Here is a 72,089-nt window from a genome sequence, read left to right on the forward strand (position 1 = left end):
CTTTTTCTCTTCTATATTCTTGGTCTCATACTTAAGAGATTTGAAATTTTCCATGCTAGATCCTTCTTCTATCCCTTTCAAATTTTCTTGAAGTGTAGGTGTAGATCTTTTGAAGATAATCTGCTTGGCTTCATCTTCACCTAGCTTCAACTTCTTCTTGGATTTGGCTGTCCTTCTTGTAAATACAACAGGGGAGGATTTGGCAGGTCTGGTTATGATGACCTTCTCTTGCTTCTTGGGAGGATCTTCCTTTTCAGACCTAGATTCCTCTACCTCATCCTCTTAATCATCATCTTCTATATCATCTCCTTTTCCTTCTAATAGCATGAGATTAGACCTTTCTTATTTTGTGCTTTTCATCAACTTTTCTATTCTCTTCCTTCCTTTATTTATTGCTTGAGGTAGCTTACTCTCAAGCTCAATTCTTGCCTTTGCTTCATCATAAGTTCTAAAATAGGTGGCTTTAGGATCCATGAGTTCATTCAACAAATCTTCTATAATATCCTTAGTGTCATCAATGTTAACCTCATAGTCTAGAGGCTTAACCCATGCCACTCTAGGTCTAACTGCCTGAATGTATACTTTGTCACTGTCCACCATGAAATAGATATCTTGTTCATAGTCTTCCACAAGACTCTTGGGTATCCTAAACCTATTTTTCATCTTTTCTTTGAATGTTTCAAAATAATTATCCATGATGCTATCAAAATTTTCACCCATTTATGCTATATATTCATTTATCTAATATAAAACTGGAACATCCTTCCTCCATACTATTGAACCTTTGGAAGGGAAAAACTTCTGAATAAAGAAGAATAAACATGTCAAAAGAGAACCGAACTTACATGGGTTATTCTTTGACACTCTAATGCTCTCCATGTTTTTATTGAATTGGTTCAATGACAACTCAACAAGGTCAAAGGATAGATTATTCTTCACAACTTTGTATGCAAGATCAACGACTTCACATGATACGATGTTCAACCGACTAGAACTGTATATCTTGTGTGTAATCACATATATGTCAAACTTTAGCTCCATGTCTATCACGCCACTCAACTTCATACCTCTTTTGTCCCACTCAGTAAGAGTTTTCTTGGCCAATTCAACCCAACCTAGGGTTTTGGTCATCTTAGCTTTATTTAGCATTAGTAGTCCAGTGATTCTGTAAATCATTTTCTTTGTAATCTGAATTGGTTGATCCAACCATAATTGCCCATTGTGAACACAACTTAGGATAAGTCTGATCCATTTGACTTGAAAATCCCTTGACATATGTGAAATGTGTGTCAAACCTTTGATTTCCAAATGTTGATGCTCAAGTTTCAATGAACCATCCACACACAATTCCTTGAATGCCTCATTCATTTCTAGGGTTCCGAGTTCTTGAATAGAACAGTGGCAAAATGAATGGATGTCATGCATGAGTAATACCTTGGGCAAAATTTGAGATTGTGCACCAACTGGGTTGAGCACCTCTGTAATTGTCAGACTCAACTTGAATGTAGGTGCCTTGTAGTTGACTCCACGAACTAATATTTTAGAACCTTTCTTTGTTTTGTTGCTTGAAGATGCCATGCTTGGTAGGTTTTATGAAAACTCAAGAATTCTTCAACAACAAATACTCAATCACTTGGGGGCTTTGAATTCACTCTTTACAAATAGCTCTAGAAATTCATAGTGAAATAATGCATTTGATTTCTTCCTTTTAATGAATTTCCTCTTTTCAATTGCCACTAATGCTTCGTACTTCATACTCACTCGATGACTAGTTGTCATTCACTCGGTTTAGTCTCTAATGCTCGGAAGACATCTACAACTCGGTAGAGTCACCATCACTCAATAGGAACTACCAACTCTATTTCTGCAACCAGAAACAATATGCAACTCGACCTTCCTTGGTAAGGTCTCATGCTCGGTGATCCCTATGCATCTTGAATGTTGATTAGATCTTTCTGTTTACTAGTTGGGACTGATATTAGATGACTTCTTTTGAATTACAGCTCCAATGGTCTCCATAGAGAACTAAATTGAAATGATTGAGCCACCCAACTCATTGACTTTGGTATCATTCACTTCATGAATTTGGCTTGCATTCTTTGGAGATTTTGGTACCCATTGCTGCCTGATTTGTTTTCTAATATTGTCAACTTTGGCTTTCTTTTCATCTTTAATTCTACCTGTGCTCATACAATTCTTAGCAAGATGTCCAAGTTCTATACAAATAAAACATCTTTTTGTAGTATCTCTTTTCCTCATGTGATGTTTCACACAGTTTTCTCCAATGTGTCCAAACTCACCACAGTAGTGACATCTACACCATGTGTTGTAATCCCATCCAAATATTGCTTTCACAATTTTTTCTATTGGATTCCATTTCTTGGTTCTACATTCTAAAAATTTGTGTCATTGTTTCTTGCAATTGTGACACTTTCCTTCAAACTTAGGTTTCTTTGTGCATTCACTTACTCTATGACCATGCTTGTTGCAATTGTAACACTTTCATTTGAATTTTTCTTTACCATTGCTCCAACATTTGTTTGATGTATGACCTATCTTACCATGTAGTGATCAAAAGTAGGCTTTTTATTTGTTTGAGCTCCTTGCTAAGATGATTCACCTTCTTTTGTATATCCTATTCCAGCTTTGCCTTGGTGTCTAAACTAACTTTTTTCATTCAACTGATTCATGCTTTCTTGAGATTTCATCATTCTTTCATTAGTTTGATTTTCAATGCTAATATCATTTTGTAGTCTTTCATTTTTTGATCTTAGATTCATAAGTTCTTCATTTGCATTAGTAAGTTGATCGATAAAATCTACTTGCTAAAGGGATAGTTAATGAATTTTATTATCCTTTTCTTCTATCACTTCTTTGGCTTTGTCTTTTTCTTCGATGACTTCACATAGTTTGATTGATTGGATTTCTTGCTCTCTTTTTAGCTTTCTGACTTCTTCTTGAAGATTGGAATTCTTTTCTAATAGGTATTTGATTGTTGCATCAACTTCATCTAAATTTCTTTCTGGATATATGTCTTCAATTCTTTCAGTGTAGAGATTATCATTCATTTGTACTGTAAGATTTTCCTTCTTTTCAATGATTCAGAGAGTTGTTTGTTTGCTTTCTTCAATTTCCTAATGACCAATTCCATATCCAACTTTTCATTGTCAATAGCCTTATCTAGTCTATACACCTCCATTGCCTCTGATCTTTATCTCAAGCTGTTAATTTTCTGATGTGAGAACCTAGAATCTTTGATACCAATTGTTGGAAATATAAGGTAGGCAAGGTTATTGAGAAGGGAGGGATAAATCAGGAACCAATAAAACTTTATCTTACTTCACCAATTAATCCTTCATATAATATTCTGATCTAATTGCATGAATGAAAGAATGATAGCATTAAAACATTCATAACACTTCGACACAAGATATGGTGACCCAAAAACCTTCCAATTAGATAGTAAAACTGGGGTGGGGATGATACCCACAAGCTTTTGTACTACAATATAAAATTAACCTATTAAGGCTTGCAATTGACCACTTCTGGTGATCTGCCTTGTTAGGAGCAATAAGGACTATGAGGTCCACCTTGTTAAAGGATTTACAAGTATATAATGAAGTATGCATCTCGGTTAGGAGATTTAGCAAAAGACTATTAAGTCTAACCTATTAAAGGATTTTACTGATGCACACGTTAGGATGTACTAGTGTCTAATCTCTAATTTGCAACTCTAATTTTTTGGTTAAGATTCCTTGTATTGCAATGATCACCTAACTATGATAGATAAATCTAGGTTGTCCCTCATATTGCTTATAGCCTTCTTTAATTAGCACTCCTACTCATCATATTATTCTTCAATGATATATTTGGTTATGATACAATGTATCACATATATACCAATCCAAATCCTTACCTTATGGAGTCGGCTATAATACCAATTTCATCATAATTCACAAAGCCGACCCAATTGCTATAACTTGGGTTCAAAAGACAAACTCGGTGATGTTCTGATACATGAAAAAAACTATCAACACTCGACAAAATTTGGCACTTAGTTGAACTTGAAGCTCGGTCCATACTAATCACTTCCAAGTACAGCTCAAACTCAATCAGCATTGTGTGACTTGGTGAACACTAAGAAACTCGGTAGCTACTTAATCACTCAGTTGACACTGCATGACTCGGTCAACACTAGATTCACATTGTTAACATTGTGAGCTCAATAGATATAGTAGAACTTGGTTAACATACCAAAGCTTGGTTAACACTACGATCTTCTGCACTTCTTCTAAATAGCTCTGTAACCTCTACTATGCTTGGTTTGCACTGTACATTGTCTTTGAGGCTTGGTAAGCACTATGTAGCTTGACAAATACTGTAAATTGACTCAGGTGCTCTGGAGCATCTAAAACACTTGGTTAACACTGTAGAGTGAATGATAAGCTCGATAGCAACTGTAGAGCTTGGTAGCAATGTAACCAATTGACTAAGTGTTGAGTCACTGATAAACAAATTGACCTTAATGTTAACATCTTATTCAGACCAAAATGTCCACTAAGATTCCCATTGTGCTTATCTTGTATGAGATTTTCTCCTACAGACCCTCTAGGCACACGTAATTGACTACCTTTGAATAACAAACCATTTTGTAAGGTATATTCTGCAAATTGACTATGAAAGTAATTATTAAACTCACTACATAAGTTGTATGCCTCTAAAAAGTCCTCATCTTCCTTATTGAGATCCTTAAAGCTCTCTCAACTCCAATTCTTTGTAACTGCACTTCTTGGACAATAAGAAGCCTCCCACTTAGTGCATCAACAACCTTGTTTTTTTGACCCTTCTTATGTTTGATTGTAAACATATAATCATGTAGGAATTCCATCCACTTGATATGTTTGTGACTAAGTTTGTCTTGAGTGTTTATAAAGCTCAGTGCTTGGTTGTCAATAAAGACTATAAACTCCTTACGTAATAGATAGTGTCTCCATTTCCTAAGGACCTAAACTAATGCATAACATTCTAGGTCATATGAGGAGTACTTTTTATTGGCCTCATTTAGATTTTCACTATAGAAAGCTACTAGTCTTCTATCTTGACTGAGAAATGCTCCTACTACGACACAACTTGCATCAATTCCAAAGTAAACAACTTTTCAAAATAAGGAAAAACCAAGATAGGTTGGGTGGCTACCTTCTTTTGGCTTGAATTTGGTTTTCAAACCACCTTTTATTATATATAGAATAGGAGCACAAATTTCACTAAAACCACTAAAGAACTTTCTATAAAATTGTGTGAGTCCATAAATACTTCTTACCTCTGTCCCTACTTTTGGAGTAGGCTAGTTGAGTGTTTCTTCTACTATGATAGGACCCATCTTTAGGTTGCCTTGTGAGATGACAAATCCAAGGTAGACAAGCTCTTGATTCAAAAGCTCACACTTCTCCAAGTTTATTGTCAATTACTCCTCATGCAACTTCTTTAATAGAATCTCCAAATGTTTAAGGTGTTCCTATCTAGTCTTACTAAATACAAGGATATCATCTAAATAGACCACTACAAACCTTCCAATGCAGTCTTTGAATACTTCATTCATTAGCCTCATGAATGTAATAGGGGCATTTGTAAGCCCAAATGTCACGATAAGCCATTCATACAAACCTTTTATGGTCTTAAAGTTATTTTTCCACTCATCACCCTCCTTAATCCTAATTTGGTGACAACCACTCTTTAAGTCTATTTTAGTAAAGTACCTATCCCCTCCAAGATAATCCATTAAGTCCTTTATTATAGGAATAGGAAACCTATATCTTATTGTTATCCTATTTATTGCTCCAGAATTAGTGCACAACCTCAACTTACGGGTAAAAGCACAAATCTATGTCACCTTTTATAAAGACATGAGATATCAGAATGCGAGAGTTCAATATTAATGACAAAAAAAAAGGTATTTGTGTTTAGAATTTGAAGATGATGTAAACTGATGAAATGTGTAGAATTGGATGAATTTTATGCCTATAATTTTTATATATTTTTTGAGTAAGAATTCATTCATTTTCTTTTATTTTGAAGTCCCTTTTTAAACTATAAAAAATATAGGGTGTAGTTCCCATCAAACAAGTCTATGCAAATCATCTCTTTTTGTTCTAATTTGAAAATATCTTACAGGTGACATGTATAGCTAGGTAACAAAAAAGGAAATAATTATTTTTGATGTATATTTTCTTTGTTATAAGTACTCAAGCTTGACCTTATTAGAATCCAAAAGTTTTTTCGTCCCGTCAAAACTCTCCTATCAAATCTACACCTTCTTGAAAAAAAAGACATATTCGTGAAGAAGACTCTCTCCTCTAGAGATAAATATAAAATTTTAATTTTTTTGATATGATTTACCATAATTTTTTCCATTTTTGAGGGAGCATCTTCTGGAATGCTGAAATATCGACTTATAATATTTTAAAATTATAACATATTATAACTAATCAAAACACTCAAAAATTTATACAATGATGATATTGAATCTGAGATCTATAAAAGGGGATTTTTAGTTTTTGAAATAAATTGAGTCTTCATAGAGAAATGAGATTTGACCAAAATAGGTTTTGGTATCCTAAATGATGACATAGATATGTGCTTTTACCCTTACCTCCCTTCTTGGGTGCTAGGACAACTATAATTGCACATGGGTTTATGCTCTTCCTCACCAACCCTCAGTTAAGAAACAATTGAACTTGCCTTGCTACCCCTTTGTTTTGATAAAAGCCATCTTATAAGCTTCCTTGTTGGGTAATGAGGCCCTTGGTATCAAATTAATCTAATGACTAACTCCCCTTTGAGGAGGTAAAGTTGTAGGTGCCCCATCACTGACTATGTCTTTGAACTAATCTAATAACTCTTGCGCATCTATAGGTAAAGGTGTGTCGTCTTCCTTAGTTTTCACAACAATGGAAAAAACCACTCCTTGTTCCTTCTTGAGATCACTTAGGAACTCATTTCCACTCACCAATATAACAAATTGGGACCTACTAGTTTGCTTTCCCCTTCATCCACCAAAGAGTGGATTTTATAAGTCACTCCATCCTTTTGAAAGGAGTGGGATTTCTTCTCCCCATGATGTATAAACTTCTTGTCAAACTACCATGGTCTAACCAACAACAAATGGCAGGCATCCATGGGTAGCACATCACACAAAACCTTTTCCTTATATCCACTTATAGCAAACTTCACCCATGCTTGTTCATTAACTAAAACATTTTGCCCTTTATTCAGTTAGGTGACTCTATATGGATGGGTATGTAGAACTCTAGTTAGTCCTAACTTATTGACTACCTCCTCTGAGATGATGTTATTAGTAGACCCTAAATCTATTATCACTTTTCACACTTTGCCAAAAAACTTGCACCTTGCCTTTAAAAGTGATCTCCTTTTCTTGAGCTCCTCCTTAACTAGTTCTTTGATCACTATTCTCCTAAACATCAAGTTCTCACCACTCTCTGAAATAAGAGTCACTTCAGAGGATTTAACACTTCTAGCATCCTCTTGCACATAACTCCCCCACTTCTTTATTTTTCAGGATTTTTCCTTCTTAGGACACCTATAGGCTAGGTGATCTAACTTATTAAAGTTGTAGAATTTCATATTGGCAAAGTAGGACCCTCAACTAGACCCTCCAAATTTGCCTTTAGTAGAACTTCTTTCTCTACTATGGGTACCTCTTCCACTTAATTCATTGTTTTTCTCTATCAATCTTGACATACCTTGGGGTTTTTATTCACTTCCCTTACCTCCATAGCTTCCTCTATGGCCTCTTGAGTCGCTACCCCTGCCTTTACCCCTATTTTTTTGAATCTTGTTGCTTCATATTCTTCTCTTCCACTTTAAGGGCTAACTGATAACATTTGTGAACAATGGTTAAAAGACATATTTATTCTTATATATTCCACCTCAGTCCATTCAAATACCTAATAAATCTTATGCTCTCATCTTCTTTCACCTTAGATCTTAGGCACAACTTTTGAAATTCCTTAGTATAGGCATTTGCATCTAACTCTGTCTGACTTAGATTTTGCCTCTTCTTGGGAAATTGTATTTCATAGTCTTCTAGCATATTTAAGTCTCTTTTATCTTTGCTACCATGGCCTTCCATATGGCTATATATGTTTATTACCTTATTTTCCCCTCTTTTAATGTACAAACTTCCTTCATGTTGAGGTTTCTGCTCTCATTCTTAATTTTGCAACCCTCACCTTTTGGGCTTCACTGATACCTTCACATTCATAGTGGTTTTCCATCCCCTTTATCCACTCCATGACAAAATTTGGCTTCAACTTTCCATTGAATAGAGGTATAACTTCAAGTTCCTTTCCTCCCATTACTTTGACAACCTTAAGGAATGGTGCCTCTTGCAATGGTGGATTAGGTTCAGGAACTTCATCTTCAATGGCCATTGCTTCCCTCTCTCTTGCATCTTTCACCTTCTCAGTAACTTCCTTGGTATTTATCTCAACTTCTCAAAGATTTCTCTCAAAAGCTATCAACTTCTCTTTAAGGAGCCTATTTTTCAACTCCCATTCTTGGACCATCTTGGCCAAGTCCACATTGTTACCATAGTTGTTTCCCCAACTGATTCTGACATGTACTATGTCCTTGCCCAAGTCTTTTGTGGGCTTTGATACCAATCTCATAGGAATATCTTTCAACTTGACTCACTTAGACTCCATATAGGCCTCTCTTATATACTTGTAGGGTTAATCCAATTCAACCCTAAACCCCTTGGAGAACTTCTACAATCTCCAACTTTCCAAAGATCTCTCCACCAAGAAACACTCACTTCTCCTAAAAGAACTCACTGGGTAAGTGTCATGCCCAAACTACGAGGGCAAAAACACATAATTTTTTTTTATAAAAAATTTATTAATTAAAATGCTCAAAAGAGAAAAGATTGAGATAACATTTCAAGTACAGGTTCTCTACATTACGTCTTAGAATAATAACATGAGGACGATTACATCGTTAAGATATTAAAATGTTGTCCTAAGATTTATAATGGTAACTTATGTTCTTACATGTCTTATACAACATCATAGTGAAAATTGTTTAAATTAAAAGTGTAGATGACTATGAGATTGTTGGGTCAAATATCTAAGCAATTAAAATCTACTTAAAAACTTGTTTTAATTAGCCAATAACCCTTAAATTAAGCTACTTTACTAAACATATTTAAAACTTAATCGATTAACACTTAACTATATAACCATTTAATTACGAATGCATATATAAAAAGAAACACTACCAAACTAACATAGTTAATACTAATCCAAATTTTAATCAACATAATATGTAGACTGATCTCAACTAATAATTATCTAAATAACAAGATTCTATTTAATACTAACATCTCTAAAATCTAAAATTTAACTTAAATTAAATACAAAAAATCAATTTAACATATATCTAAATTGAAGCTAATAATGTTCCAAGTCTAATTAACATTAATATTAAAACAACTAAACTAACTAACTATATTACAACTATAATTGCAACTAAATTATATTACAATATATATATTTAAAAAAAATGATAATTTAATTAAAATCTAAAACTATATTACATTTTTAATGTTAAACTAACTTAGAGCTAAAACTAACAACAAGAAAACTTTATTAACTTTAAAACTAGCATTACATAAAATATCATAACTCTAAACTTTACTAATCTAAAACAATATACAAAAGAAAACTAAACTAACTTAATAACTAACTAAACACTAAAACTCACATCCTAACTTAATCTAACCCCATCTTAACCTCCCTACAACACCTACCCCAAGGTCAAATCGACCTTTCCCATAGGCATGAGCGCTTCCCAAGCACTGCACTTGGGACAACGCTCTGCCCGAGGTCGCACTAAGGCAGACCTCCATCCAAAACGTGCGGCCTGCATTCAAATAAGGTAGAAACTTTAAACAATAAACAAACCCATGCTCCTCCCAAGGTGAGTGCTCAGCAAGATTTGGAGGAAGTTTAAAAGTTTAGATAAAAGTCACTTGATTGCCATGCCTTTATTACTTCAACCTCCATGCAGACAACAGACGTGGATGCTAGCCAAGGAGGGAGATGGGATGATGGGATGGGGACAGGTGACGTCCCCCTCCCATCAGCGATCCAATAAAAAAAAACAAACAAACCTTTAAAAGAATGCAAGTTGAAAAGATGCGTCCATGCAAAGATGAAATGCATTGAAGGCAATAAAGTTAATTAGGTAGTTTTAAGATATTTAGATTTTTTTTTTTTTTCAAAGTATTGTTTTTAAATTATAGAGGGTCCATTATAATATTAGACTGTAATAGTATGAACTCTTTTTTTTTGCCATACAATTTCTAGAATGATTTGTGTGCTACTACAGGCCTTATTATTATTTTTTTCATGCATTTGAAACTTTCTTGTAAGTTTAAGTCTTGCTATGGAATTTTATAAGATTGGTGTTTTTAATACATAATGATATTAACTTATCACCTATTATGTATCATGCTCAACAAAATCACTATTGCAAGATCATCAAAACCTATGTAAATCTCTTATGAATTTCGGGTTGATAATTTCTATGATCCCTAAATACTATGCATTTCAATGATACCACATTACATGAAATAATCATCTACATATTCATTTAACTATCTATTATAACTGATGGAGCAAAATTGGAATAACATAGTGACTAAACTAGTCTTAAGGCAATTGAGAAAATAAAGGGATCAAAATGATAATGCTCTATTCATTTTGATGAGAGTATCAAAACACACCAAGTTCTTTCCTCTATCGTGTTTTTAGATTTAAGTTTGGATATCTTGACATAATTCTTTCCTACATGTTCTTGCAAATTCACTTTCAACGCAACCATCCATAAACTAAATCATACCAAACTCAAAGGAGATACCATACATTTACAATTTGAATCTTGCATAATTGAACATCATTGTTTCATCTTATCTTTGATACACATTCATATGACAACATAGAATATGAAAATTTTAAGAGAAGCAAAAATTACTCAATCACTTATTTTATTAACAACCTGATTCAAGGGCTCAGCCGGGAAAGAACCAAGAAGAAAACCTGGCGTCGTGGCCACTACAATCAAAATTGAAATTTACAAGTTACATAGGATCTCAATCCCAAATTTCAACAATTTAATCAAATTTTCTTCATGACCCTAATCAAGGGATTTATAATGTTTTCTGCAGCTCACTTCTAGAACCAAGGAGGAAATAGAATCTAATCAGGTGACAACCAAGCATAACCAAGAGACAATCAAACATGCATAATTCATACATGGTTTACACAATAGGATTCACAATAAATCAAAACTAGGGAAAGGTGGATTCTTCCAACCAGGAGAAGTCAAGCACAACACCAACAGATGCCCAATCGGAGCTATAACCAAGAACTTTTGTTCTTCCAATTCAACATACCAAAATCATACAAAGTTTGTGCTGACGGGTAGGGGCCCATAACACCCTATCCTTTCTCCCTCTTCTCATCATGAGAAGAGACTCTACACTGTTGAGATAATGGGTGTTGCACACATTGCATAATATTGTTATTTTATTATTTTATTTTTATTATGTAATCTTGTACCTAGATGGACGTGCAACATGTAAAGATTTCCATGGAATATTCTTGATGAGTTGTATTGTAACATTGTGAAAATATTTTATGTAATTATTTAATATTGGGGAAAAGAATCAAATGCCCAATATTAAATGGGGGTTAGTGGGTTAGGTAGCACATGGTTTTAGCACATGGTTTATGTAATACCACTTGATGGTTTTGTGGGACTTGCTACTATATAAGCAGCCACAAGGGTAGTTGTTGCAGAAAGAGAGAGAGAGTGACAAGGAGAAGAAAAAAAGGCAAGAGTTGAGCGGGACAAGGCTTGACAGGTTAGCCAAGGGAGCATTTGTGAAGGTTGAAAGCATGGCATGGGATGTGTGGATTCACGCTTGTTCACATAGTTTGCTCGGTTGTGGCTATGGCCATGAAGGCTTCCATGGTTGTATGACAATGGTATTTTTGCTGAATAATACATGGTGATTGATGCTTTTGGAGGCTGGGTTTTTTCCCTCAATGAGGGTTTCCCAAGGTATATCTTGTGTCACAATTTTATGGGTATGTTGTCTATTCTCTTGCATGTGGATTTTAATTCTGTGTTTATTTTAGATCTATTATGGGTTATGTGGAAACAGTTATATTTTTTGTTGCCAAGTTTCCTTGCAAGTGGTATCAGAGCTATGGTTTTATTATTGTAACCCTAGATTGAATCCATGGGAATGCATGAGAGGATAAAAGAAAATGGCAAGATATATGAATGATTTATTACAGGTTTGAGGGTTTTGGATTTGCTGTTATGATGGGATGTTAAAAGATTTGGGCATGTGAAATTGTTGGACAAAAGAGTTTTTCGGATGTTTCATTTAAATGAGGGTTTTGGGGGGTAGCTTGCATAAATGACCTCCTAGGTAAAAACAGACCTCACCATTGGATCCGGGTCAACATTTTCATAATTTTTTATATATAATATGCCCTAGTTTGGCCATGTTCAGAGGAAATGAAAGAGTTTTTTGGTTTCAGCCCATGATGGCCATCAAATTTAATCCCGTCGGAATTTTCGTCACTGAAAAAATTAAAAATGAAAAATCGTACTGAAAATGGTAAAAAGACTGTCTTAGTAAAATGGCCATAACTTTCTCTCAGAATATCGGATTTCAGAGTTCTTATAGGTGTTGGAAAGCTAATTCAGAGCACTACAACATGGTATAGGTTTGGTTTTGTGATTTTGAGATTTTGTTAGGTTTTAAGAGCCCTAAAGTCAGATGTTATTTATTTTAAGCACGGATTAGGGCATAACTTGGGCATACGGAGTCAGATTTTGGACTTCAAGTAGTCAACGAAAAGCTCTTGGAGAGCTCTACAAATTGGTTCAGATTTGGTGCAGGTTTGGTATGATTTATTTGTTGATATATTGATCTGAACAGTTTATAGGTATATTTTGACTATGGTAACATTGTGAGTTTATGGCATTGGAGATTTAAGTTTTGATGTCATTGTATACTCAGTTCATATTTGTCTCATGATGATATGGTTATCAATGTTTGGTTTGGATATGTATGATGACTTGTTGGGTCTACAAGTTGTGCAGTGTTGTAAGTGGTCTATACTTACAGGTTGCATTTATAGCTTGGTTATGGGTTGTCTTTGCCCATTGATCTTTCATTATTGATGCATATTCAGATTGGTGGCTTGGATTTGGGTTGTCTATGCCCTAAGTCACATGATTTATGATTTTATCTTCATGTAGAAGGGATGAGATGTTGTTACCAGGTACAGTCATGGCAGAGGATTATGGTTGACTATGCTGACAAGTTGGACATATTGAGAGCCAGATGCTCAGTTCATGGATGTGATCATGATGTCATGGATTTTGGCATAACATGATTGGATATACAGGTACATCCTTGATGTTCATTAGCTTGGATTTTCTGATACAGTTATGGTGGTATATCTTCTTGGTTGAGGATCATAGTTATTTAGTTTCTTTTGAGGAGCTCATGATGTGCACTTTGAGTTCTTTGATGGTTTGATGCCTTGGTTGATTCTCATGGTTAGAGGATGGATTTGTTCATCATATGCCATGGATAGCTTGGATACACAGTTTAGTGGGAGCTTGTGACAGTGATGGGGTGACAGTGTAGGATTAATTCCTAGTTTGATTTGGATCTTCATATAGGAGATGGATTTTATGATGCCATTGGTGACTTGGTACCACGGTTGAGTGGGATTTTTTTAGCATTGATATATTTATTGAGTGTTTGTAGATGTTGGAGGTTTGTCTTAGATCCTGTTGCTGCAGAAGCGTCTTTGACATTTGCATGGTGCACTTGTTATCTTTATGGTGTTTGAAGATGGTTAGATCTTGAGGACTCATGGAGTTCTTGGTTATCTTCATGGTATGTGGAGATGGTTCTTCCTGGTATGTGGAGATGGTTTTCTTCATGGTGTGTGGAGATGGTTGCATCTTGAGGACTCACAGGGTTCTTGGCAAAGGTGTGGTTTATATTTTTATTTGGCATGTTATCCTTAGTATGAGGATGGTTTCATTATTATGTCATGGTATACTCTTGATACGCGTTTAGAGTTGTGACATGTTATGGTGTGTTCATATGGAGCATGTTATCTCTTTGGTTGAGATGGTAAGATCATGTTGTCATGTTTATGTTCCTGATGCCATGGTTGGAACTTTGACATTGATCTTGGTTTAGTTTCTTGGTATTGAGTACACTGATCATAAGCTGGATACTTCATGATATTGCTATGTTGCATTTGGAGTTGGCATGGATTGATTGGTTACAGGTGCTCATGGATACTTAGAGACGGTGGTGATGCTAATTTCTCTTGGATTAGAGAAGTATTTGTTGGGACGGTTGATGGTTTCAGCAGGAAGTCCGAGGGGTAGTCACCTGATATGGACTTGAGAGGAGATTGTTCTTAGATGAGTCTTGGTTGGAGACTTGGGTATCTTGATGAGCATTCTCATTCCCCACTCTTGGTCTACTTGGCGGTTTGCTACTTGAGAGGTATAGCCCATTTTTTTTTCTCTCAGTTGCATTATATTTATGTTTGTCTTTCATGGATATGGATCTTGAGCTATGGTACATGAGTTAGTTCTGGAGGGTTCATTTGAGAGATGGTTTAGCATTGGTTATCTCTATGTGCATATGTTGTTATGCTGGTTGAGTTTGGGAGATGGTTTTATATTGGGCATATTCCTTGGATTAGGAATGGTTTATGAATTTGATCTTCTTGTGAGAGGCTTACATCCATGATGAGTTATATGGTATGGTTTGGGTGTTGTTGAGGCTTCTTGTTGGGGTTTTATGGAGGAGATCATACTTGCACAATTTACATTTAGAGGTGTGTGCAGAAGGACATGATACATGTTATGATTTGCATGGTTTCTCTGGTCTTGGTTATCTTCTTGGATGTTCAGTTTTGCCTACATTGGATTTGAGATTGGTTGGAGATTGTGATCACTGGTTTGTGCTCATGTTTGTCATGTGAGAGATGACATGGTTATTTCTTTATCTCTTTCCTTTGTTGGTTGTGGAGAATTTGGGAGACTATTGGAGACTTGTTATGAGAGTTGTTTTTACAGGATATTGGATTATGTATTGTGGATGTCCTTGATACTACATGGATTCACTTCTTTGAGATGTGTTGAGTGGATTGGTTATAGATTTGACATTATCTTTTGCAGTGGGAGCTTCTTGGTATATATGTGGCAGGTATTGCTCTTGAGGCTTGTGATTGCAGGTTGCAGATTGGATATGTTGGTAATATAAGATTCACTTGTTATACCTTTGAGGTATGGATAGTTGGATGGGTTTGGCACTTGCTGTGGGTGCTATTTCAGCTATGGATATTTTGACAACTACGGATACATGTGATTACCTTTGGATCAGGTTATTTGTGCTTGGAATTTTAGTTGGTACAAGATTTTATGATCTTCTAATGCGACAGGTTGGGTGGCTTCCTCTTTGGATGGCTTCTATGTATGTCCAGTGGGAGTGGCATAATAGGAGGTGAGATCATTCATGTTTGAGATGCTGGATACTTTGATTTTGTCGCGGGTACTAGGATGGAGCACTTGGTGTATTTTGATCCATGATGGTGGATGTGTTGGGAGGGATTGTTCCCTTGTTCATTTATGTGGCTACGGATTGACCCTATGCAATGTATACAACAAGTGGGAGATTGTTGAGATAATGGGTGTTGCACACATTGCATAATATTGTTATTTTATTATTTTATTTTTATTATGTAATGTTGTACCTAGATGGACGTGCAACATGTAAAGATTCCCATGGAATATTCTTGATGAGTTGTATTGTAACATTGTGAAAATATTTTATGTAATTATTTAATATTGGGGAAAAGAATCAAATGCCCAATATTAAATGGGGGGTCAGTGGGTTAGGTAGCACATGGTTTATGTAATACCACTTGGTGGTTTTGTGGGACTTGCTACTATATAAGTAGCCACAAGGGTAGTTGTTGTAGAAAGAGAGAGAGAGTGACAAGGAGAAGGAAAAAAGGCAAGAGTTGAGCGGGACAAGGCTTGACAGGTTAGCCAAGGGAGCATTTGTGAAGGTTGAAAGCATGGCATGGGATGTGTGGATTCATGCTTGTTCACATAGTTTTCTCGGTTGTGGCTATGGCCATGAAGGCTTCCATGGTTGTATGGCAATGGTATTTTTGCTGAATAATACATGGTGATGGATGCTTTTGGAGGCTGGATCTTTTCCCTCAATGAGGGTTTCCTAGGGTATATCTTGTGTCACAAATTTATGGGTATGTTGTCTATTCTCTTGCATGTGGATTTTAATTCCGTGTTTATTTTAGATCTATTATGGGTTATGTGGAAACAGTTATATTCTTTGTTGCCAAGTTTCCTTACATACACTAGTTGGAGTCCAACTAAATAGACCTTTCCCTAAATTGGTCACTTTTGCCCTCTCCAAGGGTGAGTAATACCAAAACACCCATGCAAGGAAAAATCTCAAAATTGCAAACATAAACATGAAAGGAAAACAACCAAAATAACATGATTTTCAAATCTTCCCAACATACCCACAACCATACAAACATTGAAACAACAACAAAGTAGCATGAACATGAAACAAACATGAAAACTGAATAAGGGATATGAGAATTTCCTACCTTCACAAGAGGTAATGGCAATGAATAAATTTGAGTAGAGTTTCCACTTCCTTCCTCCAATCTTCAAGAACTCCTCTCTAAATGTAGAGATTGGGTAACCACCTCCACAAGACCAAGACGGGCCTCTAAATAGGCCTCCAACTCAACCACCCAAGGGCTCAATAACTACCCCCACCCAGTTGCAATTCTAGAAACTCCTAACTCAACCTACACTATGATTAAACCCTAAGTGGAGATGAGGTGAAGTAACTCAAGATAACCATGGTCAATTTTCGCACAAAGGCAAAAAGAGACTTTTTGAGTGACCTCAAAAGTCAATAAAAGGGGCTTAGGGGTTGGAAAAGAACCCTAACCCATACCCATACCCTTTGGGTATAATTATATCATGTTTTAAGCCTTAGGAAAGAGGTTTAGAGCCAAACAAAACCTAGAAATAAAATAGGACCCTCTATCTACTCTAACACTGCAGATTAATCACTAATCTGAATTAAGGGATGACTAACCTCGATTAAGAAATCAATTAGCAAATTGACACCAACTAAACCAACTTGGACCAAAGGTTAAACAGTTAACCCTAAGTAGCATGTTGAAGAACATAACCAGTTTACGAGTGTCAAGTGACACTAAAAGAACATAATTACGAACATTAACATTCACTGAACAAAGAAGATACATACATATATCTCATAATACAATACGTGAATTACGAACAACAAGGTTTCCAAAATTAGCACAAAGAGATCAGTTTTGTTTCTCCGTAGGGTTTCTCGGCTAAATTATCTGCACACTCATTGCACACATCAGTAGTCCCGCAAAAATCACATGTACATATATGTATACGTATCAGAAATTCACATAAATTGAAACACACATCAATAAGCGTTTCTTCATCCTGCTAAATTCTTAACCATTTAAAATCTCTTAAATCAAAGTCTCAATCCTACATTTACTAATTTCATCAACATACATATACATGAAACATTAAATGACAATCATCAAATATATCTGAAAGTAACATCACACAACATGAAATAATAAAGTATGTTCTAAGCATCAGATAATGTCTCGACATCTCGAGTCGTGAATATCAAAATAATAGTAATGTATCACTATGCTACAATGGGTCGGGGCGAGGCCTCATAGTAAGTTCATTCAAAATAACTCAATGGCCATGCCAAACTCTATGCAGGGATGTAGGGCTACTATTGTTTCCATTCCACACTCATTTGGTGACAAATTGCACATTCTTGCTTCACTTTTCTTATTGATTCCAAGAATCCTATATTTAAGGACTAGTAACCTTTTAGGCCTAATTAGGCCTCCAAACTTAGTTTTATGCAAATAGTTCACAAACTTCCCAAAGAAGTCCTAAAACCAATATCTAGTTTGGGTATCCTTTTGGATGCGTTAAAGGATTTTGAGGGTTTGGGGTTCCCAAAGTGTCTGTACACCTCCTTTCTCGAATTGAGCCTAATAAGTAAAGGTTTGAACTAGTTGTTGATCCTATGGCAAAATATTGCATCAATGGATTCAACACTTCTTATCACTCATTCCAAGGCTTCCTTAGACTTCGATCCACCCTACTATGACAACTAAATACTTATGCCAATCAATCCCTACACATAACATCAACTATCAATGTTCTTGCTCGTAGCTAAGTGACTGCATACTTGCCCAGGGAAAGATGGGAAAAATAGCTACTTGCATTGTTTCAACTCCAAAATCATATGATACATCGTACAATTGATTCCTATTCATATCCCCAAAGGTTTTGAAGATCATATAGTGGGAATTCATGAAAATAACATTCTTATTGGACAAACCCTAGGACTGGCAGTGAACACACCAATGGGTTTCTGATTTGGCTGTTCAAAAATTCACACAAAATTCTACCAAAACATAAAAAGAAAGGAAATATAGTCCTCTAAGTATATACAAAAAGAACTTGAAAGATTCTATCCTTGAAGTGTTAGTTGCTTGAATGGCAAATTAGAATGTGACAAAATTTAATGAATTTGCAATTTGTTTGCTATTGGATTCCACCAAAACCATCAACCAACCTATAACCAATACTTTGGATATCCTTAAGTAACCTTTCATGACAATGATAACTTTGTAATTTTTTGCATTTTTTCCATTATCAATGCTCTATCACCTCCAATTGATGCATAATGACTTCTTAGTCATTATTAGACATCTATAACTTCATTTACACCCCTTACAAGCAGTGTGGGGTCAATTGACTCATTGTGCCCAAATTGGCCAACCTTGGCAATTTCTTGTTACTTATTGACAACTCTTGCATAAACACACACTTTGACACACAAACAACTCTAACGCACCCCTTGGACCTTCTTGGAGTTCTTATTACATCGTTGACCTAGCTAGGGTCTTGACAAGCCAATAATGCATTAAGGTTTTGGCCCAAACCCTAGGTGCTCTTGCACCATATATAATAGACAAATGAATCTAAAAATGTAACAGTCTATATATATGATGCACATGGTGAATGCTTTTGGGGTGCATCTGATATAGCTAGACATTTGATGTAGTTGATGAATTTTTATGGTCATCTAATATGATTGGTTTTAAAAAAAAAAAATCTTTGAATTTTTTTTAATACTATAATTAAGATTGTGCTTAAAGCTCTTTGACAAAAGAGGTAACAAAATATACTCTTGCATTTGTATCAAATAGTAATTGTTATATGTACAATTGAGATAATGTTTTTTTTTTCACTTTACTGAGCAGTTAAATATGGTTAGAGACTATGAGAAGAGTGTATTTCATACGTTGTTGATACAAGATCCATTGAAAGTATCTTAACCTTCTTCTACCCTGAAATCACAATAACAACATATAAAATTCAATAGTCTTACTTTTTCTTAAGGAATCTTTAAGCTCTATAAACACATTCACATTGGACATAGTCATAGGGAAAGGAACACCAAGCATTCAAGAATACAATAAGTGCATTGTATGCCCCATGTTGCAAATAATCAGTGGCAAAATAAATTCAAAATTGTCAAAATTGTGAAACAATCAAACTGAAATAGGATATACTCTAAGGCTTCACTTATATTATTGTGCACATTTGAGTTGGAGGTTTACTACACATAGATGAATGCATGCCTTACATAGAAAAATATATGCTAGAACATAGCCCTATTAATGGTCTACTTGGGTATTATTAGGTATTTATTTAATGCCCTATATAGGAAAATACATGAAATTGAGTATCGTACTAAGGGTTCACTGCTTGATGAGACACTAGTGCATGAAATAACTTATGCTGAAGCTCATGGGTACAATATTCTTCATGAGGTAAGATCTTATATGGCTTAGTAGAAGAAGTGAGTTATATATGCAAATTGTCTTCATCGACTACATGTTCTTGCTTTTTGGATCTCTCAACTATTTTAAAAATGTTTACAAAATTATGGAAAACATGCCCTTGGGGTTATAAGGGACGATGTTTGCAACTTCAAACTAGTTACCCAAACCTTGTACCCAAAAAGTTTGATAACTTCCTTAGAATTATTTTTCTCAATTCTTTTACCCTAGTAGCTCTATTACTAAGTGATGTATTTATAATCAAGCCTTTGATAATAATATAGGTTCATATTCAACACAAATAGAAGATACTTTAGCCACCCAATTTTCAACACAAGCGCAAGGGGTGAATAGAAATATAGAAGTTTTTGCCTCTGGAGAGGTAGTTAATGGATGGAATTTAGTACCTCCCAAATGTAGATTTTTTCAAAACTTGGTAAATGTAAGGTAATGTTATGCATCATGTAGTCAATCGACCCACCTTCTAATTCTTCCAAGCCACCTGCTAATGGAGAAGCAAGCAATCCATCCCTTAGTTCCATATCCACCACCACCTATTTGTAATAGTCATTAATCGACAGTTATAGTTCTCTAACTATACAGGGATTGGGGATAACTAGATCTTTTCCCCAACCTCTTTGACCCCAAGGAACCAAACCCGTACTTAAAAAGAATATTGCTGCAAACATGATAGATAAACAAAATAATAATTTCAAAGAATGACAAATTTGAATTGGGGTTTTTCAACCCTAATGGAAGCAATAATTGATACGTTGGGATTTGGTATGCCCAAATCTCTAACAAGACCATTACTTGGGTTGCTAACCAGGAGACCCAGAGAAACTCAAGGAATTTTGATGCTCTGTATAGATGCTTATCTTATGTTCTTTGATTTAGGAGTGGAAAAAATTTGATCTACTATAGTTACTCAACAAGAAAAAGCCTCTAGAGTTGTGATACTCGATTCTAGGAATTTAGAAAATCTTAGAACAATCAATTACTAAAGGCTACTAAGCAACAAAATGATTTATGAAAAAAGAAATGATCCAAAATATAATTTCAGATGGAGAAACTTACAACATTGTGAGATGTTTGCCAAGAGTAGGTCAAGATCTTCTGTATTTATGGAGCACTTTTTGACCTCCACCTCAACACATGCAAATAAATCCTATTCAACAAGGTATCCTTTTGTGCAACCATTACTTGAAATGCAACCATAAACAAATAGATGGAGGCTTGTTTGAAAAATGCATACTAAGAATTCCATACCATGCAAGGAGGGAAAACCATTCCTATTGTGTAGCGGCTCTGTAACTACTAGGAAATATACCAACATTTAATAGGAAAGAAAAAAATTGTATATGTGATGTCAAATTAATTTCAAATATGCTATAGGACTATAATTTTTTGCAAGATTTTTATATATAATGTAGTTTTCAAGAAGGAAACTAATGCTTAAAAGACTATTGAAAACATTAACCTCCTTCCTTAATGACACAAACTAATAAGTCTTAATATTTTTAAGTGTCTCATCTTCTCCTTACATCTATTTATTTCACCACTTGAATCTAGTCTAAATTTAAACTATAAGTATTTTCTTCCTAAACATAATTTAAGCCCCTCTTTATATAAATTTAGAAAATAGAAAACCAAGACAACGTTAATTAATAATTAATATAAAATTGAAATACTCTAATTCTAAATTCTAATTAATAAATAATTACAATAAATAGTACATGATGATGTTGCTTCTAGATTCGATTGTGTAAGTTTTTTTATCATCAACGTTTCGGATCACACTCTGTGATCCATCATCAGGATGAGAGAAGGAAGTAAAAAGTGATGATGGATCACAGAGTGTGATCCGAAATGTTGATGATAAAAAAACTTACACAATCGAATCCAGAAGCAACATCATCATTAACAATGGATTGTGGAAACTTGATATTATTAATAAATAGTACAGCTTGGATGCTCCGTAGATAATGGTAAACTAATAGCATTTACTATTTATTTTCGTTATTCTATAATAATAATAATGATTAATTGGGTGTCTTAAACCCTAGCTTATTAACTCGTGTCAAGTTTTCTCGAAAAAAATGCCTGACAGAGACTTTCGCCGGGTTAGGGTTTTTGAAACTTAAAACTTATTTCTGAGCAGATGTTTTAAGGCTACCGTCTTTCAGCCCTTCCATTGCAGACGAACTGCAGGCTACACCTACAGTTTTTTTTTCCGAGAGGAAACTAAGAAATGGTATGTAAACACGAATATTATCCCAATCCTGGCACATTAGATCTATTAGCGAATCGGCTTGGTTTGGTTCTCGATCTGAAAGATTCTAATTGCGATTGAATAATTCCTTTGTTTCCGAGTATTGTGCATTTCGCACTAGTGCAGAAAAACCAATGACTCTTATTAATATTGTTGTTTGTTTTTTTGTTTGTGCAGGCACCCAAGAAGGACAAGGCTCCCCCTCCATCTTCCAAGCCTGCTAAATCTGGAGGCGGCGGTAAGCAGAAAAAGAAGGTATGTTAAAATCTTTTATTAATGTTTTTGTGGAAAAAATGATTATTTGGAATGGATGGGGAAGTAATTTTTTGTGGGTTGTGAGTGGTATAGAAATGGAGCAAAGGAAAGCAAAAGGAGAAGGTCAATAACATGGTGTTGTTCGATCAGTCCAGTTATGATAAGCTCCTTTCCGAAGCACCCAAATATAAGCTTATCACCCCTTCAATCTTATCCGATAGGCTAAGGGTAAGTCACCGTATTTTATACACTTTTTCGGAAGACTGTCTTTTCTTTGTTAGAATTCAGAATGTTGTATCTATTGCTAGGGCAATTCTTTAGGCCTCAGATTACTGTAATAACGTGATAACGACACGCTTAGGAAAATTTGATGGGTTATTTTGGTGATAATATGTAGCTTCGTTCCAGCCAATCTTATATTTTTATTTAGTAGAATTTATCAATCTGGAAAATACATTTATTATACTTTTTAAGAAGACGTAGAGAAGTCTTATTGGATTTGGCTGTGTTTACAGGATTTACTTGGTTTTTCTCTTTGTTAGGCCACGGCATGGAAAGATGATGTTCTGTTCTGCTAGTTATTAAATGCTTTAGTGAAATTAAAAAGTAAAAGTATTTACAAAACAACAAAATTTTCATAGATGATTTTCGTGAGTTTATTTTTCTGCTCTTATTTGGCTGGATTAGATGCTGGTAAATATAGTGGAATCAACCAGTAACTCCAATCAGGTTACATGTTATGCTGGTTTCTGTTAGACCTGGAAATCTGATGTAATAGAAAGTAATAGAAATATACTGGAAACTTTATTGTATCTTGCTCACCAAGATTCATTACATAAATAAAGTAGTCATTTAGCAGTTCAACTACTATTTAATAACTACCAAAACTGAAACTTATAACCTAATTCTATAACCCTAATGATTAATACGTTAACATCCCCCCTTTAATTGGAAAGGGTTACATGAAATTAGGAATATTTTGCACTCTTCAAACTTTAAGCTCAACCACAAACATTTGGTGATTGATCTGAATCATCTTTTGAATACCTGTGATGCTGGTTGATCTGAAACATTTTTTGAAAGCTTGTACCTGGTTGATCTGATTTGAACTTGGAGCGTGTCCATTGTTGGACTTTAAATTTATATAATGAGCCTATTACTTTGATAGGTCTCAGTTTGAGACTTATTTTGTCCCATTGGAATTAGCACACTTTGGGTGCATAATATTTGAAAAGAGCACACATTGGGTGCAATAGAATAACACGCATTGGGTGTTATGGACTTCTTTGTCCGTATTACAATTTGATAAGAGCACGCATTAGGTGCCATGAAATAACACACATGGGGTGTTATGAATTATTTTTTCCATATGTCATTTTGATAATAGCATAGATTACCTGTGAATGAATTCGTTTTGTCGATTTGTTTGAAAATGATTACATAGAGTTTGAATCTGAAATTGTTTGGATTTAAATTTGAAATTTTCACTTACTTGATCTTGAATCTAACATACTGAAATCACCACTTACTTTGGTAATTTCATTTGAACTCTCAATTTTGATGCACTCCCTCTTGAAGAAGATTTTTTATGATTATTATTATCAAGAATCTGCATATATGCTTGATATTGTCTTAGTAGACATTAAATTAAGAGGCTCACAACTTTGAATATTCAAATACCAATAATATTACTACTTGATATGACAAATGTCATTCTGATGTCAAACTCACCCACCAAATTCCAAGCCCAGAACATTTGAGAGATCCTCATACCTTGCAGTTCTGGCCCAAGTATATAATGGGGCATCTGCCACCTATCCATTCAGAATCAAAAGTAGAATAGTGAGTATCGAAATTTCATGTTCTCTTCATAAGAAGTTCACAATACACATCTGTTATACCTCCTTCACAAAAGCTTTCAGCCCACTCCTTAGTTATACCAAGGATTTCCACACGACAAACACTTTCATATATATATATTCATCAGGCTGTCAAACAAGCTGCCCACGCATACACAATTAACAAAAAGGACATTAAGTCTCTTCCAATCGAGACCCGATATCCTCCTCTTTATGGGAGCCACAAAGAATTCTTGATTATCATTTGCCCATAATGAATGAAATCGACTCCAAGACTCTGATACTGGGAATTAAAACAAACACATATCTTTAAATTCTGATTGCCATTCTCATAACTTATGAAAAATATTGTTTGACCCACTTTGTGTTCAATTGAACAGAAATCTTCAATTCGATTATCAATAGGCAATAAACCGATTCCAATAAACTTTACCTTCTTACATAAAATCGATACCAAGAACCGATTGTAACAGAGATTTTTGAATTCAGTTTGTCAATACCGGTTACATTAAACTGTTGAACTCAAAATATCGTTGTGAATGAATGCCACAATATTTCTATTGAATCAAACTGATACCGAATTCAATAAACTTTTCAAATTTTCTTACACCAACCCGATAAAAAGAACATTAAACCCACTCAAGAACCGGTTCATATAAAAGCAAACTCCTTCATTTAAACCGATATCAGAGGCACAAATAGTGCTTGGTTATCATTGTCAATAATGAACCAAATTGGTTACAATAAACTTTAAAACTCTTTCAATAAAATCTGATTCAATAAAACTCCATAAAAATTCAAGATTAAAAGACTCTTACCGAGCACTACTGCAAACACCAAACAAAGTAGATTTGGAATACACAGCATAACATTGTTTAATGCAACCAATGATTAGGGATTGAGAACAAAGAAACGTAACCGAGAGGGTGAGGAACCATAAGATTTATATAGAAACTTCATTTCTTTATTACTCTGTTCTTCATCACAGTATATTCTCTTTCGCTGATCCCAACTCCCATCTTTCTTTTCTCTACTCCTTTCCAACTTCTTCTCTCAAAACCATCCTTCTATTACATCAGTTTTACCTGCTCTAATACCACTGTTAGACCCGGAAATCTGATGTAATAGAAAGTAATAGAAACATACTGGAAACTTTATTGTATCTTGCTCACTGAGATTCATTGCATAAATAAAGTAGTCATTTAGCAGTTCAACTACTATTTAATAACTACCAAAACTGAAACTTTTCAAGGCATTTCTTATAATTGTTTCTTCTTCTCTGTTGTGTAACACATATCCATTTTTCTAGCTCCCTTAAGATGTACAGAAGCAGGGAAAATGATTGTCTCAACAGATTATATATTGGATGCCTCTCGGCAGACACAAGGGTTGCTGATCTGCAATTCAAATTTGAACGGTTTGGAAGGGTTCGAGATGTGGATGTAAAATGTGGCTTTGCTTTTTTTGAATACCATAATCGTGGTGATGCTGAGTTAGCCAGGAGGAGAATGAATGGGTATCTTCTACATGGGTCTAATTTAACAGTAGAGTTTGCAAGAAAGGAATTAAGAAGGGAAATTAGAAGAGGTGACTCCCATTAAAAAATGTGGTATGTAGAAGTTGGGGTTCACAGAGATCATTATTATGAACAGGGTGATCATTACTATGAAAGAGGTGGTACGTATAGGGGTGTACAAGAAGGGCTTAAAAGAAAAAGAGGTGCTTTAATTAGTCCTTATTATAGAGATATAGGATATGGTGGTCATCCTATTTATGCTCACTCTAGATACACAAGGCCACATCCTAAAGGTCGACTCCTTGTGCTTGATTATAATAGGAGAGAAGTGTGTTATAATTGTGGAAAGCCGGGGCACTTTGCAAGGGAATGCAATGAAGGTGATTGGAAAAATAAGTGCTATGCATGTGGGCAGATTGGTCACATCAGAAGCCAATGCTCCAAGGGTGCAAGGTACCGTTCTGTAATTCCTGAAAATGGCTACCACTCAAGGTCTCAATCTCCTCGGATGTGTGTCAGAACAGGAAGGAAACCTGAAAAGTATAGCAGAAGTCAAGCTCCATCTCCTCGTCCATACAAGAGAAGAAACAGGGAAAATAGAAGTCCAAGCCCTCTACAAGACAGGATTTATAGAAGCCGAAGCCCTGAAAGAAACAGGGCTGATAGAAGTCCAAGCTTTCTAGAAAAAAGGATGCATTTAAGCCCAAACCCTGTAAGAAACAGGGCTTATAGAAGTCCAAGCCCTCTAGAAAACAGGATATGTAGAAGCCCAAACCATGTAAGAAACAGGGGTTGCAGCAGCCCAAGTCCCGTAGGAAGCAGAGATGATAGAAGCCCAAGCTCTGGTTACAGAGGGTTTGAGAAGCGGTTTCATTCAAAGTCCTCAATATAGTCATTCTCCCAGCCCTCCTTCCAGAGAATATGGAAATCACAGGGGTTATAGGAGCCCAAACCCTGTAGGAAGCATGGGTTCTAGAAGTCCAATCCCTGTAGGAAAATGGGGCGACAGATACCCAAGCCCTGATTACCGGGGATTCAGCAGACGTTATGGTCATTCTCCCAGCCCTCCTCCCAGAGAGTATGGAAATGCTAATAACAGCCATAGTAGAGCGCAAGCTTATGACAGTTCTTACAGATTATCAACCGACGAAGACCCAGCTGAAGAGCTGATTGCAGAGATGCATAAAGATGTACAAAGCATCTTAAATGAGAGAAAAATGAATGATGATAGTAGTCCTGCTACTGCTGATCCCAACTCCCATCTTTCTTTTCTCTACTCCTTTCCAACTTCTTCTCTCAAAACCATCCTTCTATTACATCAGTTTTACCTGCTCTGATACCACTGTTAGACCCAGAAATCTGACGTAATAGAAAGTAATAGAAACATACTGGAAACTTTATTGTATCTTGCTCACCGAGATTCATTACATTAATAAAGTAGTCATTTAGCAGTTCAATTACTATTTAATAACTACCAAAACTGAAACTTATAACCTAATTCTATAACCCTAATGATTAATACGTTAACAGGTTTCAAATGCCCTTGCCTATATGTTAGTACTTTTCTATGAGCTGCATTTGGGATTTAGAGGGCCTGATCACACTGTTTCAAGAAATGAAGGACACTCTGGGCAGCTCTTCTTACTTCTTTACATGAATTAATGACCTATTTTCATTTTAGTAATTATTTTAAAAATTTGCTTTGGAGTGATACTTTCTAGTTTGTACCTCCTTTATCGGTTATTTAATATTAAGATTTTAGATTGATGGTCCATTTGAGAAGAAAGTGACTTCAGTTTGTTTTAATATTTAACACTGTAACTGGCCTGCATAGAAAATTAATATTGTATGTGTCCTTATTGTGTATTTCTCTTTTTTTATGTTCAGATTAATGGTTCGCTTGCACGAAAGGCCATCAAGGATCTGATGGCACGAGGTTCCATCAGGATGATTTCTGCTCATTCAAGTCAGCAGATTTACACCAGAGCAACAAACACATGATTTGTGTTGGTGCTGGTTGTATGTAGCAGGGGTTACCTGTTCAAGGCATATAGCTTCAATCCGAAGCAATGTTTCAACTTAATTTTTTCTGAGCAACCCTAACAATAGGGTAGAGGATATGCAAGACAATATTTCATTGAGATAACTATCCCTCTCACCTTTTAGGCAGAGAATTATTTGTTACAACACTATGTTTTAAATGCTTATTCTGTATTCACCCTATTTGTTGGCTAGTTTTTGTGATTTGATGACTTCCACCTTTTGTGGATTTTAAGTAATCTGAACCCCAGTGAGTAGAGTTTTGAATGGGTAAGTGCATGGCTTCAATTAAATTGCTTGAATTACTAGTGGCAGATATTTACATGTTTTACCTTTAGCTGCTGTGTAAAAAAGGTACCTATACTAGTTGAGTGTAGCTTGGAAATGTAAGAGTTGTTGAGTGTCACCCCAAAAGTTTTTAATTAGGTAGACCAATTCTGTAGACATTCAGTTTTGTGTATTTCCTGCAACATCTGTCCAGTGAAGGAAGATGGCTTGATGTTTATATTTAGTTGCATTATGAGGATTGTAAAATTTAGCCTAACAGGTAAACCATTGAGTTACTAGAATGCCCACATGACTTAAAACCTCTCTAAAGCTTTTCCTGTATCCCTCTTGCTTCATTTTGATGGCTTTTGGGGTGCTAAGTATTTCACATATATTATTAAATCTAAAAGTAAAATTTGTAAAGATTGTTTGTTATACCTGCATAGATTCATTTGAATGAATCTGAACAATATTGGTAATGTAATCATATAGGAAAACATTTTTCAAAAAAACCTTCAATTACCTGTCCCTGGGATGTTCACACATCAGGAACACTGAGTACCGTCATTTTGGCAATGGGGCTGGTACAGTGTTCAATATTCAGCGGTTCTGGTTTGTGTTGTAATTTTGTTATATTTGACTATTTCACTTCGGTATGTTATATTGAAACATCATTTCATAGCATTTCAAGTTTTATTGTATAGTATACAACATTCCCCTTCGCCATCCTGAAATTGAGGCCCTTTGTACCAACGACCAGTGTTACACTGGTATTAGACGAAGGCCATGCAACCCTTTATTATGATTGTTTTTCCCTTTATTATAATGATATAATATTATTTAATAATATATTTAAATGATCTGGCCGCCTCCTGAAAATGGTGAAAAATCCGACAGAAACAGAAAACTGTCGAAGCATCCATGTACTGATAAGAGTGTATGAATATTGCTGAGGTTGAAGGCCAAACAGCAGCCAGGGAAACCCTGAACGGGCATGGAATTTCTCTTTGCCAGAGTATTGACATTTAACAGCATCAGAGTGGAAGTATTTGTCTGTGAGACTATATAGCATTAGATTGCCTATATGTTCTTAATGTTATTTCATTCACACCCATGTAGGTATGGGCCCCTTGACAAATATGCGCAGGTTTTTCTTACTTTTCTTATTATTCTGTTTATTATCTTATTTTATAAGACAGCCATTTGCTCGTCCGGGCCGTCCTTAGCAAGGGCCATTCCATGTTGTTGAGCTGATTAATAATATGTTACACCTTGTATTGTTTTAGGATACTTATATTCAACATGAGAGCTATGCATTTTGGTTTTGTTACTGAGAATTAATCTTGTTCATTTGAGAATGTGCATTGGTGTTGGATGTATACAACTTTTCCCTATGCTGGTGTGGCTTGGATATATAAGTGATTTTAAGTCTGTTAAATCCTTAAGATTTCTTGTTTGGTAATTGGAGATGTTTATTCCTTATGGAGTTATTGTCCAATTTTGAAGGCATTCGTTTTTTCTCCCAAATTTTTTTGAATTAACACTGGCGAACTTCCAAATTGTGTGAAGTTACATATTTTGATCTTAAGTTGGAGTAAGATAGGTGGTGGTGGCTGCTATATTCTGAGTTTGAGACTTAGTCTTATCCTTTAATGTCCATCTTGCCTTGGGGAATGCTCAACCAGTCAGTAGAAAAATGCAACACGTCTGGGTTCACTTATCTTACTCAAAGTTAGAATTGGTGTCTATTGAGTTGATGAAAATTAAACATAAGCCTTAGCACTTAATATATATATGTGGCTATGTTCCACAGCATTGACATCTTTGGGATGGGGATGGGGGATTGCTTCACAAATGGCCAAAAATAGGGGATGGTGGTGTGTGTGTGTGTGATGATTTTTTTTTTCAAAATATATTATAATATTATGGAAAGAATGAGAGGAGAGAGATATGCCAATATTTGATAACAAGAAGACAATACTTAAATAAACAGCAGTAATATAACTACTTGTCACGTAAGGTGTTCTTCCAGCATATAAGGTAAGAATTAGTATGTTTTTCATTTTGATCTTTATCTTTTTAGAGTTAAGAAGACACCCTTGTGGACTTCTCACGCTGCTCTGTTTTGGCAAAAGGGTTAAAAAAAATTTGTTTTGAAGCCCAAAATTGTCTTAAGAGATTGGGGACAGCTACCTGGTGTTTCTGGCACTTTTTCGAAATTGTGGACTGCTGGGGGATGTGTCCCTGAAATGTGGAGGGGACAGAGACAGGGGACTTGTCTTACTGTATCCTTTGTATGTAGCCTAAATGGTGCAGGAAATACCGTTAATCATGAGGATGCCCGAGCAAAAGGAAAAAGAAATTCAGATATTCCATAATACTTATTTAAGCTTAAAAACAAAGGCAATAGTGGTGTACCCCGTTACTTACTGTTGTGTTAATCTACACTAGTGTCCCATTTGCTTTCCTATGGCGCATTCATGCATTCCAAACCATTACCAGTATTAATTATAAACACTTGTTCTGTTAATCTACTGGTGCTAAAACTGTAGGGGAACTTGCATCTTTGAAACACGTGCCCAGGTTAATTAATATATTAAAATTTTATGCTCAGTTTTAAGGGTCATGTTTGTGATTGGCTTGTTGGGAACAACACTAGTCACATATTTTTCATCAACAAGAAGCGGTTGGAAATACAATACTAATCTTATTAGTAACTGGGAAAGCCTCTACTAACCAGCTGCTTATCCAAGGATCACCAGCATTGTTTTGTCTACAAATTAGTCTCCCTTTTTGTTCACCATTCAGTGTTTGTACCATCATATTAAAATTCTTAAAAACATTTTTAGTTGTCTCATCTTTTTGGCAAGTTGGCCATCTTTGTTATATTATTAATTTTAGTGTATAATCCTTGTATGGCCATGTTTAATGAAATAAAGTTGTTTTAATGCCTGTCATCACAGCTGCATCATTTGGTTGACGAGCCTTAACTATTCGTTGAACAATAATTCAATGAATGAAATTTGATAGTTATGAAAAGGCCCTGTCACATTTTAATGTTTAGATCGTTTTGAAGTTTCCAGATTCCACTAAATGTGGCGAGTTCATGACAATTCCCCATTAGTATTGAGCAGGTTTCCAGATGAAATTAAAGGTGCTTGTTTAATATGATATTGGGGGGATGAAACACAGAACACTGTTTAATTGGTTGCATCATTTCTTTAATATCAAGTACTTGTTGGGTATGCTGTCCAACGATCCAATGAAGTGGTTAAATGTTTTTTAAGCTAAGTTGCTCAATTGTGGGACTTTCCTGGGTGTACCGGATTGGGATTCTGAAATGGGTCTTCTATGTGTACACATTTGGGATTTGTGTTTTTAAATGTCAAATGATTCTATGCTAGTTGGAAACTTAGGTTTTAACATTAGTATACTCACGCCGTTTGACATGTTCTATTTTGGGGAGGTCAGCATTTTCATGTATTTAGTAATGTGTAGTATTGGACTATGGACTTGGATTGGACTCTGGACGACGTGGGAGAATCAAATTGAATTCTGGACTGATCAAGATTAGTAAAATTTACCAAAGTTACCCAATATTGCACAAACTCAGCACAGCATTGTTGCAAATCTTTATAATTAATATAACAGGATGAGCACAGAGGTGAGGATTTGCAGAAACTGTATGAACAGTATTATAGAGCTAACCAGTTTTCACAAGAAATTGAATGTTTTGACTGGAGGTCCCGTTAGTACATTGAGAATTGTTGTGACCGCCAGTCACCATCGCCCAAGCCTGGGACCCCCTTTATTTTAAGTAATATGCCAGCTGTTCTCGAATGCCATGGAGCGCAAATCAGCAGGACTCAAGAAACGGTCAAATCCCTGACTGCATTAAAACTGCGCCTTCCACAATCTTAGAGAGGGATTTGGTGTTGGTGGGAAATATCTCACAAAGGACAAAATCCTTCATTCCCAAAAAACCCCGCTCTCGCATGCAGAGGCACAGATTTGGAGTAGATAGCAAAAAATTGTTTGAGAAGGATAAAATCTTTCGTTCCATCAAAAGCCCGCTCCCTAAAGTGTGGAAGCGCAAAATTGGGAAAGCGGAGGATTGTTTCAAAAAGATAGAATCCTTCATTCCATCAAAATCCCGCTTTCCATGAAGCGTTAAGTACGAGTCTGAAGGAGTCAAGGAATATTTTGAAAAGAACTAAATCCTCCATTTAGCAAAAAGCCCACTTTCCATAAATCACCGGCTGAGGAAAGTTTTTTGAAAAAATATGGCCTTGGAAAAGACCTCTTGGAGGCGTGCATTTGCTTGCCTTTGTGATGATGCTTTCATGGCGCTAATTCAACAACATTCTTCTTTGTGTGTGATTGGTTTCTTTACTTGTGGAGAGTAATGGCGCAGATTATAAAAACAAAGAAGAAAGAAAGTGAGGCGTTAAGTTTATAGGGAAAGAAACATGAAGAAGAAAAGCTTGAGCAACAGCATCCATTGCCTATAAATCATGATGAATTTCACAATGAACAAATGGAGAATCCCAAACACCCAAGTGAATTTGAAGATGAGCATAAGACTGAATACTCAAGTGAATCTGAAGGAGAGAAAAGAAATATAGATTGAATAGAAATCTTCTTTTGCGTGAATATTGGAGAGAAATGAATCAGAGCAGGAGGGTTGTGGTCTGTCTAGGCCAATTGGGAAGAAGAATGCAGAGGAAACAAATGAGCAGCAGATTCCTCGTGCAAATACGCATGTGAATGGACAGTTGGACACAGTTAACGCTATAGTTGTGGTGGAGCCCCATCTCAGTGATATGAAAAGAAAATCCTGAGAAGGCAGAGCTTGGGAAATCGTGGAGCGCAATTTTTGGATAATGAAGGAAATATTATGCAAAGGAAAAATCCTTCGTTCTGAGAAAACCCCGACCTTGTAAAATGTGGAGCGCAATTTTTAGATAATGAAGAAAATATTATGCAAAGGAAAAATTGCTGTTGAGGTTTTCTCGGAATGAAGGATTTTTCCTTTGCATAATATTTCCTTCATTATCTAAAAATTGTGCTCCACGCTTTACAAGGTCGGCGTTTTCTCGGAATGAAGGATTTTTCCTTTGCATAATATTTCCTTCATTATCCAAAAACTGCGCTCCACGATTTCCCAAGCTCTGCCTTCTTAGGATTTTCTTTTCATATCACTGAGATGGGGCTCCACCACAACTATAGCGTTAATTGTGTCCAACTGTCCATTCACATGCGTATTTGCACGAGGAATCTGCTGCTTATTTGTTTCCTCTGCATTCTTCTTCCCAATTGGACTAGGCAGACCACAACCCTCTTGCTCTGATTCATTTCTATTTGATATTCATGCAAAAGAAGATTTCTATTCAATCTATATTTATTTTCTCTCCTTTAGATTCACTTGAGTATTCAGTCTTCTCCTCATCTTCAGATTCACTTGGGTGTTTGGGATTCTCCATTTGTTCACTGTGAAATTCATCATGATTTATAGGCAATGGGTGCTGTTGCTCAAGCTTTTCTTCTTCACGTTTCTTCCCATATAAACTGAACGCCTCACTTTCTTTCTTCTCTGTTTTTATAATTTGCGCCATTACTTTCCACAAGTGAAGAAACCAATCACACACAGAGAAGAATGTTGTTGAATTAGTGCCATGAAAGCACCATCACAAAGGCAAGCAGATGCACGCCTTCGAGAGGTCTTTTCCAAGGCCATATTTTTTCAAAAAACTTTCCTCAGCCGGTGATTTATGGAAAGTGGGCTTTTTGCTAAATGGAGGATTTAGTTCTTTTCAAAATATTCCATGACTCCTTCAGAGTTGTGCTCAACGCTTCATGGAAAGTGAGATTTTGATGGAATGAAGGATTCTGTCTTTTTGAAACAATCCTCCGCTTTCCCAATTTTGCGCTTCCACACTTTAGGGAGCGGGCTTTTGATGGAATGAAGGATTTTATCCTTCTCAAACAATTTTTCGCTATCTACTCCAAATTTGTGCCTCTGCATGCGAGAGCGGGGTTTTTTGGGAATGAAGGATTTTGTCCTTTGCGAGATATTTCCCACCAACACCAAATCCCTCTCTAAGATTGTGGAAGGCGCGGTTTTAATGCGGTCAGGGATTTGGCCATTCCTTGAGTCCTGCTGACTTGCGCTCCATGGCATTCGGGAACATCTGGCATATTACTTAAAATAAAGGGGGTCCCAGGCTTGGGCGATGGTGACTGGCGGTGACAACATCTGGTGACTCCACGAGTGAAATGTTACAAACATTTCAAGGATAAAACTTAATCTGAATTCTGAATCTCTAGTTTCTCAATCTTATGTCACCAATGAGAGAGAAAACAAGCTCAAAAGGGGAGAATAATCATACATTGGATCAAAAACACATTTACCCTGCGACAACCTGAGTGTGTGCAATTGTATTAATTCCAACTCGAGAAGACCATTCAGAAATCCTAGGATTGACCATGACAAGTTATTGGTTCCTCTTGACTTCAAAAGCATCTTGGACATTGCCTCGTTGCCAGTCAGGCGTCCATAGCCCCGACGGAGTTGTCGCTGTAAAACCAACGGAGATTGCTCCACTTCCGTTGAATTATTCTTTTGAACACCTATGGAGATTTCCGCATACCCCCAAAGCCAATCTTATTATTTCATCTTTCTTTTTTTAAATTCCTTTTGAATTGGTATTTCAATTCTTTCTTTTCTCTTGGCTTGTAAGCAATGAAGCTTACCATGGGTTTAGGAGTTACAGTGGCGCTGACGCAAGATTTTAAAATTTTCACAAGTCATGGCCTTTCCCAATGACACATAAATGGATATAGAGCAATAGTTAAGAGTGTGAAATATGTGGCAACCTCAGAGTTTACGTGTCAAGACACAATGTATGATTAACCTTCCAAGTCAAGTATGTTTTCTAACCCACTGAAAATATATGAAAGATGGCCAAGATTCTAATGCTCTTCATAACAATTATCCAAGAAATGAAATAAACAAAACTTGGTGAAATCTTCAGATGAAGTAACCAAATCACTACACCACTCCACTTGCAAAAAGAGATTCTCACAGCTATGAGCCACCAAGCAAAAAGCCAAAACCAAAGCCAAAAAACAAAAGAAAAAAAACCAAACCACCTAAGGAAGACAACTCAAGAAAAAAGAAAACACAACCAACAAGGGAAAGAAACCTATACTACAGAAAGCCAAAACTCCTGACTAGGAGAAGGGAGACAAACCAAAACCCCCACCTAACTAAAAAGGAGGAAGAAAAACAAAAACACACTACAACAGAAAACCTAAACCAACTATGTACAAGTTAGACTTCACAAAGGAAACTTAAGGGCAAAAATAATGCTTGAGGAATTTCCCATTGATGGGCAATTAGACTTCCTTTCTTGTTAGAGTCTTAAGCTTGAATGCATTATCTCCCAAAATTTCAGAAATTTGATAAGGACCTTTCCACAGATTATCAAACTTGTCATGTCCACCTTTCTTTTCACGTGCCTTATCCTAGCGGAGTACCAGATTTGAAATTCGAAATTCCTTAACCTTTGCCATTTGGTCAAACCATCTCTTAATAACTCCTTGATGTTTAGCAAACTTTTCCAATGCTTCGTCTCTCCTTTCTTCCAAGTGCAATAATTGAGTCAAACGTGTTTGCACTCTATCTTCTCCTTCCATAAAATCTTGCATGAATAGTAGTGTTGGAATCCTCAATTGGATAGGGAAAACTGGATCTTGTCTGTAGACCAAATGATATGGAGATGTCCCCAAAGAACTCTTTATTCTGATCCTGTCCGCCCAAAGTGCGAATCTCAACTGTGTATGCCAATCTCTAGGATTATTGTCTAATAACTTCTTCATTGCACTCAATAGATTTTTGTTTGTTGATTCTGCCAATCCATTCCCTTGCGGATAGCGGTTTGATGAAAAGTTTAGTGTGATCCCATAGTCAAATGCCCAGTTTGAGAACTTCAAGGATCTAAATGCTGGACCATTATCACATACAAATGCATGGGGACATCCAAATCTGGTAATGATATTTTCTTCAAGAAATTTGATAACAACCTCTGTTGTGCAATTTTTCAGCGATTGAGCCTTAGTCCATCTGGTGCAATAGTCTGTAGCTGTCATGATATATGTCCAAATGATGGTGGATTGATGGGACCAATGAAATCCCATCCCCATTTTGCAAATGGTTTTACTTCAATAACAGGTTGTAATGGCATAACATGATTTCTTTCACGTGTCGTAGCGATCTGACATGTGTGACAAGTCTTGACGTGTTCATAAGTGTCTTTAAATAATGTTGGCCAATAATATCCTGCTCTTGATATTTGATGAGCCATAGCCAAACCACTTCTATCACTGGTTCCATATTTACTATGAAAATGCTCAATGATGTGTCTAGCCTCTTCCTTTTCAACACATCTCAAATAAACACCATCACGGTTCTTTCTATATAGCACAGATCCTTGAAGCATAACATTTTGACTCTTCATTCTCAATGAACGCTTTTGAATAGAATTCAAGTGTGATGGAGACTTATGGTTCAACAAATAATGAACAATATCATCATACCACTCATTTGGGGATACTTCTTCTAACACATATACTTGTTGTACTAACCTAGGACCAGTTGTGGACAGGGTTTGAGCTAGAGCTTGTCCTCGTACCAACTTCATTGGTTGATTCTCCATGTCATATTCTTGAATAATTGCCATCCACTTTCCTCTTCTTTCTCCCAACTCATTTTGCATTAGCAAAGTCTTTACTGCTGCATCCAAAACTATTGCATAAACCTTGCTTCTTAGGATGTAATGTCGAAATTTCTTTATTGCTTTCACCAAAGCATAAGCTTGTTTTTCAACATTCGGATATCTCAATTCTGCATCTTTCAAGGGTGAACTCATGAATGCAATAGGATGTTCATCCTGATCATCTGCCTTTTGGGTGAGGATAGCTACGCAAGTGTGTTTTGAGGCAAACAAATATATATAAAAAGGCTTGATGTAGTCAGGACTCAACAAAACAGGAGCATCCACGATTGCTTGCTTGATTTCTTCGAATGCCTTTTTTGTTGTCGGTGTCCAATCTATCCTTGCTCCTTTCTTTAACATGTCATTTAATGGCCTTACTATCTTTGCAAATCCAGTTATGAACTTCCTTACGAAGTTAATTTTACCAAAAAAATGACTCTAATTCTTTCTGACTAGCTGGCAATCCTATCTTTGATATTGCCTCGATGCGCTTAGGATCAATTGAGATTCCTCATTCTATTATTACATGTCATAACAATTTCCCTTTAGTGACAACAAACATGCATTTCTTTGGATTCAAGGAAATCCCATATCTTCTACATCTTTGGAAGATTCTCCTCAAATCACTCATGTGATCTTCCCTGCGTCAAGAGAATACTATGAGATCATCCATGTAAATGATGATGCACTTCTTTACCAAGTCTCTGAAAGCATAATCCATGACCCTTTGAAAAGTGGCTCTTGCATTGTTCAAACCGAAAGGCATTCTTCTATAAGCAAATGTACCCCACTTAGTTGTGAATGTCATCTTTAGTCTATCTTCTTCTTCTACCATCACTTGGTTATATCTAGAATAACCATCTAAAAATGACATCATTTGAGAACTGTTAACAACTTGTATCACTTCATCTAATGACGACACTGGATAATTATCCTTCTTTGAAGCTTTGTTGAGATTTCTAAAATCCATGCACAACCTTCTCTCCATTCTTCTTTCTAACAGGGACAAGGTTGGCGACCCACGTTGAGTGTCGAACTGGGAATATAATTCTTGCCGACAATAACTTCTTCACTTCTTGATGTATTAGTGGTTCTAACAATGGATTTATTGGTCTCTGCCTTTGTCTAAACAACTTACTATTTGGCTTTAATGGGATAGTATGTGTGATGAGAGACGTATCATATGTCTTCAGATCTTCATATCTCGAAGCAATCACATCAAGGAATTCCTTCATAAGTTTCAATATTTCTTCCTTTTCTGTGGGAGTACAAACCTTCCCAATAAATAGATTCTTGACGTTTTCTCTCGTTCCCAAGTTCACCTTTTCACATTCCCCTCCTTCAGTACTTTGGTACTTGAGGGAACTCAGTTAGTCTGCATAAAAAATTCTCTCTAGTTCAATCATTCCTTTTGGAATGGTATTTGTCCTTAAATTCATAATCTCATCGATTTTAAATTGAGCTTCTTCTTGTTCTCCTTCATCTATGACTTGTGCTTCAAATACCCCCGAGCTTGTCAGAAAATCAAGAATATGCTTATCATCTTCAAATACTTGAAAATTTGTGATGTTGTCAGGAACTGATGGTATTGAAGTCAGCTCAACTGTGAATTTCTTCACACAATCCATGGCTAATGGTTTTAATGAACTTGCAGATTGAGCCAAAGAGTTTGCTACTGGATTGCTTGTTCGACTTATCCTTTTAATATTGAAAGTATCAAAGCTTTCAATTAGGTCTGAAACTCTATTGCGATAACGACCCAATCTTTTATCATGACATGTATATTTCTTGCGTACCTCTCCAATGACTGTCTGAATCTCCATGTACATGTAGGATTTTGGCACCCTTTTGGATAGCGAGGAGCAATCCAATGACCAATGATTCATACTCAGCCACATTATTAGTACAAGGGAATTGCAACCTATGTGCTGCCAAAGATGTTTCTCCAGTTGGGCTGATGAGTTCAACACCAGTGCCACTATTTTTCTTTAATTTGGTTCCATCAAAGGATAGGGTCCACACTTGATCATTTTCATATTCCATGGGTGATCTTACCTTTGAATCCTTGGATTCTTTTTGATGTTCTCCTTGTCCTCTTTCACCTTCTCGAATTCTTTCCTACTGTGGGTCTAAATTTTTCATACAGGATGAATTCATTTTGACCACATTTTCTGTTATCCATGCTTGTGGAACCATTTTGGAAACTTGTGCAATTGCTTCTTTGCACATGGTGCATGATATCTTAGAATGAAAAGCATTATGTATTCTGCACCAGTTGGGTAACAACAAATTTTGAATGAATGCATCTTTTCCTAGTTCAACTTCCTGCTTAATGCTTTTTAGGACAAAATTCCTAAAATTCTCAAACATTCCTTCATTCAGTGATGGTTCTGAATCATCCATAACTGGTACCTTAGTGAAAGTTGGAGACACATCAAGACATCCCCCTTGATTGTAGCCTTGCAACATTAAAACCTCTCTAGTTTTGGGAATATATGATCCCAAAGTGGTTTCCATAAACAAGATCTCACTATGTTCACCATACTCAGTGATCAACAACCAGAGCCTTGGAGTGCTCTCTATCCTTATCTGATTGGGAATTCCCTTCCATGGGAGCCACATGTGTGAAAAGTCTGTTGCAATATAACCATTCAATTTCCTTGCCCGATCTCTACTAAGAAGCATGCCATACCCTTCAAGAATATCCACAACAGATATGCCAATACAACTTTGAACACGTGGATTAGAGGCTAATTGCATGTGAATATTATTCAACTCTCCCACGACTGGGACTTCAGTTTTATCCAATTGTGTAACCTTCTTGTCAGTATGAAGTGGAATTAATCCCAACTTTCTATATATGTCCAAAGGCATTACATTACTTGATGCGCCGGAGTCAATTAAACAATTATGTAACATTTTTCCAAAAATTCTAACAGATACTAGGAAAGGTGCAGGTTCCTCCTTCCCTTGATAAAAAACCACTGGCTTCTGCCCTTTTGAATCAAATGTCTCATTGTTATGTATAGAATTTCTCCCATTTTGAATTGTCATGGAACTTTCTACTATAGGAGAATTATCTTCGATCATTTCTAGTGATGGATCTTTTGAAGATACTTGTCCATTTGATGTAACTTTCTGATCATCCTGAGAGTTTTGCACCATTCTAATGAAACTTGAAGGATTCTGAGCAAGCTTAGATGCATATGGTGATACATCATCTGCAACATTGGTGTTTTGTGCAAAATTGTATTGTTGGACATTGGATACCCCTCTTGGAGGATGTGATACATTTTGAGAAACAATCTTTGTGGGGGTGTCATTGAAACTTTCCAATAATGTATCTCTAATTTATGAAATCTTCATCAATTCATATAGTGGAAGACTCACTTTAATTTTCTTAAATTCCTTTAGTACATAAGAACTCAACCTCTTCAATTCCTCTCTAGAAGGACTTCCTTTCTGTTTTTGTCCTGGATTTTCACATTACCTTTTTTCTCCTTGTTGAGCAGAGGATTGAAGATTATTCTTTCCTTTATTACTTTGTGAAGAATTTGTCATGGGAGATTGACCTCTATCTCCTTGAGAGCTCACGAGTCGTCGATATTCAGGGGAGTCTCTGAGAGGCTCAGGATTATTGTTCTCATTTGGATGCGGGTGAGTTGAAAAGTTATTTGGAGGAACTGATGATGTTAATGGCTCATAGTTCCTATACTTCATTTGATATGTCTTTATTGGAGTATTACCCGATGTTTGTTGAAAGGCTTGCACTTCACTTGTCCCTTCCACCAAGACACTATTATATAGAGGAGGCAATAAAAATCCATCCTTATGTAATTCATTCAGGGATACTAGTGGAGGTTGATTTTCTGTTGGGACTTGATAAGATGGCATCTCTATAGGACCATTTGCTGAAGCTGGTGGGAATTTCTAATTAGCTTGTACTGGCATGTAATTTTGAGAATCAGGAGGAGGAAACTTAAAATCATCAAAAACCAATGCTTGGTCATATCTTGGTGAGGGTACCATCTCATATCCCGTAGGAAGAGGATTCTCAGATGTGGTAGTGTTCCTCACTTCTCCCTTGAAAATATCTGCTGCTCTTTGAAATTCGTGTCACTGCAATTCAGAATGTTGACTAGTCTCATGTAATCTACACCATCTAGATAGTGCAACTTCTGCTAAGAAAACTTTATCAGCTGGGCGATTCTCAGATGGAGGATTATCCAATGGTGACGGTATGCCCCCATTATTTGGATTAGTGTTCCATGATCTTCTTTGATGACCTTGGTTATTAGTACGATATCCTTGATTACTTTCATTGAATCCTTGATTGTGTCCTTGATTACTATCGTGATGTGGAGGGGGATTCCCTTGATAACCTCGGTTGCTACCTTGATATTACTGATAATTCCTTTGTGCATTTTGCAACTAATTATTTTGATTTCTAAGGTAAGTGACCTTAGTGGACAACTTTTTCACTTGTTCAATCAAATCTCTCATCTCATCCTTTTCCTCTTGGGTCCTTGTAGAATTTGTCGTGTTCTAGAGATAAATTGGCTGTGTGGGCATTGCCTGTGACATAGGTGCTCCAGGGTGCAACACCAACTGGCTCGGAGGGGCAGGAATTGGATTGATAGTCGGAGCATAATTCAAAGCTCCTTAATTCAATGCATTTGCATTTCCAAAATAGCTAGGTGCTCCATTCGTAGTTGCCGATGATTGTAAACTAACTTTCTCTGCCTCAGCATATGCTTGGATCAAACTTGTAGGAGTCGGATGATTTTTTTGAACAAACATAGATGTGAAACAGTCTAGGGCTGCATAGTAGATAGGTCATGCTGCATCATCTCCTATGCGATATGGATCACGCAATCTTGAATAAGCCCTTTGAAATCGGTTATTGAAAGCACCAATTGATTCACGTTCTTGTCTCCTTATCTCGATAAACTGCCTATACAATTCTGCAGGGGTGATAGGCAATCTGAACTTCTCGAGGAATGCATCCTTCAATTGTTGCCAAGTCTGTATTGAATTTGAAGGTAGGTTGATATACCAGTAAAATGCTTCCTCACCAATGAATAAGGGAATAGTCTATATGCAACATCCTCATCTTGCACATTTCTATTCTGGAGGACATCCTCAAAAATTTTAATGTGTTCATCAGCAGTGCGGTTCACATCATTCACAAAGAATTTAGAACAGAAGTGTTCAAGATTCTTTGGCATATTGTTGTATGCGGCAAACATTGCAAGGGGTGATGCATTCTGCGGACGCCGTTGCTGGAACTTGTTGTTGGATAGTTGCAGGCGAAACAATTTGTATAGGTATTTGCACAAATAAATGTTGAATTTATGTAGCTGCTGGTGGAACTCCTCCTTGGATTGATCCTTGTGCTTGATGTTGAGGTGGTGGAGTTTGGAATATCCTTGTGAGATCAGCCACACTTGGTGAATTATGGCTCGTAGATGCTTCTTTATTTCCTCGCCTAGGCTTTGGATCAAAACTCAACTCTTGTAATTCATGCGCTCCCGGGGTGAATCTCAAGGATCTTTGATGTACCTTGGGTGAGGATGAATTAATGTTCTCCAGTATGTGAAACTGCTATAAAATCTTTTAGTCAAGGCCCTCCCTCTAGCACCAGTTTCACGCTTAGTTGTAGTATAACTTGCCGAAGAAAAATTCGGTAAATTGAGGAATTTGTCCACTAGAATACTATTTGTTGTTATCACTACCCTTAGGATTAGAATAGAATTCCTAAACCCCATCTTATTTAATTTCTGCATACTTTGTGAAAATTCCAAAAAAACACTTCATTGCAAAACCTTAAGATAGCTCCCACATCCAGTATGACTTGAAATGAATATGAATAAACATGTAAGGCCCCTTGTGATCATCAACAAATCACATCAACCACCGATCTTATCCACAGTCAAGACCTGACATTAAAGGAACCTTGAAGTCATTGTATGATCTTCTAGCAATCTTAGCATACACAAGACTTTATTCAAGAGAGGATAAGATATTTTGGTATTTTGTTCTACTGTTTGGTGAGTCATAAAACACACATCAACAAGAATGTTTGCAGATGAAATTATTGTTGAAGAGGGCACTTGTGGGGTATGCTGTCCCACAAACTTATGAAAGTGGTTAATGTGTTTTTTTAGGTTATTGTGTGATATAATATCTCGGGGAGTTAAAAAATTGATCAAAGCTACCCAATATTGTAGAAACTCAGCCTACTATTGTTGCAAACCATTGCTTTTCTCTTGTAATTGTAAAATTATGTGGGTTCAATTGGTGACCAATAAGGCTGAGGGCATGGAGAGCACTTTCAATGCACATTTGGAAGGGGGCTTTGTCTAGGATCTCCCATTGTGGAGAATGCATGTCATAATTTGCAACTCCGCATGGCTCCCATGCAGAGTACTAATCCTTAGGTATTGTTTATGAATTTGTCGAACTTCCACATTGGAGAGCACCTTCATTGAACATTTGGAAGGGGGCTCTATTTAGCATCTCCCATTGAGGAGAGTGCACATCATAATTCGAGGCTCTGCATGCCCCCCATGCAATTCTAATCCTAAGATATTGTTTATGAATTTGTCAAACCTCGGCATTGGTGTATTTTAATACTTTGAATTTAGGGGGATTATAATATGTTGTTTGGATCAGGGAAGGATTGAAACCAAGGTTGCATGGGTACTTGTACCCACACCCTTGGTACTTGTACCCATGTACCCAAGTACTGGGTACACATATCCCAAGTACCGGGTACTCGGTGGAGAGCACCATTGCTAAGGACCTTGATTAAGATTTCTGATGTTTTCTTTCGATTTTTTTTTGCGTATCAGCTTGTTGTTTATCAAGCTTAATTCAATACCTAATCAGTTTGAAACTTTGATACAATATTGATTAACATTAACCTTTATCACTGTTCAAGCCATCAGTTTTTCATTTGCAATATGTCATTGTCATATGATTTATGATGTTGTTCATGTTTAAAGTCCGCCTTCCATGTTATGCATCTAAACATTTATCATATATTATTATTACAAACATATAGCAAATCTGAAATTGAAAACAATACATTACATTTGCAAACTTCATCACTGTTCTTGTTTTGAAAAACCATTGTCATGACTCATAATTTCAAATTTTGTATAAACATATAAAATAAAATTTGACATAGCCAAGTACCCCTGTCCCCTATTATGAAAAATACCCAAACTTGGACTCGGACCAGGACCCGTACCCGTACCTGTACCCTAAGTACCCCAAGTACCCACGTCTCCATGCAACCTTGATTGAAACATATTATGTCAATGGCAACTCTCTTCGGTTGTGCAATATACATGGGCTGGCAAAATAAATTTAAGAATTTACCTCAGAACAGGCTTTAGATGATAAATGTAATGTCTTTAATCATTCCCCTCAGTCCAGTTCAGAGGGGTTATAGAGAGTAAACATCTATTTGATTCGATTAAAAAATAATAATTTAAATTGTAGTTTGCAAACTGCATGGACATAATTAGAGGGCTAATCGGCTCGCTGATATTGATTGATTCTCAATGAGTTATGCATACATTACGCGAGTCAGCATTGCGAACTCTTTTCAATGGTAATGATCACAACTACATCACTCTAAGCAGGAGAGAGATGCTGTATGGCTACATGCAAGCACTTCAGGAAAATATGTTCTTTATACTGCACACAGTGGAAAAGCACGATTCATCCATTTTGGAGATGTGTCTATTTCTGCCCCTTGATTATAGGTTGTATCATGCTGTTATATTTTATCTTCAGGTACCTTTAGTAGCTGTTATTTTTTTGTATTGCCATTTTGGATTTGGAGAAAAAGAGAATCAGTACAAGACAGGGACTTAAATGAAGGATTTATGGAGCTGTGTTAGAAATTGTCAACAAATGTTTGGCATCAAAGAATGATAGGGGGATCATAATGATTGTATTAACTAATATGCAAATAAATGGAGTTTACAAATGCTATGAAAAGTGTTGAAGCAAAAAAATAAAATACTCTAATAAAGATAACATCTAAAAGTCGATGCCTCTTTCCCACTTCCCCCTCAATTTGAATTTTGAATTGCTATGGCTTTAGAGGGCTTAGGTATGTTCGATGCCTCGGTAGAAGATTCCCTTGTGTTGTCTATAGCATTGGGTCAGGCATGCACCTCTGAACCCCCCTTGTCGAGTTCTGGAGTTGACTCTACTCGTATTGATGTTGGGTCCACCGAGTCTATCCCCCCCCCAGAGATGGGTGGAAGAATATCCTCATGGGGGAATAGGAGGGAAGCACAAAGCTTGAAGCTTCCAAGGTCACACATGGAGCTACAGGATTGGAAATCACTTTCCTGGATAGTATGGTGGACAATGCTACTACCTCCCTCAAACATTGTATTGTGGGTAGGTTTATATCCTTAAGGCCTTCGATTGAGATGACGAGGAAATGGGTCGTCCAGAAATGGAAGGTGAAGAGAAGCATTTGTGTTTCGGTAATGTCTAGTGGTCTCTTTTGCTTCTGTTTCACTTCTGCAGAGGACTTGGCGGTCGTCTTGTCTAGGAATTGGTACTATGGTAAACACTACTCAGCACTGGTGAAATGACACCTTGGCTTTGATGTCACTCAGGAGCTTCAGAGCCTGGCCTTGGTTTGGGTCTGCCTGCTTGGAGTACCGCTAGAGTTTTGGGATGAAAAGATCCTAAGATACATTGGAAACACTTTTGGACATTTCATCACTCTGGTTAAATCTAGACTTGTTTTTGCTAGATTTTGTGTGAATGTCACCATTAATCAGACTCTCCCAACCACGGTCACGTTGTCCACTAAATGGGGGAAAAAGGGTCTAGCTGATAGAATATGAGAACACAAGATTGTATTGCCAAAATTGTGGTTGCTTTGGTCATGTGTTGTTGGCTTGCCCTTCCATTTCTATGAAGGACAATCATTGCTAGGCATTGTTTTTAAGGAAACTCAGGTGCGAAAACAACTTCCTACACTAATCTCGTAAGAGAAGTATGGTGCAAATCCTATTAAAATCTTTTACACTTACAGATTCAATATCATGTAAACAACAATATTTTAGCCAACCAAGCATAAAGAAAATAGATAAAGAAACACATAACACAAAGATTTTCCGGTGGAGAAAAACCTTTTGGTAAAACAACCCCACCCCTCCAGAACCTGCACAATATATTATCTTCAACACAAGGTTACAATACACTTGCAATGCAAGTTCAACAATGACAACATAAGACTCCAGTAGCAACTCATAGTACCAACAATACACTCTTTTGCATCATTCCTCTTCGCAACCCTAAAAATGCTTATAACATGCGCTTCACTTTTAGGGCTACTCCCAAAGGTAACCGTATTAGGGTTTTACTATTCTCCGAAAAAATAGGAACCCCATTGAATCTTCTTGACATAGCTCTTACGTGTCATAGGAATCCGTCATAACCATTTTAGCGATGATCTCCTTATACACAATTCAAGATGCCGACACATCAACATTATTTGCAAGAAATACATTTTACAAAACAAATAATAAGAATAGGAATTATCCAAGGTTGAGGCACCTTATTCCTAACATTGTTGAGGACTCCATCTTGGTCGGGGAACCTTCATCCTCTCTTGAGAAAGTTAAATTTGAAATTATGGAAGACTGTCTTGGTAGTAAGAAAGTTGAGGAGGAGAAGAGGGAAGGCAAGGTGGAAGAGACTGTTAAGATGCTCGAGGTGACAACTATGGAAGCTAAGGAAGGAGTAGAGTTGAAGGAATGCCCGTTTAGGAGAGAGATTGATGACCTTTTGAAATCCCCAGTTGTGGGAGAAGTTAATGCTAACTAGGCATTGGAGGAGGGCAAAATTGGTCCTCTTGAGGAGGATGCCTTGAATACCTTCTGGTATCACACATTCAGGAGGCCAAGAAACTATATGTGGGGGTGACAACTATCAAAGGCCACCCAAACAATAGCACAACTAGGACTAAACAGGAAGTGAGGGAAGTGGCCAGTGGAAGACAACTTACTCTGGAGACAATCAAGAAAGGTAAAAAATGAAATTCTTATTGTGGAATGTTAGGGGGTTGAACAATGCCCAGAAACAATATGCTCTTAGACAATGTATTTTGGTGGAAAGGATTGACTGTATCCTCATCTAGGAAACAAAGATGACAAACCAAAATTTTACTAAGGTGGCTGAGAAGCTCTAGCCTGGGGCAGCTTTCTTCCATTTCGAAGTTGATGGGGACTCGGGAGGCCTTGCAATCATGTGGAACCCCAGTGTCCTGACGGGTAGGAAAGTCCTTAAAGAGAAGAACTTCATGGTTTATGAGTTTAATAATGATAGAATGGTGTGGAATCTGGTTAACATTTACGCCCCGAATACCAGGGTGTGAAGAGGTGAACAATGGGATAGGATTGCAAGAGAGATGGGAGTCTTGAAGAACAAAATTCTTATATGTATGGGAGACTTTAACACCCCCTTATACCCCTTGGAAAAGCTTTGGGGGGATAACCGAATTCTTGGAAAGTATGCAAAATATCTTGGAGTTCATAAACACTAATGACCTCCTAGATGTGGACCTACAAAGAAATCCTTTTACTTGGTCCAACAATAGGAAGGGTCAAGACTTGATTTAGGTTAGGTTGGACCAGCTACTTGTCTCGGGAGACTGGCCCCACATCATACCCTCCTCCCTGGTGGATATCTCAAGGACTATTTCAGACCACTTCCCGATCTTGTTCAACTGGGTGAATGATCTGGTGAGTGGACCTAAACCTTTTAGATATGAAATTATGTGGCAATCTCACCTAGACTTCAAAAATAAAGTGGAAGAATGGTGGAATATAAGAGTGGATGAGATGGCTATGTTCTTCTTGACACATAAACTGGACAATGTAAGAAAGAATGCTAGGGAATGGGCTAAAAGATCCTTTGGGGATGTGTTTAAAATAAAGCGGGATGTTGAGGAGAAGCTCAAAAGGTTGCAAACTACCATGGCAGCAGGGGATGACACTGAAGCAACCATGCGGGAGGAAGAGATCTGTAGGAGGAATTGGAAGGAAACTAATCTCAACGAGGAGATTTTTTGGAAGTAAAGGTCTTGTGTTGCTTGGTTGACTGAAGGTGACATAAACACCTCTTTTTTCCATAGATTTGCTTCAAAACATAAAAAACACAACACTATCACCTCCTTGGTGGAGGATGGTGGAAGGACTTTGTCAGAGCAGGAGGAAATGGGTAGGCATGCTGTGAATTTCTTCACGAATGCTTATAAAAAAGAGGACCAAAGGTGCAACAACATAATAAGGATATGTATGCTCAATAATATCCCAAAAGTGTTGGGGATGGAGGAAAATGATAAGTTAAAGGAGAAAGTATCGAAAGAGGAAGTGAAGAATGTTGTTTTCTCTATGAAATCCTTCAAGGCCCTAGGCCTAGATGGATTCCCACCGGTCTTCTTCCAACATTTTTGGGAAGTGATAAAAAATGAGCTAATTTGGTCCACTAGAGACATCATTAGAACTGGGAAATTGCTAAAAAGGATCAATAAAACCTTCTTAGTTTTTGTGCCTGAAATTCAATCCCCCAAAACTTTAAGTGATTTTAGGCTGATCAGCCTATGCAATACCATTTATAAAGTGTTTTGCAAGGTGCTGGTCTATAGGATTAAACCCTTCCTGGATAAAGTTATTGGGAGCCCCTAGAAGGGGTTCGTCTTGGGTTGACAAATTCTGGATGCTGTGATTTCCACCCATGAGATCATCCACTCCATGGAGAAAAGCAAAATGCTGGGCATGGCTCTAAAACTGGACATATCTAAATCTTATGATAGAGTCTATTGGACCTTCCTTTATGATGTTCTGGAAGAAGTTGGGTTCAGAAGGGATATTGTGAACCTAATAAAAACTATTGTGGAAACTACTTAGTTTGAGGTTCTGCTCAATGGGATCCCTTGGGGAAACTTTGAGATGGGTAGAGGTTTAAGACAGGGTAACCCTCTTTCCCCTTACCTCTTTATCATGGTGGCTGAAGTGTTAGGGAGAGCAGTCTACAGATTGGCTGTGTCGGGTGACTTAAAAGGTATTTAACCTACCACTACACTGACGACTGAGGTTGTCCAGAAATTTGTGGATGATACCTTCCTCTTTGGTGAGTCCTCAATACAAGAAGCTAAAGCATGGAGGAAACTCCTCTTCAAATATGAGAATTGCTTAGTTCAACAAATTAATCTAGCTAAAAGTAAGATATCATTTTTTAACACCCCTAAGGTTTTGTAGGTGAAGATAAAAAATATCCTTGATTGTCAATCGGAGAACCTCCCGGGCACATACCTTGGGCTCCCTCTAACCATGAAAGAGGTCTCTACCAACTATTGGAACACTATCCTAGAGAGAATGCAAAAGAACCGTGCTGGGTGGAAGGGCAAATTGCTTAGCAATGCAGGAAAACTACAACTCCTAGGTGCGACACTCTAGGTAATTCCTATCTACTTTCTCTCAAATTTCAAGATCAGCTAGCACATGGTGGACAAACTTGAAAAAGTGCAAAAGAACTTCCTTTGGTCTGGCACAAAGGAGAATAATAAATGGAGTCTGGTGAATTGGGAGACTATGCAAATCGAAGGATAATGGGGGGCTAGGTATAAGAAGAATGACTAATATGAATAAGGCTCTACTCACAAAAGTGGGGTGGAGATTGGTTGAAAATGAAACCAATTGGGGAAGAATTATGAAGGTTAAGTACCTTGCCAACACTCACTTTAGATATAGCCTCCTCAATAATGATCTACCTAGTGGGTCTAAGATCTTGAATAACATCCTAAAAAACAAGGCCCTTCTAAGAAAAGGTGTGAGATGGCTGGTTGGGAATGAGGAAAGAATAAGATTTTGGGAGGATAAGTAGAGTGGGGGGAAACCCCTTAGTTACAACAAACTCAGTGGCCTTCAGGAACCTCTAAAACGAATGATGGGGACGAGGGTGGTGGACTATATTAATGATTGTGGGAAATGGAAAGACTTATCCACTTTGAATATACCAAATAGTGAGGACTCCCTGATCAAAGAGTTGGAGGTTCTAATCTGCCACTATGTACTTCTTATGCATGATCAAAAGGATGAGATGGTGTGGGACATGCAGACGAATGGTCGATTCTTGGTCAAGTTTTCTTACCAACTCATCTTTGAAAATGATCAGACTTCGATAAGCTGGAGAAAGATTTGGATTAGTTAGTTACTGCCAAAAGTGAACTTCTTTTGGTGGATGGTGATGCATGGCAAAATCCTCACAATTGATAACCTTCAAAGGTGAGGCTTACCAATCACCAATAGATGTTATCTATGCAAGAAGACAAATGAATGCATAACTCACTTCTTTCTAGAATGCCACTATACCCTAAAGGTTTGGTCCTACATCTGGAAATTTTTTCCAATTGGTTGGGTCATGAATAGTGGAATGGAGCAATTTGTGGAGAACTAGAGCCTCCCATTCTACCATCCCCGCCTCATAATTCTTTGGATTCTCCTCCCCCCCACATGTTTGCTAGGTAATTTGGAAGGAGAGAAACAATCGAGTCTTTTGTGAGGAGGAAAGGGGTGAGAAGACTGTGGGAGAGATTGTGGGCAAGCTCATTACTGAGAATGTTATGATAGCTAAAGTTAGATTACCATAGGAACCCCCAAGTAAGAAAAATGATGATATTGCTGAGAGATGGAATATTCTTCACAATTTCCATAATTTTGATAACTCAAAGGTGGTTGCTAGAAGAAATGCATGTTGGAACACCCCCACTGGACCCGGTGTCAAATTGGATTTCGATGGGGCAACACGTAAGGGGCTTGTGGCAGCGGGTGGTGTGCTGCGGGACAAAAAAGACGATGTGCTGGTTGCTTACTCGAGAAGTTTGGGTCAAGGAACCAACAATGTGGTAGAAACCACCACCTTACTATGGGGGCTAAAAATTGAGGTGGAAATGAAGGTCATAAGACTTTCCATTGAGGGTGACTCTAAAATAATCATTGATGCGGTTTAGGGTCGAGCTCAACTTGGTTGGACACTGAGGCATATCCTAGGGGACATATGGCATTATCTTACGAAACTGGACCATTATGATTTACAACACACTTACAGGGAAGGCAATGCAGTGGTAGACGCCTTGGTAGGGTGTGGTTTTAATTTCATGAACATTAAAAGTTGGAGGAGTACAAAATTGCTACCCAAGAATGCGCATTCCCTCATTTGTAGGGAAAAGACCTCGCTAAATTAGGTTAGATGACTCTCCAACTTTGGAAAATGGACATTTTTGGTGGGATTGCTATTATTATGATAATTAAGGTTGCCATAATGTTGACAAGACATCTCACAAAGGGAAATAATACTGATTGCATCATGAAAAGGAACATAAAAGGTGAATTAATAAACAATACGGGCTTTAAAATTAACACCATTATTGTGTGGTGTTATGGCATGATTAAGGGAAAAGTTCACATTAATACTAGGGCCAGATCATCATGGTATTACGTGCAGAATCCTCACACTCGCCATAATGATACCGATAACTGGCCTGTTCATTGTATTCACAAGCTCGTGAAGAACAAAAAATGAAAGCTTTTATCCACGCGTTCTATTTTAAGGCCTACCTTGGCAATTTTTTGGGTGAAAATGAGAATTATTGAGATTGTAGAAGGAGATTTGGTTGAGGAGAAAGCTAACATGGGTGGGGGCCTAAATAGATTGGAGCCCACAAAATTGGAGGACTTCTTCAAGAGGTAGGCCACTTGGATTATGCTTAAGGAAGGAGGGTTTTTTCCCAACATGCAGGCCATGGCAAGGTACGATGAAAATTGTTTGCAATAGTTCGTCACTACCTGGAAGGATAGGCAGGTGACCATTAATAGCATTTCTTTTCAAGTGAATGAAGAATCTATTGCTATGGTGACAAGTTTAGAGATGAAGGGTAGGAAATGGCAGAAAATCATGAAGGTGGTAGATGAGGTGAGCCTGTCTAGTTTCTTCAAAGAGAATGAGGCTCCTAACTGATACTAGGGAGGATTCAGGAGAGATGAACTTCTAGAGCCCTGAGATGACGTCTATTTGATGATAATGAAGTATTTAACACTGGAGGGTAGGCACAGTGTGTATTACTTTTATAATTTCCCTCTGCTTAACCATTTTCGCAATAGGGAATTTGTTAGTATTCCTTTCTTCTTGTTGCATGTCCTTGAGGAAACTGTCGTCGATGTTAGAGAAAAGAAGAAAAAAGGGGCCAATTTCACCATTCTCCACCGAGGGCTCATGTTCTGCCTCTTCCAATTTCACCTGGCCCTCTGCCCTCCTCATGTGATTGCCATTGATAACATCCTCCCCTCTAGCCCCTCCTTGTGTTTGGAATTTACTAGTGGTATCCAAGGCCCCACTCCTTAGCCCTCTCCTAGCCAAACTCCTACTAAAGGAAGGAAAAACAAAATTCTGACCCTTGAGCCGGAGCCCAATAAAAGAATTAAAATGGACAAGAGGGTGGAGGTAGAAATTAGTGAATCACATGAGGACATTTGTGGGAGTAGAAGAAGGTTGGGAAGAATTGCTAAGACCTAGGGTCGATACAAACAAATGGCTAGTCCCTCTCAAGAAGAGGAGGATGATACCAACTTTGAGGAGAGTGACAAGAATTTAGGAGATGGTATGAATAAGGGGAAAGAGGAGATAGATAAAGATGTGCAAAAAAGGGATGATACCCTTGATGGTATCTGGGACTTTGAGGCAGACAACACGACAAAGGACCCCTCTCTCGACTCCACATGTCTCTACCACCATCACCCTACCTTCCACTATCAACCAAGAGCACCCTAATATCACTAATGCCTCCCTCGACACCATTTCCTCCTCGGTTGGTAAAGAGGACCAAGACAACTTGAAAGACCATGCTAACATTTCTGATGTGCAAGTTAAGCGAAACCCCTTGGAGAATTGTAGTAGGACCCTTAAGCTGGAAACCAAGGAGAATCAACTTGTTACCCGCAAGGAACACAAGGAGCTGATGAACAGGTGCATGGCAGTGGAAGAGGGATTCAATGTTTTCTCCAGGTTCACTCTCAAAGTGATGTATGTGACAGCTATCACTCTTTAGTTTTTGGCTAATAGCTTGGAGGAGGAGAACCTTGGAAAGGAGGACACAAAGCTTCTTTATAGCTTCCTCGCTGATGACTGGGCCAAGGTTCTCATGGCTAGAAAGGGAAAGAAAAAGGAGGCTAGTTAATGACTTTTTGGTTTTTGTTGTTTATTTGGTATTCTTCTCTGTCTCCCCATCTATTGTTGATGGTTTTTTTTTTTATGCTGAACTTGCTTATGGGCTGTAGGTGGTACGATGTGATGACCACCTACTTGTAGTTTGTTAACTTGTTAAACTCTACTATTTTTAAAAGTAGGAATACTAGTAACTCTATATACTGGTATACTGTTTATGATATTTTTGATATGAACCATTAGGGGGAATGTTTGGTTGTGTGCTGGTTGCCAGTTGGTTTTGTGTTGGTTGCCTATAGGTTTTTGATGGTTGTTCCACTGTTGTAAAAGGCCAGCTCCCTAGTTTTTGGCTACTTTTTTTATTATCAAAAACATCTAAAAGTAGAATAGAAGATAATAAATAAAATAAATCTTAAATGACCATTAACTAAGATTAAAGAGTATTAAGTTAAAATAGCAAGAACTTAAAACATTAAAAATATTCTACTATCCTCTCTTAATAGTGATTCTATCAACATTTGTGGTCATAAATTTTTGATAGAAAATTGTACGTGATTTGTGGTAATAAATTTTTGGTAGCTTTTTGCATTTGAGACCCTCCATAACATAATTATTCTTCTTCGTAGATCGAGGCACAATAAGAGCAATTGGCTCAATCTTGAGGAAAAAGTGACAAATCTTCCAAGCCCTAAAATAGATTGCAAGATACTATGATTGCCAAGAACTTTCCACTGAAAAAATCATGAAAACTTAAAAACATGAATGTTTGAAAAAATCTAATTTAATGAAGTATAGATTCCAAAATAATTTTGAGGAAAAAATAAAAATACTGTAAGAATTTGGCTTAGGCCAGAATTCACCCAAGAATTAAAGAACTCAACATAAGCACATACTAGACCAAAATAGATAGAGTATGATCAGAATGAGGATATTCATTCAATATGACATCTTAGCCAACTTGAGAGTACACTAGGAGTGCCTGTATATAAAGGCCTCAGGAGAGTTTCTAGAATGCATAGAAGTTAGCAACATGATAAGTTATACAACCAGACACATGTCCACCAAATATGGGTTATCCTCCATTGAGTACGAGATTAAGTGCAATGATGTGAGGGTAAGCCTACAATGGTGTAGCACGCAAATCAGTGGTGTAGACAACATGTGCTAAATGAGGAGTGCGAATAACTATGTTGTCAATATGAAAACTCAGTGAATGATGCATGCTCCTATGTTGTAGACACCATGTGCATAATTAGAGTTGCGTAACTCAAAAGAGAGTTCAAAAACTCCTAATGTATCACTAAAATAATAATAAAATAATGCAAAATAATTAAATAATGCATTAACCTAAGTAAACTTAAGTAAGTGTAATAAGTAAATACTTGTTTACACCAACACCCCCCCTCAAGTGCAACTTAGGGGAATGCCCTTAAGCTTACAAAATCTAAGATGCAATGCATAATGGGTCCCGACTATAAGGCCATGTTAGGTACCCATGTACATAATAATATGCAATCTCCCATAAAGTAGGGAAAGAGGGAAAACCTCATGGAAAAAACCCTCCCCCAAAAAGAGAGATAAATAGGGATGCATGGATGGATGGAGTAATCAAGACCCACCTATTACGACATACATCCAATATATACATAAGAGAATGATGAGAAGAGGAAGACAAACAAGATGGGATCACCCTCCCCCCCTCCCAAAGAAGAATGCTGAACAGTGAATGCTCCGATGAAGAAGGTGATCCAAGACTACATAATGGTGTTCCTCCCTTAGGAAGAAACAATGCCAAAGGTACAAATGTGATGCTTCCACTGTGCGTGGAAAGAATCCCATGGAAAAGTGATGTCTCTAAAACCTGCTCAACTAGCTGAAGAACCTGTCCCAAAGAACTGTCTATCTCTGTAACTGATAAAGAACCCTGCTGCAACTGCTGATCATAAGTATCCACAATCACTTCAACCTATGAAGATTGATCATGTAGAGAATGAACAAGAGAGTTTGGAACCCTCGTGACAATTGAAGAAGGAATTTCTACATCAAGAAGAAGAGGTAGATCATGAATACTGTCCCCCAAATCTGTCACTAAACCTATGTCCGGAAGATTGGATGTACCCAGCTGTGCTGGATCTATCACTGTGGCTATGTATGCATGTGGACTGAACTGATAAAGTGACCTCTGATTGTAACTGTCGATAGAACCCCGTGTGTCTGAATCTGTTGAAGCACTATCACCGAAATCACTATCAGTATCCACACTATATGATGTGCGAAGAGGAGTAGAGGACAAGCTTGGAGAACTTTCCTCAAAGTGTACATCCTTCTCCACAAATATCTGATGTGTCTCCAGATCTAGAAGTCTATATGCCTTCAAATTATCTTCATAACCAATGAAGGTACAAGGCTGATATGACTATGCATTGCATCCCCTAGAAGATCTCTTTGCCCATGTAGGACAACTGAAGACTTTGAAGTGTGTCACAATAGGTTTTCTGCCGCACTATGCCTCAAAAAGAGTTTTGCCATCTAAGGCTGGATGAGGAGAACAATTAAGAATGTGAGTGGCACTCAAGATTGCTTCGACTTATAATGATGGATTGAGAGACTTGGCATGAATCATGCAACTTGCCATAGACTTAAGAGTGCAAATCCTCAAAGCTGCAACATTTGTCTTATGTAGATTGAATGCTGGTGGAGTCTGAAGATCAATTCTCTCATGTCTGCAAAAGTCCTTAAGTCTTTTGTTCACATCCATGTTTCCATTGTCCATGCAGAGTACTTTGATGGATTTCTTAGATTTTCATTCAACATGAGCCTTGAAGGCTAGAAATTTGTCCAACACTTCATTCTTGACAAGTGAACCTTGAAAAGTCATCAAAAAAGGTAAGTATGTAGCAACCTTGGCTAAATGCAAAAGGACCTGCTAATACCATGTGAACCATCTATAGAACACTAGGTGCTCTTGAAGTCTTCCCTCTCTATAACTTCCCTTCTGAATGCATATCCACTGAATCTATTGAACACTCACCCTTATAAAAGTTGATTTGAGGTAGACCTTTCACCATCTGGTATGTGCAAAGTTGCTAAAGGTAGCAGTAGTCAAGATGACCATACTGCTCATGCCATAATTGCATGTTTGAATTGGATTGTGATAACAAGGCCTTTGAAGGAGACTTGGGTACAAAATGAAAGAAAGAGTACAACCTTTTGTTAGTATTCACTTTCTCTACTGCAACCAAGGAATTGTCTCTGAGACTGTGCACCTTAACCAAGTCTGGAAGGAACTCAACTCTCTATCCATCTTCGAGGTGAATGATTTGGTAGATTGAAAGGAGATTTGAACTTAAGTTTGGAACATAGAGAACCTCTTGAAACTCTCCATTTTCCATCTCCACATTTCCTTTTCCTTTAACTTCCATTTTTCTATCATTCCCCATGAAGATGTGTGGTATCTTTGAGTGATTCAATGAAGAAAAATCCTCTTTTGAAGAACCCATGTGATAAGAGGCACCTGAGTCAAATATCCATTCCTTTGAAGAGTTTGAATTTGCCATGAGTGCTTGCCCTTTGCCCTTTGAATCTGAAGATGACTCTTTATCCTTGTAAGCATTAGGCAATGAACCATTTTGTTTCTTCATGATGTTGGTTAACTCATCAATATTTTTGAGATAACACTCATGCTCTTCATGACCCATTTTCTTGCAATAAGCACACTTCTTCTTCTCCTTATTGTTGTCCCCTTTCTTTTTGGAATTCAAGGGCTTGCCTTGTTGATTGGATTGAGGTGTTTTCTTTTCTACATCCTCTAATTTGTCTTTCTTCCACTTCTTCTTACTCTTTCCTTTATTTGAAGACTGTGTAGTTGAATGTTGAGAACCCTCATTGTTGGCCACCAATGCTTTAAACTGAGGTGTTTTGAGAATCCCCATTGATCTCAACTTCTTTTCTTCATCATCCAACAGTTTGGCATATTCATCAAAAGTGACTTTCTTGTAGGCAGACCCTAAGGTAGTCTTTGAGGTGTTAAAAGAAGATACAAATGTGGAATATTTTGATGGCAACTTGTTATGGATAAGATAGACCAGTTTGTCATCTTTTATAGAACTCCCACAATCAGTAAGATTTGTCCTTAGTTCATTCATCGTGATGATGAAATCTTGGATTGAGTCATATGACTTAGGATCTAAGGATACAAGCTTATCTTCAATTTTGAACACATCCTCTTCAAACACTTTCCCATAAAGGCTTTCGAGGGTATCCCAAGCTTCCTTGGATGTAGTACACTTCTTGATTTGATACATGATCTTATCATCTACCCCAAAACATATATCACCTAGGGCTTTCCTATCCATGGCTACCCAAGTTGAAACATCACTTGCTGATACATTATCACCTATTGGTTTAGGAAGAGTACCATCTACATATTGTGAAACTCCATTAAGCATTAAGCGATACAACATTTTGATTGACCACAAAGCATAGTTATGAGGAGTTAATTTAAAAAACTTAAAGTTTCCTATAATGCAGAAAATGAAAGAAAAGTGCATAAAAGAGAGAACACAACACCAAGAACACCCCCCCTTTTCACTAAATCAAGAAACCCCCCCAAAATAGATGCTTTGGGCACTATATCAGTAGTGCAATTACAATGGGCCACTTGCCAATTTTGGCCATTGTGGACTTCTGATTTACAACCTTTTAATGGAGTACAAATCTAAAACTTTACAATGCACTACAATTCTGAAGCATTACAAAGCAAAGAAATGCCCTAGTGCTAAAAGTGACAATTTTGTCCACAAAATCCTAAAATATGATAGTAGATTTGGAAATTAGATGAAAAAATACACACTTAAAAAAAAAATAGAACATATTTTCAACTCCAGATGTGCCCATACGGAGCATTTGAAGTTGCAAAATGTAGGATTATGTAGGTACAGTCACCAAAAAATGTAATTTCTGAACAATCCTTGCACCAAAATTACAAAATAGTTACACCACTAAAAAATTTAGAAAATTCTACCCAATTTCAAAAAAATTTGCACCTGATTTGGAGTCCGGATGTGCGAGTTATGGCCTCTTGAAGTCGGACTGCAAAAATCAAAATGAATCTGGAGAGGGGTTGCATCAGCGAATCACAGGGTTAAATTTGACAGTCATACGACCATCGTAGTAGCTCAATATTACCCTAAAATGATGTTCATATAACTGTCAATTTTATGCAACAAAATGATGACGTTAGCAAAACTTTTGACCCCTGGATGGCGTCACCGATATGTCATCTATACCGATGATGACATCAGTAGTATGGAAAATGCATGTGTCCTCTGACCTATCATACGAATTTGCTATTTGTACAAGCTGAGTCGGATGTACAGTCATGTATGTTGACTAGGCAAATGCTATTGTGGATTCTGCGCTGACTTGGCGCTGATAGGACTATACAGTCACTGTCTGCATGGAAGACTGGTGTGCGCTGAGTGGAGAACACGCTGTCATGGTTGGACGTAGTGTCAGAAGATGCATGTCTACTTTGGATTGGTTGGCGTAGGGTTGGCAAAATCTATCATGTATCTCTGGATTAACGCGTGTGTGAGAAACTGTTTGCACTAGAATATTTTTATGGTCACCGAAAAATCTTAGAGCATCGAAACTCTATTACACACTGCGGGCTCTGATTTTGAAAGTCGATGCCAAGTTCTTTTCCCGATGCTGGAAGTGCGCAGGGGCTAGAATCCTGCTTTTCATAGTCAAGTTTTTTCTTTTAAACTTTGTCCCACATTCGTGGGAATTGTGAGTGTGTGGGAGTTTAAAATAACCTTGCCTCAGGTTGTGAACAAATGACAATGCCGTCGGCTTGTGGTATTTGAAATCGCCAATTTTTGGGTGGCCGAAAATTGTGTGTGCTAGCACCGGAGGTGTCTGTCGAATTTGGTAGAGAAGTCTGTAGAATTAATTGAATGAACCCTACGAAAAATAAACCTCCAAAATACAGAGCTGGGATTTGACAGCCTGATTTTGTAAAAAAATTTCTTTGCGTGGCTACTGATTCTGAAAATTAAAAAATGAAAAATACCCAGAAAAAGTAGAGATAAATAAATGCAGATATGAAAATCAAACAATCAGATCTATGAAACAATTATACACGAACTGCAAATCGGGGCCTCTAGGTTGTGATTTGCAAATTTTTTTGCCTCACGATCAAATTTCACCAAACATAGGAAAATTTATAGTTGATCTTCACCAAATTGACGCTCCAAACACAATAGTGAGGTCATATCTGGCTCTAGATGCTCCCAATTTTTGCCGATCCTCTGGATTCATGTCAAGGTGCTGAAGCATGAACAGTCTCGAATGGCTATGTGGTGAGAATCTCCCTCAACTCTGATACTATGTAAGAATTTGGCTTAGGCCAGAATTCACCCAAGAACTAAAGAACTCAACACAAGCACACAATAGACCAAAATAGACAGAGTATGATCAGAATGATGATATTCATTCAATATGACATCTTAGCCAACTTGAGAGTACACTAAGAGTGCCTATATATAAAGGCCTCAAGAGAGCTTCTAGAATGCATAGAAGTTAGCAACATGATAAGTCATACAACCAAGCACATGTCCACCAGATATGGGTTATCCTCCATTGAGCACAGGATTAAATGCGATGATGTGAGGATAAGCCTACAATGGTGTAGCACACAAATCAGTGGTGCAGACAACATATGCTAAATGAGGAGTGCAGATAACTGTGTTGTCAACATGAAAACTTAGTGAATGATGCATACTCTACTGTTGTAGACACCATGTGCATAATTAGAGTTGCGTAACTCAATGAGAGTTCACAAACTCCTAAGTGTCTCACCTAAAATAATAATAAAATAATGCAAAATAATTAAATAATGCATTAACCTAAATAAACTTAAGTAAGTACAATAAGTAAATACTTATTTACACCAACAAATACCAAGCTAAGAGTTGTCACAAAATTTGGATTAAGTTCTTTTAGGAAGAATACCCTAGTGTGTCTATAAGATTTTTGATGGCTGCTAATAGATTTGGAAATATAAATGTTCAAGAAACAAATGTGATCAATAATATTATTCAAACAAGAACGAATTATAAAAAATCATTATGAACGTGATATAAAATAGACAAATGAGTTTAGTTGAGTTGAATTCTAAGTCTAGAAGCAAGCTCTAACACATTTACAAAATATAGAAGTTTTATCAAGTGAGTGCAACCTAGAGATTTGTGAACAAGATTTTGATATGTTGGAGAGTTGAAATTTTGAAGATACCTTTATCAAAAGTTTTAGAGGGGAGTTAAAGGATCACATAGTTATGTAGGCAATTTTAGATAAATGTGCATTATAAGTTGTGATAATATGTAGTTGAGCAAGAAACCAAAATTTTAAATTTGGAAGCTCACGAGATGTTAACAATGTAGTTTATAGTGTGGCTCTATTGTTCCCATTTTTGCAATTGTTGTTGGTTGTCTGAGTTCATCACTAGGGGTTACTGGTGGTTTGTTCAAGAAGAAGCTTGTTGAGAAGGGGCCTTTTCCTATTTCAAAGTCCATTGCCATCACTTTAGAGGAGGACACAGTGAAAGGTATTGATCACCTTGCTTTGTCTTTCCTCCTAGGGTGTGATCTATATGTTTAGGGGATCTTGACCCATCCCCTAGAGCTCCATGAGTGAATCTCATGCCATTGGGAGCCTATTGTTATGAGTACTATTAACATTTTCCCTATTGCGAAGGTTTTCTTATTGCCAAATTTGAGATGATAGAAAGTTGATTGTGTGATAATTTTATGCATATGGTTAAGCCTTGACATCCTAACTTCAACCCTTCTTCAAAATCATTTAATAAGATTCCTATTTGTGTTAGACTTCCCCACCTTCCCCTTCAGCTATGAGTTGATTCTCTATTAGAGGAAATGGGTGAGGCTTTTGAAGACTTTGGTGGTGGATGAGGAATCTTCTAATATCTTTCATTCCACCTTTGTTAGAATTATGGTAGGTATGGATATTTTTAAGGGGCTTCTTGTGGAGATCAAAATTGAATCTTCTAATGGTTACTGGATCTAATCTTTGCACTATGAAGGGATTCCCTTATGATGTAGAAGACACTTTAAAGGTGGTCATGTGGTGGCTCAATGTGGATTTGAGAAAATTAAAAAATTGCTTCATGGTGGAAGGGTGCTTCTTCCGAACATTATATGGTTGGGAAGAAATCTTCCCACAAGTTTCTCCTAGTTGGTTGCGCAAGATCCTCTTTGCCCATTATCTTCTTCTCAAATTGATTCGATGTTTGTTGATAGATTAGTTGAGGCCACTGTACCTCTTGGTGCTTGTGCGACCTCTCTCCTTGGTGGTGTTTTTTGAGATGGATGGTGGTTTTGGTTTTGCACTTGTTGTGTCCTAAAATACCATTTTCTATGATAGGGATTTTGCTTGTAGTTGTGCATTTGACACAATTTTATTGCTACTTAAAACACCAAGTTGGCTTATAGTGCTCTTCATTTCCTCTAGTTATATTGTGACTTGGAAATTAGAGACAAATGTTTAATTGTATATACATTCATTGCTTGACATCTTATAGATAATGTTAATATCACTTGCAACTTCACTTGTAAAATAGACATTGAATTTGAACCTCTCTTTGGCCAACCTTCCCTCCTTCCTACTCTTTAGTAGGGTTCATTCAAACTTTAAGTCTTTCATAATGAGCTTGAGTATCAGTACACCAATCTTAAAATAGACAATTTATTTGTCATTCAAGATAAAGGGAAATATAAGATGAATCACCTAGCTTAGTAAGGCAATTTGAGGATGTCGATTGGGTCACTCCTTCATACTTAAACTTTTAACAGTATTTTAAAAGAAAAAAAATGGTAAAAATTTAATAAGTTCACTTGAGATCAATGATTTTTTTTGTAAAATACTGTGAAAATTTGACAGTATTATAAATTGGTGGTTTCCCTTGTTATTTTGATGGTCATTGGAATAATTCTTACACACACATACTTTTATAACTTTTTGGTGAATATTTATGATGGAGTTAACAAATTCACCATTGATTAGTGAGTGAAGTGTTATGTGAACATCTAATTGAATGCAAGAACCCACTAGTAAATATGCCATTTTTAGAAGGCAATAACTTCAATTAGAATTATTAATATCTTGTAAGTATTAAGTGTAACATTTTATGAGTGGAGACATTATGCAATTGCTTATTCATTTTTCCTTCTATGTATGTGTATGCAATAGAATCAACGTGCAAAAGATGTAAATCTGAAGTCCCTTATATGTGTATGCAAGACAATCAACATGAAAAGATATAAATTTGAAGCTAAACTTCTAAAAAATTAAATCAATTAACAAACAAATAATAGACCGAAAAGGAAACCAAACAATGGAAATGAAAACCTTGTATCTCCATAGCCTCCTTGATGCATAGATGTGGTTGAGTGATTGTGGATGTGTGCTCAATGGTGTGGTCAAGCTTCAACAATGGATGAAAATGGATGGATGTATGAAAATCTGAGTATGATCAATAGTGCTTTGATAGTTTTTAGCTTCCAAAAATGCTATAATAAGTTTACTCAAAAGGTGGATGATTTTTTAAAGGTTTGATGGTTCAATTCATAGGCAACTAGGTGAGGCAAAGATAAGAATTCATGATGGATAGTTAATTGAGTGAGGTGTGAGATGACTTCTATGTTTAGAGGTGGAAGAGGGAGATGTGGCAGGAGAGTGGACTTGAGCTCTGAGTCACAGAGATTTAATTGCGCCTTAATTTGTGCAAGTGATATGGAGAAGGAATTTAGACATGAATGAGGGGGTGATGTGGCTCAGCTAAGATGGTGAGGTGGATTAGTTGACCAGATGATGTGGCTGGTGGGAAGATTTGCTAGAAGAAAGGTTGGTGGAGGAGTTCAAATAAATAATTTAATTAAAAAAGAATTATTGGTGCATGAGTTGGGTTTGCCTAACTACTAGGTTGGAGGGTTAGTTTGCGATTGAGGGATTTAATTAAATTAAGAGAAATTTTGGGATTAAATTAGATGAGTAATGCATATTTTTAATTTAATAGAGAATGGTGGATTTGATTAATAAACCAACTATTGGTTGTCTTCTACTTTACTATTCAGACTATAATTAATTAATTAATTAAAATAATTAATTAGGGGATAACATTAATTAATTAAAATCAACTTAACTTGGTGGAAAAAATGGCTCTCGTCTTTGCTACTCTGCCCTCCACGTTTGGGCATGCTCCAGCCAAATTTCAAAATCCTTCTGTGATTGCTGTTGTGCATGCCCTTGAGTATGTTGTGGATTCATCAGTTGTAGCGTTGGTTTTTGGGGGGGTTGGGTTTGTCTGCTCGAATTTCTCGCCGACGTGTGTTCTCCTCCTTTTGCCCCTCTTCCTTCAGTTGCTCTTCCCAGTGCTACAGGGTCTCTTGGGCTGGCCTTTCCTATGTCTTCTAGGGGTAGGACTGCCTCTTTTGTTGACGTGGCTACCTTTGAAGCTGGTCTGCATGGTGTTGTCCCTCATGCTGGTCTTTCCTCTAGGCCTTCTTGTTCCCATGAAGCTTCCCCTATAAGTGTCTCAAACCCTGTAAGGGTTTTTTTAGACCAAGAAATAGTTGATGATATTTTCAATATGGTAGAAGAGTTCTCTTCTCTCACTACTATTTTTTCATTTTTGGGGTTTTTGGCCCTCTCTTGTTGATCTCCATGCTTGGATCTCCAAGCATTGGGAACCAATTTTAGACCATGGTGTCCAGATCTTTCCAAATGCTAAAGGATTCTTCATAGTAAAGTTTGCAAGTGCTAAAGATAGGAAGACTATTATGTGTGATAATAGTTTTTCATGGTGGGATAGATACCCACTTATGGCCAAACCGTGGCATATGGATTTTGATCCGCTTACAAAATCCTTTAACAGGGTCCCTATTTGGGTCTAGCTTCCGAATCTCCCAATGCATCTATGGCTAGATTTTGTTTTGGAAACTATTGGGGATGCAATCGATGATTTTTTATATGTGGACTTAGACACTTTTGATGTTCTCCATTTGAAGTGTGCAAGAATTCTTGTAGAGATGGATGTCTCAAAGGGTCTTCTAGAGAAGATTTTCTTGGCCTCCTTGTGGGGCTCCTGAACCCAAATGTTGGATTACAAAGGTATCCCTTTCTGCTATAGGAAATGTCATATGATAGGTCACATTACTACTCATTGTGCTACTATGAAGACCAAATCAAGGCGACCACCTTCTTGGTCATCAAGGGCCTCTTCTGAGTACTACTCGGTGCTTAAGTCAAAGGATGTGTCCTCGGACCCTGTGGATGACTCTCCCCCTATTGTCAATTATTCAGTGCTAGTGGTTGCTGAGGATGTTTGGACTTCTGGTCTGGACCTTGTTCCCTCTCCTACCCTTGCCCTTGTCTTAGCTACTCTTCCTAGTCCTGTTGGGGGCCTGTCATCCACAGGCTCTCCTAGGGAGAATTTTTTTGCTTCTGCTTCCCTTGGTTTCCACTCCTCAGTTTCTTCTAGGGATTGGATTGGTGAGGCAACAAAGGTGGAGGATGGTTGGATTGTGGTAAAAAGAAAGAAAACTAAGCCCTCTACTCCTCCTTTAGAAATGAATCTCTGGTCGTGCAAGGGAGGCTCTAAATCAAAGGGCAAATTGTGAGCTCCCTTGTAGTGCCTAGTTTTTTGGAGGTTGATCCTTTTGTTCAAATTTTTGTCTCTTAGCTAGATGTTTTGTTTTGGCAGGTGATAGGCTTTTCTATCACCATGGTTACCCCTTTTTTGGGGGGTGACCGGTTCCTCTTTTGAATGCTATACTTTTGCATCTGTGCTCATTGAAAATCTTAAGCTTTGTACAAGGTTTCAGGCACCCTTCAAAACCTATTTTTCTTAATAAAAAAAATTAATTAATTAAATATTTAAATAAAAATGCTTTAAAAGATGACTAAATATAATTACGTTTGTGTGATTAGATTTAGGTGTCTACATTTTACCTCTCTTCGACATAGTGTTGAGACAACACTATTTTGAAGATGTTTTTAAATAATAGGTGACACAAAGAAGATGTTTAAACCAACAAGGTTGCCTAAGTCTTGAAAAGAGGAAATAATGATTGGACTGTGTGACCCTTTAAGAAGATGACATAGAGAGAAGACGAGGCTAGATGATATCTCAAAATGTGCAAAAGGCATGATTGGAAAAGGATGGAAAAAGGCTATGAAAGGGTGAATTGTGTCCAAGATGCAAAATTATATGGTTCAAGGTGAAAAATGGGGCACAGAGAGGGAAAATAGAGAGAAGGGCCTTAGAAGAGGTCCAATATTAGGGCTAAAATGGATTATTTGTGTTCATTTGTCTTATAGAAATATAGAATTTTGGTGCTCTAGATTTCAATTATGAGATGGTGGAGCAGGGATGTCTAGTTCACTAGTTGGAGATGGTACAATGTGTGTGGGTGTGAGGAGCGCTAGATAGAGTGGTAGGCCCTTTACTTTTCCTATTAATTATGCATGTTGTGCTATTCTTGCATTCTGGGTGAAAGATAATTATGTTCCTGCAGACATAGGTCTGATGAGATTGACGTCCTCTAAAAAGGCCAAAAGGGGTTTGGGTAGTTTAGGATGTTGAGAAAAAATTTGTGGGACCGCGTTCCTACAAGAATTTGTTGTGGGGACACATTCCTGAAATGAAGTATTGGCGGGTTTACCTTCTTGCCTTGGGAATGCACTCCTGCATGAAAGGGGTAAAAGTCAACACAAGTTTGGGTTAGGGTTTTGACTTAGGAGAAAAAGAAGGTCATTGCGTTCTTGCTAGAATATGTTTTGGCGAGATTGTTAGAGGAAAATAGGTCACTTTGGGATCAAGGATTTGGTCTGCAAGAATGCGATTTCTTGTTGGACTTAGCATGGGGTTGGGTAGTTGAGAAGGTAGGTTGGATGGGTATCTTAGGTTTTTCAATTGTAGAAGCAAAGGGCAAGGTAACAATAGGCTCTTTGATAGGCTATGAAAGGACTAATAGTGTTGTGATTCACAGATACACTAGTCATTAGGCACACACGCTAGTGTCTCGCAAGAGGCATGCGAATGTACTTTGAGCTACAAAGCATTTTGACTAGGCTGAGTGGAGGCTATCATATTGGGGTGCCTATGCACGAATGCCCTATTGACAAATGCACATGGCCATGGTGACAACTCTATGCGAGAGGTGGCATTCTTAGATGACTACCTTCTATTTATCGACATGGGTGATCATAGTGACTTTGGGGGACATGTACATGATTTTGAGATTTCTTATACAAGGTACATAGGTTTTGGAAACTCGAGATGTCACCAATGAGCAAGCAGTACAACAATTAGTGGACCCTGGTATAACTTTCAGGATCCAACAAGGGCAGTTTGCCTTCGATTAAGTATTTGGATGCAACACTATCGGGTAGGAATGTTTATTTATACATATGTGGATTGGTGTTGGGGCATCATACCCTAGACATGGGTGGTATGAGTGTGACTCTTGGATTGATTCCCACCATAGTGCAAATCATAGACATAGGTGTACCAACAACTTAGGGGTCATTGATTCTTGTTGAGTTGTACAGAGACTTAAATCAAATAGTACATCATGGAGATGGTACTAGTATGGGGAGCAACATTGGTTTTGTGACACTCCTCTAGGTTTGGGTTTGGGAGCATATGATAGTGACTAGGTTAGTTGGGAAAAACCTCTAACATATCACCATACTGATGATTTGGATTATTGGTGGGTGAGATTTGATGATATTAGAGTTGTTACATGAAGGCCTTATTTTAGGTTGGGGCCATGGCCCAAGGGGTAGTTACAACTTCCTTATATCATTACTTTAGGGTTTGTGTTTGGCTAATGGGATTACATTGTAGAGTAGTATTGACCTAATAGGCTATTGTGATAGTTTGGATGACCATATGGTATACCAGCAGGTTTGGGATGCTATGAACATGTTACACATGATTCCACCACTATTTTTGGGCCTAGGTTATAGAGAGATGGGTTGTTTGGAGAGTGGTGAGACCTGATGCTACTTGGGATTGGTTTGGTGGGTTAGCTGATGCAGGGGCTACTCAGGACTATTTGGCATTGTGGTGGGTGCCCCAATGAATTGGGAGATCTTGGGTGATACACATTGTGAGGAGGATAAGGATGAGGCACAAGAAATGAGGAGGGGTCAATATGAGGCTTGAGTAGACAAACAAGTAGAGGGCCCAATTTGGGAGTGGCAGAGACAAAGGGTGGCTAGAGGAGACAAGGAGAGGAGAGGAGAGAGGAGGATGATGTAGTGTACAATAGATGCATGTTAATGGTGGATAGGGTTTGCATGTACTGTGTACTACATAGGTGCATGTAGGGGGTTTAAGAGAAGGTTCTTCAATTGGAGGGGAGGATAATGGACTAGCAACACAATATGCATCACTATAGAAGGGACATGTTATGACTAACCAACTTTTGAGGGATATACAAAGTGGGAGGGATGGACTACATGCCAAGAGGGATCTATTCCAGACAAAGTGGGACATATTATAGGGCCATTTTGATAGTTTGTAATTGGAGAGGGACAAACCGCTAATAGAGAAAGATGGACTCAAAATAGAGTAGGGTATACTAGAGGGGAGGTTAGGGAAATGTTAGGCAAAGAGGGGAAGATTGTAGGAGAGGGTGGATACTCTATAGGAAGAGAGGGATCAACTACTTGTAGAGGTAGAAATAGCTAGAGCACAAGCAGTAATAGGCGAAGGTTGGACAAAGGATGATATAGATGAGATCCGCCGACTTCAAGCAAAGATGGAGGACCTAAGGGAGGGCCATTGAAGGAGGCATGTGGTGACTATGATGGATGATGCTCAAAGTTTTAGGATCTAGATGACAACAATAGGGGGTGTGCAAGTGTTGATATGTAGTGACTGATCAAGGAAGTGCTATACACTTTTTCATAAATTATTTGAGTTAACTCGTCAACCATTTTGCAAGGTTGACTTGTCAAGGGTTTTTTTTAGGTTAACTTGTCAAAATTATCTAGGCCTAATTTTGTAAGTGGCAAAAGCTTGTATAAAATATCTTGGGGTTAGGGATTTAATTAGTGTGATGAGATAGTAGATTCTTGTGATGGTATTGAGTTGTAAGGGATTAAAAATTATAATCAGGTTGTAATCATTGGATAATATAAATATTGGACTTGTTGTTTGGTGAACGTAGTCCAAGGATTGGGTGAAACATGCTAAATCTTTGTGCCTTGTGTTCTCTTTTTTCCACATTATTATTTTATGATATTGGATATATTTGAATGTAATTGTTATTTCTATCTCATTAATCCTAACAAGTGGTATCAGAGTCTAGCTATTTCAGTTATCCTTTATAGGAAGGTCTCACAATTAAGTGTGAGCAATGATACACGAGGATAAGCTACAATCTATAATCCAATGGTTACCAAATTATAATCTGTAACCCCTTACAACTCAATTGCAAGAAGCTACAATCTCATCATACATTATGAAAATTCCTAACTTTAAGCCATTTTATAGACCCTTTTTTTCGCTTGCAAAATTAGGGCTAGAATAAGTTGTCTAATAGAAAAATAAGAACCGATTCCTTTTATGATAATAAAGTTGATCAAGCTTTCGAGGGTGCTCCCCCTGAAAACCATCACATGGGAGTTGCCCCTTTGCCCCATGACCCTTCAAGGGGAGTTTCTCCTTGACCTCGTCTTGGGAGCACTACCCCCAAACCCCCATAGAAATAATTTGGGGGGAAACTGCAATAAATAAAGTGAGAAAAATTAACCTTTGAGTCTGATTAGGCTCCACATGACAACACCACTCATGGTATTCATAGACAAAAAATATTTCAAAGGACTCCATAAGAAAATGGAGTCGGTAAACACATGAACAAGATAATAATAGAGCGTTCAAGGAGTATGTGGTTGCATGCTAGGATGCCCTTAAACATGTGGGTGGAGGCTATCAATATTGTTGTATATTTGATCAATAGAGGTCCCTCTACTCCTTTGGGCTATGGTATTCTAGAGGAAACATGACTAGTAAGAATGGAAGTTATTTTTTTTCTCAAAAGCTTTGGTTGTGAAGCATTTGCACATATAAATTCTAAAAATAGAACCAAGCTGGAAGGTAAATCTAAGAAATGTATACTTCTTGGATATGACATTTATAAATTTGGTTATAAGCTTTAGGATTTTGAAAATCATAAAATTGTAAGAAGTAGGGATTCCATATTCAATGAGAAAGTGTTGTACAAAGATCTGTTGTAACAATATGAGAAGAAAGAAAATGATAATGTAGTATTGGATGATACTCAAAAGGGTAATGTTCTAGTAGTCCTTCATGCTTCACAACAACCACAACAATATATACCACAAACCCCAGAGAATGTAGATGGCCAACAAAGCTAAGTAGACCTCGAGAAAGATTTTATACTTCTTTGTATTTTATTTTATTAACATATGCTAGTGAACCTGAATGTTATGATCAAGTTGTATAGGTGGGTACAAAGCTTCAGTGGGAATATCCAATGATAGAAGAAATCAACTCTTTGTTGAAAAACTAGACTTGGGATTTATGTAAGTTACCTGTATGTAAAAGGGCTTTACAAAATAAATGGGTTTATAGGTTGAAAGAAGAGGATGGAGGCAAGAAAATATTTAAAGCTAGCTTAGTTGTAAAATGATTTTCCTAGAAAAAGGGCATTGATTTTGATGGGATATTTTCTTTTGTTGTTAAAATAGCTTCTATTCACATTGTTTTAACTATTGTTTCTATTGAGGATTTGTATTTGGAGCAGCTTGATGTTAAAATATATTTTTTCCATTGTGGTTTGGATGAAGAGATATATATAGCACAACCACATGGATTTGAGGTCAAAGGTAAGGAGAATTTAGTGTATAGATTGAAGAAAAAATTATATGGCTTGAAGCAAGTACCTCAACAATGGTACCTTAAGTTTGACATTTTTATGCATGAGCATGTATACACTGAGTGTCATTCAAATCATTGTGTTTAGTTCATGACATAGTACAAAGCAAGAGAATCCCCAAAGGAGATGTCCTAGCCGCCAACAAATAACCACACATCAAAATATAAAAAATAAAAGAAAAATTTAGATCCAAAACAACACCAATTTTAGAATATATTCATAATATTTACGTCTAACATGCCTAACTATAAGGCCTTCCAAGTTATGGCCAAATATATCAATAATTATAATAACAATTCAGCAAGACCTCACAAGATATAACCTCTAGTTAGTCTAGACCCAAAATTTGGTAGAAACTCCAAAAAAAATCTAAACTTGTGCTCGCAAGCCACCATAATACCTTCTTCCCTAAGCCCACACTTAGCTACTAGCTCTACTCAACTTTGTTCCTCTTAGCTATTCCATGCTGAACTTCATGCTGCATTTTATCACTCTAGACATAACAAGATCCTCTACTTTTACTAAACTAAGTCACAAATTAGCCTAACATAATAGACATTAAATAAACACTCACATTAAATACACTCTCAAGCCACAAGTCGACTTGGAAACAAGCATTAAAAACATGAAATAATTTAATACTTATGATAGGCCCCAAGTTTACAATGCATATCTAACTCAAAAGACCACATAGGAATACACTCTGTTAGGAATAGGTCCACATGCCATCCAACTATCCAAATCCAAGAGTGAACATGACAACTCCCTTGGATTAAAGCTCACATAAACAATCTCCAAAGTTTTCCAGTAAATTGGGAACACATGACCAACAGTTAGCAAAATGGCTCTAACTCGAAGACAATAACTCAAATCATTATGCACACTTAGGCAAAGGTTTCCCAATATGTCTTGAACACAACCCTAACCACATAAACCATAAATCCACAAGCTTGAATCTCTTGTATACAAGATTGTTAACTTCCCTAGGATGCTCCTGCATGAGATACCCCAAGTGTGAATAAAGATGTTATCAGTACCTGGAAGAACATCTTTTAGGGTTCAACACATAAACCCCAAACTATTTCTTCACATACATGTCCTCCACCATATCAACTTGTACACCCTTTCCTTTGCTTCCACTTCTATAAATATTTTACTGAGATAATTATCTTCACAATTGTCTATGGTGTGCAATAGGTTTTCTTCCCATGTTGATCTCTAACGCTTTTAGAGTCCTTCAACTCAACTCAGCAACCAAAACCTAAGTTCCTCCTACGAAGTTCTACATTCTACAAAGGAATCACAGAATGCTTCCTAACACCCTTCTCAACAGTAAACACATTCTTGACACAATCATGCACAACCATGTAATCATACTACCAAAGTCTACCAAGTAATATGTGACAACTACTCATGTCCACAATATCACATAGCACTTGATCCACATACTGTCTAATCTAAAAATTAATGAGACATTTCTCCCTTACTTCCAAAGCATGCTCATCTTGCAATCAACCAATCCTATAAGGACATGGATGTCTCATTCTCTTCAAACCAAGTTTTTGAACCATCTCCTCAACAATTAGGTTACTAATATTACCACCATCAAAAATTACATTCCAATATTTTCCTCCAGACTTGCAAAAAGTCCTAAACAAATTCCTCCTTTGAAAATATTCCAATATTTTCTTACCAAGCAACACTCTTTGAATCAAAAAATTTTCCCCATCTACCT

The 72,089-nt window shown here is 37.1% G+C and overlaps 2 protein-coding genes across 2 annotated transcripts; both read left to right on the forward strand.

Annotated features, from left to right (window-relative positions):
* Nucleotides 1-22,285: 22,285 nt before the first annotated feature.
* Nucleotides 22,286-28,327, forward strand: LOC149559728 (small ribosomal subunit protein eS25). The gene is made up of 4 exons (XM_089824260.1): nucleotides 22,286-22,365; nucleotides 22,561-22,638; nucleotides 22,732-22,866; nucleotides 27,901-28,327. Exons 1-4 carry the CDS (start codon nucleotides 22,363-22,365, stop codon nucleotides 28,012-28,014), a joined length of 330 nt encoding a protein of 109 aa, XP_089680386.1. The 5' UTR covers nucleotides 22,286-22,362; the 3' UTR covers nucleotides 28,015-28,327.
* On the forward strand, nucleotides 25,355-26,905 carry LOC149559729 (uncharacterized). Its single transcript, XM_089824144.1, has 2 exons — nucleotides 25,355-26,216; nucleotides 26,307-26,905. Exons 1-2 carry the CDS (start codon nucleotides 26,102-26,104, stop codon nucleotides 26,903-26,905), a joined length of 714 nt encoding a protein of 237 aa, XP_089680270.1. The 5' UTR covers nucleotides 25,355-26,101.
* Nucleotides 28,328-72,089: the final 43,762 nt, after the last annotated feature.

The sequence above is a fragment of the Cupressus sempervirens genome, chromosome 4 (assembly GCF_028749045.1).
Source record: "Cupressus sempervirens isolate cs-2001-9-10 chromosome 4, ASM2874904v1, whole genome shotgun sequence".
NCBI lineage: Eukaryota > Viridiplantae > Streptophyta > Pinopsida > Cupressales > Cupressaceae > Cupressus > Cupressus sempervirens.

Bases quoted from the DNA above. Each gene is read 5' to 3' on its own strand.
- LOC149559729 (XM_089824144.1), top strand. From the start codon at position 26,102: ATGTGGTATGTAGAAGTTGGGGTTCACAGAGATCATTATTATGAACAG. The intron at 26,217-26,306 runs GTGCTTTAATTA...CACATCCTAAAG, and splicing joins AGGGCTTAAAAGAAAAAGAG to GTCGACTCCTTGTGCTTGAT.
- LOC149559728 (XM_089824260.1), top strand. The intron at 22,639-22,731 runs GTATGTTAAAAT...TGAGTGGTATAG, and splicing joins GCGGTAAGCAGAAAAAGAAG to AAATGGAGCAAAGGAAAGCA. The intron at 22,867-27,900 runs GTAAGTCACCGT...TTTTATGTTCAG, and splicing joins TCTTATCCGATAGGCTAAGG to ATTAATGGTTCGCTTGCACG.